This window comes from Pseudonaja textilis, chromosome 2 (assembly GCF_049901715.1).
Source record: "Pseudonaja textilis isolate UNSWEBS1 chromosome 2, rPseTex1.2, whole genome shotgun sequence".
Taxonomy (NCBI): domain Eukaryota; kingdom Metazoa; phylum Chordata; class Lepidosauria; order Squamata; family Elapidae; genus Pseudonaja; species Pseudonaja textilis.
In genome coordinates, this window is record NC_141991.1 from 127,053,867 (window position 1) to 127,125,955 (window position 72,089).

General features: G+C 39.9%; 3 protein-coding genes across 3 annotated transcripts in view; 1 reads left to right on the top strand and 2 right to left on the bottom strand.

The window, feature by feature from the left end:
• The first annotated feature begins 427 nt into the window (after positions 1–427).
• On the top strand, positions 428–45,872 carry CERS5 (ceramide synthase 5). The gene is made up of 10 exons (XM_087922989.1): positions 428–846; positions 18,054–18,159; positions 19,813–19,943; positions 20,693–20,750; positions 21,361–21,411; positions 32,108–32,200; positions 33,777–33,905; positions 34,974–35,080; positions 37,444–37,600; positions 43,774–45,872. The coding sequence occupies exons 1-10, from the start codon at positions 680–682 to the stop codon at positions 43,918–43,920; spliced, it is 1,146 nt and encodes a 381-aa protein (XP_087779115.1). The 5' UTR covers positions 428–679; the 3' UTR covers positions 43,921–45,872.
• COX14 (cytochrome c oxidase assembly factor COX14) lies at positions 45,483–52,982 on the bottom strand. Its single transcript, XM_087922990.1, has 2 exons — positions 52,827–52,982; positions 45,483–45,871 (listed from the first exon to the last, which is right to left on the bottom strand). Exon 2 carries the CDS (start codon positions 45,864–45,866, stop codon positions 45,696–45,698), a length of 171 nt encoding a protein of 56 aa, XP_087779116.1. The 5' UTR covers positions 45,867–45,871; positions 52,827–52,982; the 3' UTR covers positions 45,483–45,695.
• Positions 52,983–62,001: 9,019 nt separating this feature from the next.
• Positions 62,002–72,089, bottom strand: part of GPD1 (glycerol-3-phosphate dehydrogenase 1) — a 16,430-nt gene continuing 6,342 nt past the window's right edge. Inside the window, exons 3-8 of the mRNA XM_026717380.2 lie at positions 71,364–71,504; positions 70,028–70,166; positions 66,353–66,465; positions 65,805–66,038; positions 63,177–63,283; positions 62,002–62,722 (exon numbers count right to left, since the gene is read on the bottom strand). Of these exons, the coding sequence (XP_026573165.1) occupies positions 62,626–62,722; positions 63,177–63,283; positions 65,805–66,038; positions 66,353–66,465; positions 70,028–70,166; positions 71,364–71,504 (831 nt within the window). The 3' untranslated portion in view covers positions 62,002–62,625. The remainder of the gene's footprint in view (positions 62,723–63,176; positions 63,284–65,804; positions 66,039–66,352; positions 66,466–70,027; positions 70,167–71,363; positions 71,505–72,089) is intronic.

A 72,089-nucleotide genomic window follows, 5' to 3' on the forward strand; every position in this document is an offset into this window, starting at 1 on the left:
CTGAAGCAGCCACGCGGCTGACTCACGTCGCGCCCATAAACGCTTCACCATGCTGAAGAAAAAGCAGTGTGTCATGCGACTCAGTCGCGGTCCTTCTACTTTCCAAGGGTTTCATTAATGAAGGGAACCGCTTATCAAATTGGGCGGAACAGGTGAAACCGTAAAAGGCAGAAACTAAGTCATCCAACTCCCCCGGACAGTTTCCCCGCTGTCTTCCTGCGGGATTGTGTTTTTCTTCCCTCCCCGAAACTTCGGAATTCAGACGAGGTCGGCAAACTCCGCCGCCCACCGGGGTCTACACGCCGACTCCCCCCGGCCTCAGTTGGTCAGCGGAGCCCCATCCCTTCACTCCTCAGGCCGGCTTTCTTCCCATCCCTCCTCTACCCCCCCCCCCAATCAAAATTCCGGGCCTCCCGCTTGCTGAATTAGCGTCAACGAGGCGCATGCGCCCTGCTGTCCCTAACGATACCGAAGGGGTAGAGAAAGGGGCGTCGGCTTTGACCTCTCCTCTCGGGAAGCTAGATGGGCGGGGACTGCCCAGGCCCCACCCCCTCGTTCGCTACCGCCTTTTTTCCTCGCGCCGGTGGCTGCAGTCGAGACATTCTAGTGGTGGCGGCGACGGCCGCTGCTGGAAAGAGCGGGAGCCCGGGCGGGCGTCGAGCGTGGGGCGGGTGGGAAAATGGCGGTCGTGTTAGCCTGGCTGTGGAACGAGCGCTTCTGGTTTCCGGTCAACGTGACGTGGGCCGATTTGGAGCAAAAGACCCCCGAGGCATACCGCGTCGGTCACCTTCTGGCAGCGTTCCCGCTAGCCGCCGGCCTCTTGGTCTTAAGGCACTTCTTCGAGAGGTAACGATACGCGGGGAGGTGGCCGGCGGCTCCTCAGAGGACACAGGGCCGGGTGTGGTGAAATGGGAGGCTGGGGCGGCCGTGGCTGACGGACCCCGCGTGAGGTGATGGTTTGGGTCGGGCCCACGCTTCCCGGTTCCGGTCGAGGAGGTGGGGGCGGCTGACACTTGACTTCCTCCTCTGGACTTGTCAGCGGCTCGGGGCGAGGCTGGGGTTTGTTTTGTTTCCTTCCTTCCTTCCTTCCCGGGGCTGCGGAGCGACCGTCCCGCCTCTTGGCCTGTCAGTGGATTCTCTCGAGTCGGCCGTGGTTGCAGCCTGCGCGGCTTGACGTTGTTGGGTCTGCGGTAGCAAAGCATCCGGGCGAGTCTTCCAAATGACAAGCTTCCCTTAACCTTTCGACGAAATGTCGTAAACCGTGGGCGTCGGAAACGTGCTATCGGATTCTCTTCAGACGGTGTCGGTCGAGTGCTCGGCCCGCTTTGCCAACACAAACCTGGCTTCGTTTATTTAATTTCGATATCCCAAAGGAAAGCGGGTGGAGGTGGTGGATTCGCATCTAGCTCACATCTTTTATCTCACACTGCGGCCAATCCTGGAGGGTAAAGATGGGCTGAGAGAAAAGGGCTTTGAGATGACCTTAGACCTTCACGAGGGAGTGGGAATTTGAACTCGAGTGGCTCTCGGACGTACTTTGCAACTGAATCTGTCTGTAGACTTCTTGTTTGTCTCAACATTCATTATTGATGAAGGTGAAGTCAAGTTTAAAAAAAATAGTTTGAGATACTTTGCAGACCAGAAGATGGTACCCTTAGTGTTTTTCTTTCTTTCTTCATTGAGTTTATCTGTGTAAGATTAATTATCTGCTGAAAAATCAGATTGGAAAGGGAATGATTAAACAGGATAAAGAAAACATGAATGTAAAGATTGGAGGGGAGAGGGAGCCCTCTAATTTATGACAAGTTTAATTAAAATTCTGCAAGCCATAGATATATATCCATGAGAGCATTGATGCACTGTTTTGGGTTAAGCGTTCTTGTCATTAATTTTGCAAGGGAAGGCAGTGCATGTTGCTTTCAAGATATGGTACCTGCTGTTCTGGGCCAAGACAGACATGGACCTTGATGACCCAGTTTGTGTCTGCTAGGAAGGAATACACAGTTCACAATTGGATTCCTATGCTTTTCCTCTTCTCAGTCTAAATGTTTGGTTTATGACATCTGAGACACTGTAGCACCTTTATGTTATTTGCTGTGGCTTTCCTGATGTAGGAATTAATGTTTGTGTTGAAAATGGCCTGTTCATGAAATACGCCTGGAATAAAATGTGTTCATAATGATTTGAAATAGTGATTTACATGAGAACATTTATTGGCAAATAGTGATCTGGTATAATGTTGAATAAGTAATAGCTATAAGTGGACTGTTAACTTTTGTTTAAACTGAATTGGCAATCCCTTTATTTTCCAGTCTGGGACTGAACATGAGTTTTTCTCATATAAAATATTTGTGTTTTACGTTATTAGTGTAAATCAAGCTGTACTTTTAGAAAAAGTAATAAATATACAGGCAGTTCTCCACTTACAATTTGTTTAGTGACCCTTCGAAGTTACAATAGTACTGAAAAAAATAACATGACTTTTTCACTTTACTGTTGCAGCATCCCCATGGTCATATGATCAAAATTCAGACAGTTTCAGACAAAACTCATATTTATGCCAGTTGCAGTATCCCATGTGATCATATTTTATGACTTTCTCATAAGGAAAGTCAATGGGGAAGCCAGATTCACTTAACAACCATGTTACTAACTTAACTACTGCAGTCATTCATTTAACCACTACAGCAAGAAAGGTCATAAAGTGGGGCAAAACTCATTTTACAAATATTTCACTTAGCAACAGAAATGTTGGGCTCAATTGTCATAAGTCAAGGACTACTGGTATTGTAATAACACTTTCATAATACAGCTGTTTCAGCTTTTATAGAAAATTATATGTAGAAATTTTAATGTCTGATTTTAATTCATATCAAAAATTTAATGCGTATATATAGAAAATTAGCATGCCAGGAGAAAGCTTAAAATTCTATTTTGTACTTTTCTGTTTGCAATTATTTTTTCCCCACTCACAGGAACAATGAATTACATTGACATGAATTACAACTTCCAGTAATCCTAGCCATATCATAGCAAATAATAAAGATTCCTGGGAGTCGTAGTTTAGCAACATCCAAAGGGCTCTAGAGATTCCTCTCTGATGCACACACACTGCGGAATACTGAAAATTTTGAATCCAGTTTTCTTTTGAAAAGTACACTTATTACTAAAATATTATAGTTATTTGTATCCAGCTGAATTTTTCAAATATGAACTTCTATTTATCCTGAAATTGATTTCAATACATTTTAGGAAATACTTTTATCAGGTAAAACGGAGATACATACTTAATTCAACTAATACCTAGCAACTTTGCTGAGCTGTATTGTTTCCTTCCATTGTTTTCAGTCATCAAACTGAAATTTTGGGAAATCAACTTCAGTACTTTGGTTGGAATAGAAGGGTGTGGAAACATAGTGAATGTTGTTGGTGTACAGTACATTTAGTGTTTTCTTTAACTGTTTCTAGCATAAGATTTGAATTTTTTTCTCATTCTTTCTTATTATACCTTTTCTGCATTAACATAGTGTTGCTTATATGGAAAGGGAATAATATGAAAGTAATAGAATTTGTTTCACAGTTTTTAGAAAGGCATTTCTAAACATTTTCTGTGTTGGGAAAGTTGTTGTTATGAAACTTCATTTTTTGAGGTTTACCGATCTGGAAAGTTAACACCAGAGTGATGAAAGATCTTTCTTCCACTCTTAGGACAATGCAGATTTATTATGACTCATACTCAATATTTTTGATATAGGAAAAAAAACTTCACTGCAGTATTTCCTAAATCTCAGGAAGATCCCTTAATGAACAAACATAATTATAAATGTAGGGGAATGCTACAAAAGTTGCAATTCTTTTATTCTTTGTGTCCCATGACCACCTCTTTCTTCTTGGAATTATTTTCCCCTAAGTTTCTTTCCTGCTTGGAGAGAGTATGTCTTATTTATTTACATTTTTAAATGTACAGTAGAACCTCTGGTCAGGACCACAGTTGTTCCATAACTTTCGTCACAACCCGATTTGGTCATGACCTGAACCTAATTTTGGAAATTTGGTGCTTACAAAAAAATGGAGTAGAAGAAGAAATCGGCCACGAAAAAAATGTGAATTTTTGGTCGGAACCTGATTTGGTCGTGGTCAAACGTTCCTGACCAGAAATTCTACTGTATATATTGGGTTATTTTTTCAAGTTTAACGATTAGATTTTTATCCTGCCTTTTTATATTTAACTCAAGTGGTGTAATACAGATATGTAATACTTCTGCCTCCTATTTTACTGACAATAACTCTCTGGGCTGGGCTGGGCTGAGGGGAGAGGGAGGGTGGGGGAGAGAATATTATATGTTTATTAAAATCAGTCTGATGGAAAGTGTTAAGATTTTTTTCTATTTCCATTTTTTTAAACGGAAGAAAAAATGGCAAATATTTTATATACTATCATATTCCTCATTAAATTAGATTTTGTCCACTAAGGAAGAATGCAAAACAATAATTGTTCTTAACTTATTATGGAGAATAGGGCAAGCAAAGTCAATGGGGAAGATTTACTTAGCAACTGTTACTAACTGAACAGCTGCAATGTTCAGGTAATGCATTGCCCAACACTACCTCTGCATGTTGACCTTAGCTTCCTTAGGGAACTAGGAAACCTCCATTTCTGTGGGTAAGTTAATACAGATGGGTATTTTCATAAGCAACTGCACTGATCTTGATTTACTATTGGTACCATGAAGTATTATTGCTATTATAGTACGGGCTTTTTAAAAATTTTCAGTTAGGTTATTCAATTATTGATCAGCCTTCAGTTCAGCCTACATTGTTTACATTTAATTAAAAAAAAATCAATTTTGGTAACAGAGTTGTCGAAGTCTGCAATATCTTGCCTGATTCAGTTGTCTTAGCTACTGACTTTTACAGTTTTAATTCTCTTAACTTCTGTGGACCACACATTTAATTTAAAAATTTAAAAAGGTTCCTAAGAGGATGTGCGTAAGTGCACTAATGTGCCCATCATCCCCGTCACATTGTATTTTCATTTTGCTCATTTGAATTTGTAGGTTTTGTTTGATTAATAATAAAGATCAAAACACACACACGCATTAACTTAATGTACCCATTACAGGTAGACCTTGACTGAATGGTTTGTTTAATTATCAAAGTTACAACAGCATTGAAAAAAGTGACTTTTGGCTGTTTTTTTACACTTACACCTATTGTGCCATTCCATGGTCACGTGATCAAAATTCAGATACTTGGCAGCTGACTGATAATTGCAGTGTCCCAGGGTCATGTGATCACCTTTTGCAACGTTCGGGCAAGCAAAGTCAATGGGAAAGACAGATTTACTTAGCAACTGTTACTAACTGAACAGCTGCAATGGTTCATTTAATAATCGTGACAAGAAGGGTTGTAAAATTGGGAAAACTCACTTAACAAATGTCTCACTTAGCAACAGAAATTTAGGAGTCAACTATGGTCATAAATCGAGGATTACCTGCAATAGATTTTTTAAAATCCCAAACTGCAAGACATGATAAGGTTTATACCTGGTGCCAAAAAGAAAACAAAGCAAATGCCATGAAAACCTCTTCAAGGAAAAAAAATTCTGAAGACAGAACATTATTAAACACGTCCTGATTCCTGTCTCTGTCTCTCTCTTTTTCTCTCTTTTATCCCCTCCTCCCACACATTCAGACAAAGGGAAAAATGCCCTTGAGAGAATCCCTGCCTTGGAAATTACACTGAATATTCATTTAGTCTTTTTGATAATATACCATCTCAGAATCAGATCTGTTTGAAGCAGCTCTTCAGAGTGGAATCTCATTTGCAGAACATGTTCTTATGTCTTTACATTTCAGAACCAGCATTTTAAACTCTACTGATTCATAGGTATACACATATAATAAATGAATAAATCTCAGAAATGTACTGCAAGCTGTTTGGAACCCCATGATAATAGCTGCTTTAAATGTCATGACATATTCAGTGCAATTCCCAGTTGCCAGATAATTGCCAAAGACTTATAAGCAAACCTGCTGCAGTGGTCTCTGTGACATATTTCTGATCAGTGTTGGGATTCAAATTGTTCTACCACCGGTTTGGTGGGCGTGACTTGGTGGACATGTTTTGCACAGGCACGCACGCTTTCTGCATGGGTAGGGCAAATGTGCACTTGGTGCACAAAGAGGCTTTTCTACTGACCTTTTCCTGCACTCCTACACTCTCCCTGTGTCTTCAACAGCTGACTCGCGGCAATCCGCTGTGCTGCGTGATGCAGCTGAGCTTCATAAGCAGTAAATAAAGGTCAGTATGGAGGCAGGCGGGCCCAGCAGCTGATCGTTGGAGTTTATTGCTGTACAGTGATTATCACTATAGACCATTAGGAGGCATTAGAGAAAACAAATTTTGTTTTTTCTGTAACTTATGAGGCATAAGAAGCCCTCATTTAAAAAGAAAACAAAAGGGTTGTACATACAGTGCATATAACATCTAATCTTCCGGGGTACTTAGACCACTTCACAAGGTCCGACATGAATGAAACTGGCCATCTAGTCTCTCCCAGTGGTGAATAGTTATACTGCTGTAATACAAAATACATATCTATTTTATTTCACAGATACTTCTATGAACAATTCTTTCTTTGAGTCTGGAAGAAATATGCACTATTTTGTATTTTAAAAAAATCATTAAAACGTAACTTTGCTGAAGAAATTTGCTTAACCTGAAAAATAATGTGTGGTCATATCACTAAATACAGTTTGGCTCCATACTGATGTGAATATAAGCAATAGCTGAAGATACAGATTTTTGATAAAACATTTCTCTCGTTGACAATATATTATTACTTTAAAGCATATACATGCTTTTAATAAGAGATCCTAGTAGGAGAGTCTATTTATTAGCAGTACATACATTGACTACATTTTGGCTGTGGAAAATAAATACACACATGTACAAATATCTAAAATTGAGCCATGGCAAGTAGACTTCCTTTCTTGTTGGTTCAAAAGGTTTCATTGCTTATTTAAGTAGCTTCTTCCATTTTGGAGAAGCAGCAAAACCTCTTAAAACAACCATCAAAGGTGGTATTCAGCAGGTTCTGACCAGTTCTGGAGAACCGGTAGTGGTAGTTGTTCAGAGAACCGGCAAATGCCACTTCTGACTGGAGACTTTACAGTATCCTTCGCCTGCCACGCCCACCAAGCCAAGCCCACAGAACCGGTAGTAAAAATATTTGAATCCCATCACTGCCAACCATGCAGTTGCCATGACTTAATTTCCAGACAACTCTACCGGGATGACTGAGAAATTTAATTAATACACATACAAATACTTCATTAGCAGTGACAGCTTGAAACACCTTTTGTAGTGGCCATGGGAGCCTTATAAAATATACTGCAGTCCATTCTTTTATATATCAATACAGAGAAAATCAAAAGACAAGTCTAGACCTGTTGATAGAACTTTGTATGATTAGTGGTAAATGGGTAAAGATTTCTGATTCCTTGGTAAACAACACAAAGTGGCTTTACAGATAGGATGAAAACTAATGCAGACAACAAGCTCAGTTGTGATACTAAAAATGAATATTTTCTTATATTTTTTCACTCTGATTAAACTATAATTGGATGCTAGTCTGTATTTCATGAAGATTGTCTCAGTAACATTTTTTTTGCATTCTTGTAAGGTTATGATTGTGTTGTGAATGGTAATATCAAACCATCTTGTTTCCTGACAGCCTTTTTCCTAAGTATTTTACTTTTTTCCAACCAGGCTTAAGATTCTTGTGATTCTTGCTTTCATATTATATATCACAAACATATAAACTTTGTTGTTGTATTTCTCCTTCACATAATAGAAAGGATTTTTAAAAATTTAACCTTTGTGATGGTGTCCATTTTTCGTCAAATATTCCAACTGTGAATAACCTTGGTCTTGATGATGTATGGCTATGTTAACCATGTAAATGATTGCACTTTAATGTTTTTGATAATGCTGTCTTTCATTAAAGACTTCTCTTTCTCCTAAGAAACAAACTTCTCTTTATTTCATGGCTAGAGTTCCTGTAAATTGTTGAGCCTATAAAGACTAAGTCCATTGTTGACTATGTGTGTTAGATTGGGCCTTTTTTTTTTTTAATATTGAGCAATAGGCGAAGTTTTGCATTTCCTTCTTCCTTAAGTCTTTCTTGCCTCCAACCATCAATACGGTATCATTAACAAATCTGAGGTTGTTGAAATTTGTTCTAGGAATTTTAACCAACATTCTAACCAAGGGATTACAAATATAATCTCAAATATGTCCGTTCCATCATGCTATTCCCTTTTGGTTTAAGAAATGTTATATAAAGCAAGAAATAGTATACCAGTAATAGTAATAGTAAGAAATAGTATACCAAAAAATTAAGGCATAACAAAAGAAAATGAACTAAATGGAAGTAATAGGAACAAACTTCTCTATATCTCTCCATATCTTTTTTATTTTTGTAAATTTTATTTGAGTTTTCACAAAGAGAAAAAAAAATATATAAAACATCTTTTTTGAAAGCAGCATAATCCCGGGTTACATTTCTTCGTACGGACACAATTCAGGTTCATGCTCATTTTTATATTCTATTCCATATCTTCTTATTATTTTACATTTTCTGCATAGCTTCTCCCCTCTTTTAATTTTCTCAATTTTATTTTAATTATCTCATCTCAATTCAAATCATTATATTTGTATTTTTTGTCTGTCCTGTTTCAATTATCTATTATCTTTTCTCATTAAACAAAATTTCTTCTGTAGTTACTGATAGGAGTATGACGCCTTTATATCTTTTAAGTTTATCCATTTAACTCTTATTTAGGCTTCAATATATACCCTAAAGTTATAACATTCAATATAATACATAACTTCCATTCGGATTCTGCTTGGTACATTCTTAAAATACACACTATATTCTTAAAAAAAGAAAAATTATAAATGTATGTAATTAAAAAAACACATTCCATTCCAATTCAATTCTATCATTAATATTAATATTCATTAAAGTCTTAACTTCTGTAACATTACTTTTCAATTAAATATCATACTTCAATGGGAACAATTATAAGCTTTCCATAATTAATTCCCCCATCACTTATATTTTATAAAACATTAACTAATTAAAATGTTCCCTTCTTCTTCTTTTTCTTCAGCGTTTGTCTCGCGCTCGGGCGAGGTCCGCTAATGTCCTTGAGTACTGCTTCCACACCTCTCTGTCTGCCACGTGTGTCGGGTCTGCCTTCGCGATCTCTAGATCGGCCTTGATCGTGTCCATCCAGCGTTGTTTAGGTCTACCACGCGGTCTCGCTCCTCCGACAGTCACCTTCATTACAGATTTGATGATGGATTCTTCCTTGGCGCGGCTCACGTGGCCGAACCATCGTAGCCGGGACTGCCTCATGACCGTGGGGATGGGCACGACGTTGAACCGTCTACGCACTTCTTCGTTCCTGACGCGATCGAGTAGGGTGAGGCCTACCGACCATCGGAGCATTCGCATCTCCATTATCTGGAGTCTGCTTTCGACTTCTTTGGTCGTCGGCCAGCACTCTGCGCCGTATATAGCCACGGGCGCACCACAGAGTTTTAGATTTTCGCCTTCAGGCGCATCGGCATCTTCTTGTCACAGAGGACGCCCGTGACGGACTTCCATTTGCCCCACGCTGCGTTGATCCTGGCTGCCACCTCAGTTTGTAGTAGGCCTTCTTCCCCAAGAGTAGTTCCCAGGTACTTGAAGGTGGAGGCGCGCGGTAGCTCCTGCCCGTTCACGTGGATGGAGCCTGTCATTTCATTGTCAGTGGTCAGGTATTCGGACTTCTTTAGGTTCAGCCGGAGCCCGAACTGCTCGAGGCGGTCGTGCCACTGTTGGACTCGGTGCTCTAGTTCAGCCTTGCACAGGTTGGCCAGGAACACATCATCGGCGTAGAGCAGCGTCCATGGGGCGGGCGTGTACAGGTCGTGTGTAATTGTGTCCATCACCAGAATGAACAGCAGTGGTGAGAGAGCAGAGCCCTGGTGTACGCCGACGGTAATATTAAACTCCTCTGATATCCCAGCTGCTGCTTTTACACGGCTTTTGTGACATCTGTATAGGAGTTGGACCCATTGTACGAGCAGCTCAGGCACGCCGTGGTCTCGCAGTGCGTACCAGATGAGATCGTGCGGGACTCGGTCGAAGGCCTTTTCCAAGTCTAGGAAGGCGGTGTGGAGCGGGATTTTCTTCTCTCTGTGAGCCTCCATCTGCATCCGCACACCGAAGATGGCGTCGGTGGTGCCGCAGTTCTTGGTGAATCCAGCCTGGTTGGCGCTGATGTCGACGGTGTCCCGAATGCGCTTATCAGGGCGCGTTCAAAGATCTTCATAGTGTGTGACAGTAACCTGACCGGTCTGTAGTTGGAGCAGTCCGCTGGGCTGCCCTTTCCCTTCCAGATCGGAACAGTGGTGCTGCGGTACCAGTCGTGTGGCACTTTTCCCGTGGAGACGATGTTGTTGAACAGCTCGCACAGCCACAATGCCGAGCCCGGTAGTGCCTTTTTCCAGAAGTCGGCAGGGATGTCGTCTGGTCCTGTTGCCTTACCGTTTTCATGGCCTTGATGGCGTCGGCGACCTCGCTGGCATAAATGCCTGAGACTGGGCCTTCAACTGGGTCACCTCGCGGGGTTCGTGGGTGTGGGAACTCCTCGGTGGAGATCTTCTCGAAGTATTGCCGCCACCTCTCCGCAGCGTCTCTGGGGTTGACGATCAAATTTCCCCTTTCGTCGTTGATCCCATGAAACTGGTCAGTGTCCAGGGTCTTCCTGTGTCTGCTTTTGGCTAGGCGGTAGATCTCATTCTCGCCTTCTCGCGTGTTCAGCTTCTCGTAGATGTCATCGTAGTGGGAGCTTCTGGCTGTCGCTACTGCTTTCTTGGCTGCCTTTTTGGCCGCCTTGTATTCGCATGAGCTTCTCGCTGGTCTTGTCCTGAAGAAAGGCCTTGTAGAGCCGTTTCTTCAGGTGTACGGCATCTTGTACTTCCGGTGTCCAGAGCCATGTATCTCGTTCGATGCGTCTCCGTCCTGGCTTGGTGCAACCAAGCTGTTGGCAGCCGGCAGTGTGAACAGTGCTCTTCAGCATGGACCACGCTTCCTGTGGCCCGTCGACCATCTGCGGGAACTGCTCCGGTTTGATGAGGGGTCCCGCCATCTTCTTCTGGTTCCACCACTTGATTCGTGGCTGGTCTGCATTTCTTTTGTCAATCCTGGTCTTGGGCTTGCTGATCCTGATCTTCGCCATCAGCGGCCTGTGCTGACTGCTCGATTCGTACGGGTACGCCTTGGCGTTGAGCACGTTTTAGCGGCTCTTCGTCGTACGATGATGTAGTCGATCTGTGTGTGGTGGCTCCCGTTTCTGCTATGGTAGGTGAGGAGTTGAGATTCTCGCCTAATGAAGCAGGTATTCGTGATGGTCATATCATGGGAGTCGGCAAAGTCCAGGATCCTCTGGCCATTCTCATTCGTATCGCCTGTGCCGTGCCCACCGTGGCACTGGTGTCCGTTTTTGTCCCGCCCTACATGACCATTCAGGTCGCCCGAGATGATGATGTCGTCTTCGTGTGGGATCTGCCTGAGTTGGATGTCGAGCAGTTCCCAGAAAAAAACTAATTAAAATGTTCCCGTTCCTTCCTAATTCAATTTTCTCATTTATTTTATTTCACATTTTATTAACAAACATTTCACTAAATTACACTATTTTATCCCTCATGTTAATCATACGTTGTTTCCAATTTTTTAAAGTTATTTCTATTACTAATATAACAATACAATCTTATGTACCTTTACAGAATCTCTTTTTCAGTTAGATTTTCACCCATTATCTTTAAATAGGTCCTGTTTCTCTATATCTTGCTCCGGTCCGTTGTAACTTCTTTTCCTTTCCTTCTTTCCTCTCTTCTTCTCTCTCCCCTTTTTACCCCCTGTCTCTCTACCTCTATTTCTCTCTTCTACCCCCTGGTCTCTTCACCTCCATTTCCCTCTTCTGTATTCCCCTTTTCTGTTGCTTTCTAACATTATATCCACTTTTCACCTTATTTTTCCCTTTTTTGGTTGTTTTTTTAGGTCTTAAAGTCTCCATTCTCTTTCCCCCTTCTTCCCCAAGTAAAGTTACTTGTTCATCAAAGATGGCTTCTTCTTTGTCCCAGTCTTCTTGTTGCACAGTCTTTTCTTGTAGTTTCTCATAGGTACAAATTGCCATTTCTAAGAATTGAAAAACGGAGCCAGGAGAGCCCTTCCCTTCTTGTTCCTCTTCTTTGTATTTTTTAAATTCCATTTTCAGTTCATCCACAAGTGATGCCATTGTAAAAAGAATTTTTCAAACAACCACCCAAGTGTTTTTAGTCATTCAAATATAATTTCCAAAAGTCCCAAAGTCACCAAGCAATCCAAATACACACAAGCTGTTTCTTTTAACACTTTCTTCTTTTTTCACTTTCTCTTCCTGAGGTTACTATTTAGTTACAAAGTTCCAGTTAAAATGTATCTTTTAGAAGTCTTGTTAGGATTTAATCAGATTCTTTAAAATTCCAGGCAGTCTCCTCCTTCCGAATCCTGCTCTTATTCTTTTCCTCTTCCTTCCCACTTACAGCAAAAAAAAAGTTTTTTTAGTGTTCAGAAATCCTTATTGTCCCCTTGACATTTAATTATCTAGTTTAATTACCTATTGATGCCAAAGTGGGTTTTTCCGATTTCTCATTCATCTCTGTTCGCTGTCAATGTAAGAAAGGAGAGTGAAAGAAAAAACTTTCCCTTTTCACTTTCATTCGCTGTTCTTTGGGAGCGATGTATCTTTTAAAAAAAATTAAATTCCAGGATACCTTAGTTGTTGCTGCTTATCCCGGTCAGCCAAAACTTTCATTTCTTAACTTCCTCCTGCACTTTCTTTTCTGGATGAGTGCTTCTTTGAGGCGGCCATTTCTGACCGCCGCTCTTACCGCCTTTGGGAAAGGGAGTTTAGCCAGCTGAGGAGGAAAGATGCGGCTTTCCTCGACCCTGCTGGGATCTCCCCCCTCTTCGCCACCTCTACGGGGTGGCTTAGCCCCAAAGCCAACTGGCTTGGGACGTTTCAGTGGCAAGCCCAGGCAGGAACTGCGCACGATCATGGATTCCTGCCTGCCGCTGAAGCCCTGCAAACCGGAAGTCCCCCTCTATTTCTCTCTTCTGTATTCCCCTTTTCTGTTGCTTTCCAGTATTATAGCTATTTTTCGAATTATTTTTCTTTTTTTTGGTTGTTTTTTTAAGTCTTAAATTCTCCATTCTCTTTCCCCCCTTTCCTTTTTCTTCCCCATAGTTCATTAAAGATGGCTTCTTCTTTGTCCCAGTCTTCTTGTTTTGCAGTCTTTTCTTGTTGTTTCTCATACTTCCAAATCTCCATTGCTAAGAATTGAAAGACGAAGCCAAAAAAATCCTTACCTTCTTGTGCATCTTCTTTGTACTTTTTAAGTTCCATTTTCAATTCATCCAGAAGTGCTGCCATTGTATAAATTTTTAAACAACCACCCAATAGATTTTAGTCATTCAAATATAATAACCAAAAATCCAAAGATCACCAAATAATCCAAATACATGCAAGCTGTTTCTTTTTTGCTTTTTTTTTCACTTTCTCTTCCTGGGGTTACTATTTAGTTGCAAAGTTTCAGTTAAAATGTATCTTTTAGAAGTCTTGTTGAAGTTTTACTTTAGATTATTTTTAATTCCAGGCAGTCTCCTCCCTCTTCCAGACCCTGCCCTTATTCTTTTTCTCTCCCTTCCTGTTTATGAAAAAGAAAGTTTTTAATGTCCAGAAATCTTTATTATCCCTTTGGCATTTTGTTTTATTTTCAGCTTAATTGCCTATTGATGTCAAATCGGATTTTTCCAATTTCTTATTTAAGTCTCTTAGTTGTCAGTATAGGGAAGGAGAGAGAAGAAGAAAAAAAGCCAAACCTTGCCCTTTTCACTTTCCTTCATTGCTTCCGACTCTTCTTTGGGAGTGATGTTATTTTTTTGTAAGTTTAAATTCCAGGGTACCTTGGTTGTTGCTTTTACAATTTAAATTTTACAATTTAACCCGGTCAGCCAAAACTTTCAGTTCTTATCTTCCTCCTGCACATTCTTTTCCGGGCTAATTCTTCTTTGTGGTGGCCATTTCTGACCACTGCTGCAACTACCTTCGGGAAAGGGAGAAATGGCCAGCTGAGGAGGAGAGATACGGCTCTCCTCAACCCTGCTGGCGGTCTCCCCCCTCTTCACCTCTACGGGGTGGCTTAGCCCCAAAACCAGCTGGCTTGGGGCGCTCCAGCGGCGAGCCCAGACAGAAACCACGCACGATCACGGATTTCTGTCTGTTGCCGAAGCCCTTCAAACCGGAAGTCCCCTATATCTCTCCATATCTTTTTATTCTTGCAAATAATATTTGCAAGAATACTGCTTCATACAGGGACTTCCAGGGAAGAAATGATAAACTGAAGTTTAAGGATTTAAATTCTTTTGGATTAAACAGCAAACATGCAATTGGAACTTTGATTTTGGAATGTTATAAGCAGACTACAGATTGAGACAGATTTGAAATAAGATTTTGAAATTAATTATAAAAAACCTTCCCATGTCAAAGAATTCTCCTTTGAATTATTTTTTAAAATCCATAGTAGGACGAGATTTTTAGACAGGAGAGGGAACCAGAAGGAACTTAGGTTACAACTAAAGGAGAATGCTTGAATTTGACTTACAAATAAAGAATGGAGCAAAATAACCTAACCTGAATGATATTTTAGGGCAATGAACCTAGAAGTTAATCTAAAGAAGTCCGAATACCTAACCACTGACAATGAATTGACAGGCTCCATCCACGTGAACGGGCAGGAGCTACCGCGCGCCTCCACCTTCAAGTACCTGGGAACTACTCTTGGGGAAGAAGGCCTACTACAAACTGAGGTGGCAGCCAGGATCAACGCAGCGTGGGGCAAATGGAAGTCCGTCATGGGCGTCCTCTGTGACAAGAAGATGCCGATGCGCCTGAAGGCGAAAATCTATAACTCTGTGGTGCGCCCCGTGGCCATATACGGCGCAGAGTGCTGGCCGACGACCAAAGAAGTCGAAAGCAGACTCCAGATAATGGAGATGCGAATGCTCCGATGGTCGGTAGGCCTCACCCTACTCGACGCGTCAGGAACGAAGAAGTGCGTAGACGGTTCAACGTCGTGCCCATCCCCACGGTCATGAGGCAGTCCCGGCTACGATGGTTCGGCCACGTGAGCCGCGCCAAGGAAGAATCCATCATCAAATCTGCAATGAAGGTGACTGTCGGAGGAGCGAGACCGCGTGGTAGACCTAAGCAACGCTGGATGGACACGATCAAGGCCGATCTAGAGATCGCGAAGGCAGACCCGACATACGTGGTAGACAGAGAGGTGTGGAAGCAGTACTTAAGGACATTAGCGGACCTCGCCAGAGCGCGAGACAAACGCTGAAGAAAAAGAAGAAGAAGAAGAAGAAGAACCTAGAAGTTAATCTTAATAGCAACTACCTCTATAGATAGACTATATTTAAAGGATGTTATAGAAGAGGAACAACTTTTACTGGGCAAGACTGAGGCTAATCTGAAAGGATTTAAAAATGACACATTAAAGAATGATATGGAAAAGGATGCTACATTGGATGGACAAAAGTAACCAATTGATGTCTTAATAATTAAACTAACAAACCAAAAGAGTGACTTGGATAGTTTTTCTATATTGGGATTACAAAAGAAACTTATTAAAAGTTTGAAAGATTTTATGAGAAAGAACAAAACATGAAAAAACCAAGTTCTAGAACACTGTTTGAAAGCTTGAAGGTTCAAATTTTTTAAAAGTAAAAATAAAGAATATAAAGTTGGCTTATTTGATCAAAGTTAAAAATAGACATTTCATTTTTTCTTTCTATTTTTCCTTTTTGTATCTTCTATTTTTTCTTTTTTAGTTTGTAATTTTATCTTTTAATTGCAATTTTTAGTAATACTATAAAAACGATGTACTGCTTCATAGATTAGCGTTTATTCTTTAAGCTTTTCACTGCTCTTTTTTTGAGGATTTTATCAACCCCATCCAGCCACAATTTTCTTGGCCTTCCTCTTCCTCCTTTTTATTTCCCGCATATATTTATTCAGAATTCAGTCCATTGTCTCCATTTAATCAACATATTTCTTCATACTAGTCACTTTTTATCTAACGCATTTTCATTCATTGCCCATTCATATACTTGTTTTAACTCACACACTGCTTAAATAACCTATTATCCACTGCATTCAGTTTATCAGGGAAGATGGAGATTTAATGTATCAGTCATCGGAATGGCTTGTGAAGGGATAACAACACCAAGAATCCTCCAAAAAGAAAGGAGAAAACCAAGCAATGGGTCAGAGAAGCAGAAGAATGTAACTTATATGTCCAATCCTGTTAGTGGGGTTACTTTGCAGTTACTGAATAAATTCCAGGGCCTCACTGTTGATGTTTTTAGACTCCTGGATGAAGAACAACAAGCTTCGGTGATTAAGAAAATCTCTGAAGATTCCGCAAAGGCTCTTGACAAATATTTCTTCCTGTAGATCCATGTGGAAACAAATGACACAGCCTTGAAGACTGATACATTGGACAGAAAGATAAAGTAAACACAGGCAAAAGGGGTATCTTATTTATTCCTCCCTCCAAATAATAGGATTCAGGAAGAAGAATTGGAAATAAACAATTGACTATGATACGGAGATAATGCCCATATAAATAGTTTAGGTTCTTTGATGAAATGCATTTCCGAAATGTGGAACTCCAAGCAAGACAGTCTCTCAAGAAAACTAGAAAGAATATATTTTGGAAAGTGCCCTGTAAATCTTTTTTTTTTTTTTTTGGGGGTTAAAATAACCCTGTGGAGAAAGGGAGGGGGAATGCTGGAAAACAATACAGTGTCAAGAATTGGAAGAATAGGCAAGATATGAAGGCATTAAAAAAGACCTTGTAAGCAGAAGAAGGAATAGTCCAGTTATATCATCCAAAGATTCCCTTGTAATACAAATTCACAGGGGATGGAAAATAAACAAGATCTACATGTCTTAATACAGAGAGACAAGCATGTTTTAGCAGAAATTATTGAAAAGAAGTTGGATGAATTTCATAAGTGGACTACAAGAACTTAATCAAGAAGAAGACAGGACAACAAGGAACAGGCATATATGAAGGAACAGCGCACATCTATATTAACTGCAATCAAAACAACTCTCACTAGCTTGCAATCTATATGTTCAAAAATTAAACGTCCACAATTAGGTTAAATCCAAAACATAATAAGGGCAGCAGTAAGAATTATATCAGTTCCAACTTTACAGTAGCAGAAACAAAGAAGCAGAAACTAAAAGCAGAAAGCAGGATGACATTGGGTATATCCTAGGGAAAGGCTCTCTGGAATGTATTGGAAACTGCAGCAGGAACTAAATGTACAGCTAGACTTGGGCCTTCTGCAGACTATTATAAGGTCTCCTTTAATCCAGATACAATTTTATATTTTAAATGTGCTATATAGTTTTGGATAAACTGCTGCACTTGGACCTTCTCACTATCCGTGGCATTGTTATAAAGCACATTATTTGGAAAGGCTGTTTATGGATTACTCCCCTCTTGCCTATTAAGGAAAACTCTTGTTTTAGAAAGGAATTTTAAAATGGTTGGTTACACTATATATCATTACAGTCATCAAGTAGACAGTGTAATGAATTGAAGGATTATTAATTAATGATTAGGTATAAATGGTGGTTTGTAACATTTCAACCAAATAATTTGGGCTTTAGAAAAGTTATGTTTCATTTTTTAAAATATTTAAAAATAAAACATACTGAAAGTTTAACATTTCAAATTTCATGTGGGTGCGTTCTTAATGTAGCTATTGTTGCGATGTCCAGCATGTAATTGAGAATGTTTAAATGTTCATGTTATCTTTTCACAATATTGGTAATATTTTGTGTATGATTGTTTCTCTGGAATTGGGTTCCCAGGTTTCTTGCCAAGCCTTCTGCTGTGCATGTTGACATTCAAGACAGTGGACCTCGCAGAGCTCAACCCAATGCAATTTTAGAAAAAGTGTTTACATCCATCACTAAAGTAAGTGAGAAGTTAAATTGCTCTGCAGTATTATTTTCAGGGGTGTGATTCTACCAGTTCTTTCCAACTCTGTAGAACCGGTAGCTCCGAAGAGCAGCAGGCATAGAACTGGTTCTGTGTCTGCTGCTGTTTTGGCCCAGCCCCCCGGGCTCTTACCTGACGTTTCTTTCTTGCTTTTTCAACCTCAGCTGCTTTGCACGGCACAGCTGTGGTTGAAAAAGCAGGGGGAAAGGGCTTTTCCAACCACTGCGCGGTTGCACTCAGTACTGCTCAGCTGTCCAGCCAGCTCAACAGGTTGTAAATTACACTCACACGACTTGTGCATGTGTGTGTGACGCTAATAGACAGAACCAGTAGTTATACAAGTTGGATCCCATCCCTGATTATTTTGCATTCTACTTTAGTTCCTTGGGACAATGCTATGGTATAAAATGGTCCAGTATTCTTTTCTTATCGTTGAATTGTTGTAGTATGGAAGAAGTATGTAAACTTTTAATTATTTAAAATTAAGTTGGTGTAAATCATACTTTTATATTTTAATTCATTCCTTTAATGTATTCTTTTGTTTTTGTTACTGCTTATTCCCTGCCCTCCCTTAACCTCAGATTCATATTGTATCTGTATGTTGTAAGAGACCAATAAATATTGGCAGAATTTAATAATTATTTTTAAACCAAGGATCTCTAGTTGCATTAGAGGGGTGGGTGGGTGGGTGGGAAGACAGTAAGTTTTTTGTGTAGGTGTCTTCCTGCTTATGTGGAACCTGCAAATACAGTCAGTGCTTCTTTTGCACTGACTACAGTCGTTATACAGTTTATGCTATATATCATAGCCAGTGCTGCCCTGTATTGTTTTTGCTTAGTAGAGAAATTGTTTACCCAGTACAAGAGACTTGAAACCCACCCAAAAAACAAAAAACCCATACCTCTGCCTGAGCTTTACATCCAGATTTTGCTGAGAAAATTGCAAGTACAATAATCAGAATGATTTACTTAGAGAAGTGTCTGTAATTGTGGAGAAAAGACTTCAATAGTACTGAATATATAGATAGTCCTCGATTTACAACCATTAGTTGGTGCCTGTTCAAAGTTAGAACAGCACCAAAAAAACACCGACTTATGACCATTTTTCACACTTACAACCGTTGCAGCATCCCCGTGATCATGTGATCAAAATTTGGATGCTTGGCAACTGGCTCATATTTATGATGGTTGCAGTGCTCCAGGTCATGTAATCACTTTTTGTGACCACCTAACACACAAAGTCAATGGGAAAGCCATATTCACTTTAAAATTGGGTTACTAACTTAACTATTGCAGTGATTCACTTATTGTGGCAAAAAAGGTCATAAAATAAACAGTTGTTCACTTAACAACTGTCTTGCTTAGCAACAGGAATTTTGGGCTCAATTGTCATGAGTTGTGGACTACCTGTACTTGAACATAGTTGGAATTTTTTCCAGTACATTTGTGCAAGGACTCTGTTTCTCAGACTGAGTATTTCCTGTTCGCCTTTTCTAGCAAAACCTACAGTTCCAGATAATATCCAGCAGGTTGCAGACTGAAAGACAATTGGGCAGAAATAGGAAGAACATATTTTAAAAATTTGATAAGCAAAAAAAGGTCTTTTTATATCTGTTTGATCATCTCCTAGTGTCCAGATGCAAGACGATTAGAAGGTTTGTCAAAACAACTAGATTGGGATGTCCGAAAAATCCAGCGCTGGTTTCGTCACCGGAGGAACCAGGATAAACCAAACACTTTTACAAAGTTCTGTGAGAGCATGTAGGTTTGTGTAGAATTCAAATCATAGTGTTTCAATTCTTTATTTTAGAAGTGAATATCAAACAGAATTTCAGGCTTTAGATTAGTAATGCATAGTATAAAAATAATATCCTTATAATATACCAGTAGGAATACCTAGAGTGGTAAAGATCTGCTCAACAGAAAGAACTGTTGACACAATCCTATATCTAGATCTCTTTCACATTGTCCAAACTGTGTATTTCTTAGTTAATGCTATCTCTTCTGAGTTATTCAGTAGAATTTACAGTTATAAAAGCACCTATCTATTTCTTTGCAGGATTTGTGTCTTTTATCAAGTTGCCTTTTACTGTCTGAGGTTATTTTCCTAAGCATTCACTTGACTTTTTTATAGACTCTTGTCTCTTTTCTTTCCTACTTAAATTTATTTTCTTACTTTTTTAATGCATGGCTTATATCACTATAGTATCTGAGCATTTTGCCTTCCTGCCTGCTACCTCTATGGCTTCTGCCTCTCTTCCTCAATGACTACTTCCCCAAGATATATACCATAGGTGAGTGGGACTCTTATTTGACCTCCATCTTCTATGCACTATGGAAAGCTGTTTAATAAATAATACAGTTTTTCAAAAGTTGAAGACATTTTGCATCTAAAATTTTGATTGGGCAAATATTTTCTCTTAGAATGAAGATTTACTTTCTTATAAGATGTTTTTGGCTCTTATTGGATCAATATTTGTATGCCATATATTGTTGTTTTTTAATTCCAGGTGGAGGTTTACATTTTATTTATGTATTTTTATATATGGACTCAGATTTCTTTGGTCGGTGAGTATGTTGGACAATCTTCAAGTTATGCTGAATTAAATGATAATAATTTCATTGCAGGAGTTGGTGCTTGGTGCTTTTCTCTAGTGTTTTTATTTAATTGTCTTAACAGAACTGGAAAAGTAGCTTTCAGTTATGCTTTGTCATAGAAATGCATTTATATTTTTTATTATAGAACCAGAAGGACTTGTTTGATATTTGCAATACATTATTCCCTACAGATCTATAGCACTCAAGCATATAAATTTCCCAGTGTCTTGTATGAATGTATCTGCATGTAATTCAGTTATTAAAGTATTATACTTATATATTACTTTTTGGTGGCTTAAAGAAAATGCTGAGATTAGATATAATTTATCATATAAATATATTAAAATTTGATGAAAATGTGCTATTATGGGAGATGTCATATCATTAAAATCTAATGTTTGTTGATAGGGTTGTATGGATAATTTTAAGGAAACAAGTAACTGAATATTTAAGTATAAGAAAAACCTTCCAATCTGAGTTAAACTAAGTAATCAAAATATCTTTCTGAAGCAACCATTTAGACAATAAAATTATGCTGATAAGAGCGCTCTGTATTACTCTATTTTTCTTTTTATTGTAGTCACCCTGGTTTTGGGATGTACGACAATGCTGGTATAATTATCCTTATCAGGTATCCATTTTCTTTAATAATATTTGTAGCAATGCTAATGTAGTAATGCTAATTTAATGTTTTTATATTGTTTTTATGGTGTTGTAAATTGTTGTACTCACATGATCGTGAGATGGGTGACATATAAATTAAATTAATACATAAATGCTGCTATAGGATAATTTGGTTTAGGTGCTATGGAGTTTGTGCTGACTATAAATACATTATTTCCAACCTTTTTTTTCCTAATAAAATTCTGAGCTAGCACTGTGTCACTGCAGCATTGATAGAGATAGTGAGCTTCATGATTAAAAAGATTTAACAAACCACCTATATTCATTTGCAAGATTTGTAGTTGCTGCTACTCCATTAAGTAGGGTATCATAAAGTATTACAGTATACCATGATGCTTGGGCACATTAATTTGGACATATTTAATTTTAAAATACATCTGGCTTATTATAGCAATAATTACAATAAATCTTTGGCTCAATACATCTTTTTAATTATTTCATTATTTTTTATTAATGAACTGTAGCAACACCAAAAATAAAGGTACATCAGTGATTCTATAGTGAAAAAGTGACATACATTACTGTGATTAAACTGAGCATAAATGAAGAAAAAGTAACTCCGTGTATGGTAGTCCTCAGTTAACAACCATTCGTTCAGTGACTGACAATATAATCCTGCTGACTGCAGTTGCAACCATTGCCGCATCTCCATGATGATGTGATCGCAATTTGGGAGCTTTTAACAGGGTGGCAATTGTGATGGGTGGCAGTGTCTTATAGACACATGTATGCCATTTGCGATCTTTACTGCTGATTTCTAATAAGCAAAGTCAAGAGAAAGCCAGCAGGAAATAGCAAATAATCGCAAATAAACTTTGACATTGCAAAGTTTAACAGCTTTTCGCGATTCGCTTAATTGGAACTGCTGCTGTAAGTTGGCACTTTATGGCAGCATTTCTTTGTAATGGAGTTTTTATTTTATTTATTTTATTTATTTTGTCAAGTGATTATAAGATAACAGGTATTTATTTTATTTATTTTGTCAAGTGATTATAAGATAACAGGTATAAGTATATACATAGTTATCAATACATGAAATGGATACATATAAAAGAAACAATAGGACAGGGACGGTAGGCGCGTTGTTGCACTTATGCTCGCCCCCTACAGACCTCTTAGGAAAGGGGTGAGGTCAATAGTAGATAGTTTAAGGTTAAAGTTTTTGGGGTTTGGAGAAGAAACCACAGAGTCAGGTAGAGTATTCCAGACATTGACCACTCTGTTGCTGAAATCGTATTTCCTGCTGTCAAGTTTGGTGTGGTTTACCTTGTGTTTGTATCTATTGTGTGCTCTTGTATTGTTGTGGTTGAAGCTGAAGTATTCATTGACAGGTAGGACATTGCAATATATAATTTTATATACTGTACTTAGATTGAACCGAAGGTGGCGTAGTTCTAGGTTTTCTAGGTCTAGAATTTCAAGTCTGGTGGCATAAGGTATTCTGCAACGATTAGAGGAGTGGAGAACTCTTCTTGTGAAATATTTCTGGACTTTCTCAACTGTATTAATATCAGATACATAAAGCGGGTTCCATATTGATGAGCTGTATTCAAGTATAGGTCTAGCAAATGTTTTGTATGCTCTAGTTAATAGTGTGATATTACCAGAGAAAAAGCTACGTAGGATTAGGTTAACAACTCTTAATGCCTTTTTGGCTATGTAGTTACAATGGGCTCTAGCACTTAGATCATTAGAAATGAATACTCCAAGGTCCTTGACAGAATTTGGATCATCAACAAGGTCTTGACTATTCTCCTTAGAGATGATCGGATCATCCAGAGAGCGGGTTGAGCTTCAGTCCCTGCAGTTGTAGGCTGAGCTTGATTTTTGAGGAATGCTCCTCCCACCATCACGTGGCTCCAGCGTAGCGTTCCCCAGTTTTGCTCAGCCTCGTGTGAGACTAGGCAGTAACTAGTGTTTGTCCTTGGCCGTTTCAAGAATTTCTTCGCTGATCCATTTTCTCCATTTCTTTTCAGGTTGTATTATTTTACTGTTTAATTTCTTAGCCCTGTGCAGTGGTCCGGACTTCTAAATTCCCCTGGGGAGCGTGGCTTGCTTGCCCCTGTGGGTGGCAAGGGGAGGGCTGGCAGTGTCTTCACGCCACCCCCCCACTCCTTTTTGTATTGCCTAGCCCCTGCCGTCTTCCTCTTTCAGAGCTCTCCTTGCGATTTTGCCTTAAGCTTTCTTTTCACTCCGTTCCCACCCCCCCCACCGAACGCCGTTTGTTTTTCTTTCTTTGGCTTACCGGAGGAGGTTTTTTCCCTCTTCTCTCCCGCCCTCTCCCATTGTGAACCTTGCTGGTCCCTAGGGAGCCTTCCTTCCTTGCGCTGCTGAGAGGCACCATCGTCTTTGTTGCAGGCGGCCGCCATTTTAGCGCCACCTTGTGGTCGGGCACCATTCTGGTTTTTTGGGGTTTTTTTAGTTTATCGAACGCTGCGGTGTTTTTTTTCCTGGCCAGTAGCAGGACCCATAGGCCTGCTCAGAGCCCGAACTTGCTTCTGATCCCAGCCGCTCTGAGTGGAAGCTAATCCCCAACTCTAAATGCTGATCTCCCGCAGCCTGCCTCAGCCAGCGTAGCACTCTCAGCACACCACTTCCGCCCAGTTTGTTGTCTGGGAAGGCAGTCGGTCTAGGCCTGCAATCTCCAAGGCCTCTGGCGTTCATTAGGCGATTGGACCAAAAAATTCTTTTTCCCATATAAATAAATAAATATAAATATAAATATAAATATAAATATAAATAAATAAATATATATATATATATATATATATATATATATATATATATATATATATATATATATATATATGAAAAAGAAAAAGAACAGGAACGGAGAGCAAGGGAAAGAGGAAGTAGATATATACACACATATATAATAATAATAATAATAATAATAATAATAATAATAATAATAATAATAATAATAATAATAATAATAATAATAATATAAATAAAATAAAAATACAACAGAAGCAAAGGGGGGCGGAAAGAATCTTGCTAGGGCTCCCAGCCTTTGTCGTAGGTGCACCCCTAGGAGTGTCTACCGCCTCTTATAGATTATTGTCTTTTTCAATTATCCTTGAAATGGCAGAGGGCAATCCTTCAAAGGGCCTCTCCTTGAAGGCCAAGTCCGAAACCCACCATCTGCGCAGGCAGGCTAAGTATACCTCCAAAACCTCCCAAAGGGATGCTTTAAGACGTCATAAGGCATTAGAAAAAGAATTTGATAGGCGCACCAGACAAGTAGGCTCAGTGCCTCCAGTACTTCCACCTTCCACTCCCTCTTCCTCCACTCAACCCCCACCTCCTTTAGTCCATTCCTCCCTATCCAGGTGCAGCTCAACCTCCCAAGGTCAACAGGCTCCTAGAACACCAGCCGGACGAACTCCAGAGGCCACCTTCACACCTACAGCTGCCGGTTTACGCCAAGAGGAACCACTCATACAAGAGGTTCCAGAGCAATTGAGAGCCTGGATGGAGTTGGCTATCCGCCAAGGCATTGTGGAAGGACTCCAACAGATTGTTAGGCCAGGCTTCCACCCGTTGGCCCCCGAATCTGAATCTCACTCGGTGAGATCCCTCCCTCTCAGACCGGAACCACTTCAGGATCAGGTACCCCCTCAGGGGGAGGTTCCCCCTTCAGTCGGGGAGGAGGAAGGGGAGGCGAAAGGGGGTTTGGACCCATTCAGGGAGGAAGAGGAGCAGTTCGATTTGGGGTCTGTAGAGTACAACGAGCCCCTCTCGGACGTGGAGCCATCAGAGGCAGAGATGTCTGAGGATGAGGGTCTCACTCCCGACCAACCAACCTTCATAGGGCTATTCAAGCCCCAATTATTCAAGTCCCTCCTGTACAAGGCCAGGAATATTTCTGGGCTAAAATCCCAGACCTCCCCTGATCCCTCTCCCCTGGACTCGGAGAGCCCAGAGGACTCCATTTTCAAACAGCCAGTTGTGGAGGCAGAGGTCATTCCCACCCACCCCCATCTTCCTTGACCTGGTGTCCAAACAATTGGCTTCGTCTACGGCCCCCCAGCCCCATCAACCCACGATAAGAAATTCTTCAGTTTGGATCCAGACCTTTCCAACTTATTGGGCACCCTGGAGGTCGATGAGCCAATTGTGGGTCTGGCCTCTTCCTCCACCCTCATCGACCCCTTAGAGGCCTTGAAGCCGGACGACAAGCGGGCCAAATTGGCTCTACGCCGAGCTCACCAATCAGATGCCTGGGCCATTAAATCGGCCACGGCCGCCTCATTCTTTACCAGGTCCTCCATCCGCTGGCTCCGCCAGCTCAAGCAGCATGTCCCAATTTCCAGTGTCCGAGCTCATCAGGACATAGCCAAGATTACAGCCGCAGTCGAGTTCTCAGCCGACGCCACCTTCCACTCTGTCAAATTTTCTACCAGAGCTATCTCCTCCCATGTCGCTGCCCGCCATCTGCTTTGGTTAAAGCATTGGCAGGCAGACCTCAAAAATAAAGTTAAATTGGCTTCCGCTCCTCTCGTGGGCAGTAAGCTGTTTGGCCCATCTTTGGACCCCCTATTAGTGGAAGGGCGGAACAAGAAGAAATTTCTTCCTCCCCTCACCCGGAAATCAAAGCCCAGGTCCCTCCAGCCCTTTTGGAGAGCTCCCTTTCGTCCCTATTTCCAAACTCCCTTCCCACCAAGGCACCAAAGCCCCCCCCTTTTGGGTCGGGCCAGCCTCAAGACAGGACCGACCCTTTGGACAGAAGCAGAAGGGGCGGTGGCTTTAAAAGGCCTTTTCGAGGCTCCGGTAGCCGGCCCTTCAGGCGTTCCAGATAGACCACAAGATTTCATCCCCATTGGCAGTCGCCTTCAGGCATTCGCCAACCAGTGGGACTCCTCCACCTCTGACGCCTGGGTTAAGGACACCATCAGGTTTGGCCTTGCCCTCGAATTTCAATCTACCCCTCCCCCCCGATTTTTTCATGCCATGCCCCCTTCCCAAGAACCACACCGTCTCAAAGAGGACAGGGATTCTATTCCCACCTATTCGTGGTCCCCAAACACTCGGGGGGATTGAGAGCGATTTTGGATTTAAAACGGCTTAACCGCCACCTTGTATACCACAAATTCAAGATGAACACGTTGCAATCCATACTGCTGGGTGTTAGGCAGGGAGACTGGTTGTTGTCCATTGACCTCTCAGAGGCATACCTACACATCCCAATCCAACCCTCCCATTACAAATATCTGTGCTTCTACTACAATAACCCCACTTCCAATACATATCTCTCCCATTCGGGTTAGCCTCAGCCCCCAGGACCTTCACCAAGGTCCTGGCCGCTCTAGCTGCCCACCTCAGAACCCTCCCAGTGCGCCTCCATTGCTACCTGGATGATATCCTCATCCTATCCCCTTCCAGGGACCAAGCAGTGAGGGATACCCGTATCACCCTAACATCCCTCCAGGAACATGGGTTCCTCATCAATTGGAAGAAAAGCCAATTATCCCCATCTACCAGGATAACCCACCTGGGAACGGTAATCGACACTCTGAAAGGGAAGGTGTTCCTATCTCCAGAGAGAATCCTCAGCGTCCAGAAATTGGTCAGAAACATCAGACACCTTAAGAGGGTTTCCCTTCTAGAACTATCCCAATTACTGGGTAAAATGATATCTTGTCTTTCCATTATTCCCTGGGCCCGTTTCTACTCCAGATCCCTCCAGTGGTTCCTGCTCCCGTATCAAAGGACCGGATCAAGCAATTCAAAACGCAAGGTCAGGGTCTCACCAAGGGTGCTTACATCCCTCCTTTGGTGGAGCAGAGCATCTATCAACAACAGAGCATCTATCACCAACAGAGGCAGAGCATCTGCCTCCTCAAGGAGCCCCCAAGACTCACTGTTACCACAGACGCCAGTCTGTCCGGATGGGGCGCTCACCTACAGTCCCTTACAGCACAGGGCAGATGGTCAGCGACAGAGACACAGTGCAACATAAACTGGTTGGAGCTTTGCACCGTTCATCTGGCCCTCCGCAGTTTCCTCCCCCAGGTACGCGGCCGCCACGTTCTCATCCTCACCGACAACATCACGGCCAAAGCCCACATCAACAAACGGGGGCACTCAATCATCACGCCTTATGAGGGAGGCCGAACGTCTCTGTCGGTGGGCAGAGACCCACCTCCTTTCCCTCAGGGTGGACCACATCTCGGGTATATCCAACACCCAAGCAGACTGGTTGAGCAGGGCCACCATAGATCAGTCGGAGTGGCGTCTCCACCCATCCCTGTTCAGGGAGGCAACATCCATCTTTGGTCCACCAGTAGTAGACCTGTTCGCCTCCCCCCTCAATACCCAACTTCCAAGGTTCATTTCAAGATTCCCTTCCCCAAGAGCGGAGGACCACAATGCCCTTTGGTGTCCGTGGCCCCCCGGCCTCCTTTATGCCTTTCCTCCTTTAGCGCTGGTGCCCCTGGTCCTTCAGAAGGTACTTCACGAGAAGGCGGAACTGCTTCTCGTGGCCCCTTATTGGCCCCGTCGCCCCTGGTTCGCGGACCTCCACAGCCTATCAGTAGCTCCTCCCTGGAGGATTCCAGGAGACAGAATCTCCCTGTCTCAAGGTCCCCTCCTCCACCTGAACCTCCAATGGCTTCAACTAGCCGTATGGAGGTTGAGTGGCAACGCTTGAAGAGAGAAAACCTCTCTAATAAGGTCATTGATACCATTTTAGCAGCCAGGCGACCCTCTTCCACAAGGATTTACAACGCCACTTGGACCAGTTTCCGTAAATGGTGTATCAAGCTCCTTATTGACCCAACTGCCCCCTCCATTGCCCAAGTACTTGACTTTCTCCAGGAGGGCCTCAGCAAGGTTGTCCCCCAATACACTGAGACGGCAGGTAGCAGCCTTGTCCACAGTCATCTCCTGTAAGGAAGTTAGTTCCCTCTCTCACCATCCCCGTATTCGAACCTTTCTGAAAGGAGCCACAAATTTACGTCCTCCGCCCCTTCACCGGTACCCAACCTGGGACCTCAATAAGGTCCTTACTTCCCTCACAAGGCCACCCTTCGAACCCTTAAGGGAGGTTTCTCTTCAGTTCCTCTCCTACAAAGTAGTTTTCTTAGTAGCGATCACATCAGCCCGTAGGATATCAGAGATCGCTGCACTGTCCGTTAGGGAAGACCTCTGCGTATTCCATCCCGACAGGGTGGTCCTCCGGCTTGACCCTTCTTTCTTGCCCAAGATTAATTCGGTTTTTCACAGGGCTCAGGAACTTATCCTCCCCAATTTCTGCCCCAGGCCAACTCATGAAAAGGAGAGACTATGGCACACTTTGGACGTCAGGCGTGCCTTGCGGATTTACATTAAACGTACTGAGACCTTCCATAAGTCCGAGGCCCTGTTTATCTCCTTCCAACCAAAGTCACAGGGACTCCCAAGTTCCTCCAAGGGCGGCCATTGCCAAAGCATATCAGGCTCAGGCCCTCCAGGTGCCCAGGGGTATCACAGCTCACTCCACTGGGAGCGCGGCAACTTCAGCTGCCTGGGCTACCCAGGCTCCAATAATCGACATTTGCCAGGCAGCTACATGGGCCTCCCCTTCACCCTTCATTAGACACTACAGGATTGACAGGTATGCCTCAGCTGAGGCTTCTTTCGGTAGAAGGGTTCTTCCCGAGGGGACTACAGACCAGACAGCGACCCTCCCGTAGGACAGGCCCAGCTTTGGTATGTCCCACTCTCTGGATGATCCTCGCAGCTCTAAGGAGAATGGGCGTTGGTTCTTACCTGACACGCCATTTCTCTTTGAGCTGAGAGGATCATCCAGCCCCTCCCTTATCTTTCACTGTCTGGTGGGGACTTGTTACAGCCAATGAACTGTTAGCTTGTTAGGATGAGAGCACGGCTTTTGTTTCCTCTCGTCTACGCAAAACTGTGGAACGCTACACTGGAGTTACATGATGGTGGGAGGAGCGTTCCTCAAAAATCAAGCTCAGCCTACAACTGCAGAGACTGAAGCTCCACCCGCTCTCTGGATGATCCTCTCAGCTCAAAGAGAAATGGCGTGTCAGGTAAGAACCAACGCCCATTCAGCTTGTATTTTATTTTCTGATTTTTTTTTGGCAATATGTAAGAAAGAGCATTTATTTGTTGAGATTTGAAGTTGCCATTTGTTTGACCATTCTGATACATAGTTGAGGTCTTTTTGAAGGGTAGAAGAGTTGCCAAGGACCATCTGTAATGAAAGGAGGGGAAGGAGATCCATGTCGTCTCAATGTAAATTTAATTCAATCCTGAAATATACCTTTAAATCCAGACAATGTTGAAATGAATTACTCCCGTCTTCTAATTTTAAAATTAGAATTTTTAAAAAAAATTCAAAAAGATTTGTTGTTGTACAGCCGCAGCTTCCTTTTAGTTTTATGTTATGGTGTACTGTATGTTAACATGCTGCTGGGAAAAACACAGTGGTTAAAGATGTAAATGTGATACTGAATTATACTCCTAGTATAATTAATGGAGTTTGAAATTTTATGAAGAGCTTTGACTTCATTGAGCCTGGAACTCAGCAAAGAGAACAGTTCTATGTAAGGATTGGATATCTGGTTTAATACATCTTGGTTTAATATTGGGCACACATTTCTTATCCAGATTCCCTAACCATTTAATAACTCACTCATAAAATGGAAGGGCTTTCCACTGAGTTAAGGATCCATTAAATTGAAGTTTTACTGCGGATAGTTGTATCAATTTGATCATTGTGCAAATAACGCAAATGAACACAAATGATATACATTTGGATTTAATGGAACTGCCTCCTCTCCCTGAATGGTTCATTAAATTAGAGGAAATAGAAGCAGACAGCCATCTGGATTCTTTCACAGAATTGAATATGATGGCATAAAAGTCCACTTCCAGACCAGTGGATTTGGTGTTGCATTATTTTAAGTAGCAGAGATAATTCAGTGGGAAAAACTCTAGAATATATTTTCCCTAATGTAGTGTAGGCATGCTTATTACAATAAGAGTGGATGGAAGACTGTTTTCAGTTCCCATCAATCACTCAATCAACCCATTTAAACATTGTGCAGAAGAATTTCAAGAGAATATTACAATATTGATGTTGAATGTTTCTTTGATATTTTCTTTTTAAAATATATTTTGAAAGGGAATACTCACCCATCCGAAGCAAACACAGGACATTAATATGCCTCTTTTCATGGTCCTCAGTTAAATGAAACAAGTATTGTTAATTACTAGCCAGGCGTGTTGTGTTTAACAAGCTAAGGAAGATATGCAAGTGCATTCTTTCCTCCAACCATTCTCCTGTTACTCTTCCATCTCCTATTCCTTCATTGCCTTGGAGATGGTTGAGTTCATTTTTCTGGACATCCTTTTGCTCCCTATTCAGCATTGAAGCACATATTTCAGGGATGAAGATAAATAAGTGCTTCCTTCCACTTCGTTTGAGTTAGTTCTGAAAGGGGTAAATGCTCTCTACAGAACTTTTGCTGATATGAGCAAACTTGTCCTCAACTCTAACCTAGAAGATCCCAGAAATCAGGAGAAGGTGGTAAAGGGTTAGTTTATGATGTACTGCACATGTACATCATAAACCAACGGCAGCATTGTTGCATAAGCCATCTGCTGAGAAAGACAGCTACACCCCACGTCTGAGGTCATGGAGCCAATGGAACATGTCAGCTCATGTGGGTGGAAGTGGACAAGGACTTGCCCAAAAGAGGGTCTAAGCACCCTAGGGAGGGGAGAGGGGGTCACCAAGGTGAGCAGTCTACTCTGCCTGAATGCCGACCTGAGTGGGTTGGCCTGCAGAGTCCACAGTTGATCAGGTGGGTGGTGAAGTTAAAAAAAAAAAAAGTTGAGCCACACGCATGCTCACATCGCTCCTGAATACCCCCAGAGAGGTTTTCAGTGGGGAAATGCCCTACCACCACCAGGAGAACGCCCACTTGGTCAACCCCTCGCTATGAGGGACAAGAGGAAGCCAAGGATAACCGCATGTTTTTTATGCTTGTTGTGAACAAAATGGACTTATTACAGCCTCTAGGAACTTAACCCATTTGTAAGTAGAGCAACGTCTCTATTGCCATGCCCATCCTGTATCCTGAAGTTCTGTGGGGAAGGCATTGGAAAGATCATTTTTCATCTGCTCGCCAAGAGCTGTTAATAGGAAAGAAGATGCTGCTTTACTTTCCTGCTTTTGCCATCTATCACGTAGATATAATTTCTTACATCTTAATATCATTTCAGAAGAATATTATGGTTGTGATCAGATCTCCCACTAAAAACTGATAGCAATTTTTGCATAGATAAGGATACTTTGCACAAAGTAAATAGCTTTCTAATTTGAAAATATAATAAATAAAGCTTAGGTTTATAAAATTTTACCTTAATGGAGATTTTATTTTATTTAGTTTTATCTCACTTTTATTATTTTTATAAATAAACCAAGATGGTGAACACACTTAATATTCTTTCCTCCTATTTTTTTCTGCAACAACCCTGAGACAATAACTAATTCAAAATTACCTTGCTGGTTTTTCATGCCTAAAGTGGGATTAGAATTCAGTTTCCTGGTTTCTGGCTTGATGCCTTAAATACTGGATCGAAGTATGTTGGATGAGCCATGTAAACAAGATTACTTTTCTGTTTTTCAGCCCATAACACCTGACATTTATTACTATTATGTCTTCGAACTGGCCCATTACTTGTCTCTTATGTATTCACAGTTTACTGATATTAAGCGAAAGGTAAGAAACAAGGTTTTTTTTAAGCGCCTATAGGAATCCTTTTTAGTTAGTTGGGTTTTAAAAAAATTGCCCCTAATAATAGAAATACAACTGTTTGTCCTTGATTAAATATTAAAGCAGATTACACCACAAGTCAGAAGGTTAAAATATCTTAATTTGGCTAAAGCAGTAATTCTGAAAGTTATATATGGAGTATTCAGCTGTAGACCAAATAAATTACTTGTTTTTCAGAAAAATGTCCACTAGATGTTTTAATTTAAAAAAAATATATATTCAATAAGTTGAAATCAGTGAGGTTGATTTAAGCAAAGTGTTGTAGAATTTGTGTTTCTTATTCTTTAGCATTACTAAAATTGCAAGGATTGTGAGCAACCTGCCTTCTTCAGAAGGACTTTCTAATGTTGGATGCTTATTTCAGGACAAACTTAATGGAAGGCTATCCAACATTCATACAAACTCCTCAAGTAAGATTGGTGGGCTCTTAAAGGAAGAACAGTTCTGCTTCCACAGAAGGTTTTCTTCCATAAAATGACATGCTGCCCTGTTCAAATTAACTGCCTTGAAAAAGGGAAAATAATTATAGTCTGGAATTAGAATTGTGTTGTGACTCCTTGCAGCAGAGAAACTGTCTTTTTTTTTTCAATGAGATGCATAGATAATTTGGATAGTATTGATAGTTTTGAATCTTAAATTTCATTTAGATTTTGTGTATTGTATACGCTTTTGTGTGAGCATATACATCAGTTCATTAATAATGAAGTTGTCTGAACTGCATTTATCAGTCTCTAGGGCTCACAATATAACCTTACAGGATTAGGCCAGTAATTTCTTCTAACAACCGGTTCTCTGAACTGCTTAGAATGTTAACAACCGGTTCTAGCGAATAGGTGTGAACTGGTAGAATCCCACCCCTGCCAGGCACCCTAAAGAACATATGTTTTCATTGTATCTATTTCAAATGGATGGAGCAAAATTCTTTGAGGTTGATTTTATAATTAGATTATACAATCTTTGTAATTGTATTTTTAATTGCTTCTATCTTTTATCTTTTTATGGTTTGTAAGCTGCTCATGGTTGCCTTATCAGCGAGAGAGGCAGCATATAAATATAGCAAATAAAGAACTAAATAATTGTAATACAATGGTAAGAGGAGGGAAGAAAGGGATGGAAATAGGATTACTATAGAAGTAAAATGACAGAATTATTAGGGCCATAAATAAATTACATAATCCTGTGCTACTTAAAAGTCATTATTTTCTCCACAAAATACTAATGAGCTTTGAAAACTTAATCAAGCTTTGGAAACTAGTTGGGGTTTCTGTCATACCTTTGAAGAGTCATGAGCTCTCTGAGAAGGAAACAGCATAGTTTCTTAAGAGCACAATGGGTAGCTGAAGATTTGGAAACCTACTCTTAGTAATTAGTTTTAACTTGAAAATATATTTGCGTGCCATTAAGCAGTTAGCATTCCATGAAAGTTTTTCACACTTGGGTTATTCTGAATGCTTCTTTTTATCAGAGTACATTAATTTCTTGATCATTATAGTTATTTCTATCTTGTTTCCTCTCAATTTAGGATTTCTTCCTGATGTTTGTCCATCATGTGGCTGCTGTTGTACTCCTTATCTGCTCCTACATAAACAAAATGGTCCGAATAGGTACTTTGGTCATATGTCTCCACGATTCAGGAGATATATTATTAGAAGTGAGTACTCTGGATTTTATTATTTAATACTATAATTCAGTATACAGTACTGATTTCCTTACCATCAATTTTTGTGGGATTTTTTCCCCTCACACACACAAAAAGATTACAACAATGTGTTATACTATGTATACATAGCATGATGATTTGTAAGTAGTCCGTTTAAGGCAACAAGCTGTTTCTTAAAACCAGGCCCTTTAAAAATCATTTGTGAATGGCCCAGGCTAGAAAACCAGAGATCATGAGTTCAGGTGCTATTTTAGCCATGAAGGCCAGCTGGGTGATCTTGAGCCAGTGACTTTCTTTCAGTCCAACCCATCTCACAGGATTGTTGCTCTGGGGAAAATAGAAGGAAGATGTATTGGATATGTTCATTGCTTTGGGTGGTTTGTAAAAATAATAAGCATGGAATACAAATAGATAGTCATCTAAACATGCTTGGATGATCCTTCATGTAGATCACTATTAACAGCAAACACTTTGATACATAAAAGAGCATTTGTTTGGAATATATACTGTCACTACAAGTAGTTCTCATTTAGCCACTGCTTAATTTAACAGCTGTTTGCAGTGATGAAAAGGCAATTATGGCCTTTGCAGGTCTATAAAGCAAAAGAAAGCTGAATTAAAATGATAAGCACAGTTACGCTTTCACTTAATGACCAAATAGCAAGTCCCAATTATGTTTGCTAAACAACACTTGCCTGTACTTGTAACTGATGCTGACTGATATTATTGGATAACACCAGGCCTGAAGCTTCTCAATTTAAGAGGCTGTTATTTGAAAGTTCTTGATCTTTGCCATAGTCATTTTCTATTAGTTCTTTCTGAACTTTTATTTTGAAAATAAAGAATATTATTGTATTGTTTCTTCATTGGGCCAAAATCAGATTCATAGTTACTTTTTATTATTAATATAATATAATATAATATAATATAATATAATAATAATAACAACAATAACAACAGCAACAATAATAATATCGCAGTCAGTATAATCTGTTGTCTAAATGATAATTATGTTAGATGGGCAGCTAGAGTTGTTTTAATGCTTTCTGTTTTTCCAAGCTTGCAAAATTGTTCAACTATGCGAAGTATCAGCGACTCTGTGATGCCACCTTTGTATTATTTGGTGTGGTGTTTCTTATTACCCGCTTGGGGATTTTTCCTATTTGGTAAGTATGATGAGGGACATCCAGCTGTAAATGTTATACATTGGAAAGATCAAGCCAGTGGTTTGGTAGAGACTTAATAGTGCAGTGTTCTCAGAGATAGAAATAGAATACAGGTAATTTAATTGTATAAGTTTTATTTATGAAATATAACAAACAGAAAAATATGTCAATGGTTCAATTAAAATTTTACTTAATGATCCTGAAAATAAACTAAACTTTTAAGGGAAAATATATTAAAATCCACAAATATTCATAAAAATTGGTCTAGTAATATTAAATCAAAGCTATATAGAAAGTTGTCTTCTCAGTTTTCGAATGTAAAAGCATTTCAAACATTAAACAAGAATACATCTCTTAACTTCGGTTTTTAACATCAGTGTAAAATTATTTCCATCAACATAGGATAATTCTCTCTATTGAACCCTAAGCTTGATAAATCTAAAGTTCTTCACAAAATGTTGAATTCCATAATTTTTGGAGTATAATTCAGCATCACATATATAACTATGTCCCCCCCCCCTCCCCGGGGTTTATTGTACATACATATAGGCAAACATACATTTATTTAGGACCAGAAGAGAGTCAAGGAAAAACATGGCCAAGTCATGTGGGTCAAAAGTCATCAAATATCTTACAGTGTCAAAACAGAAACTCACTTAAAAAAAAATGAGGAGTATAATAAACACAAAGTTTTCTGAGAAATTGATTTCAAGTCTTAGTCACAAGAAGTCCTATTTTACATTTTTTGAAAATTGACACCATTGGTTTTGGAACTGAATATTCCAATCCCTTATTCCACATATCATAAACATTACTAATATTATATTTTCATCATTTACTGAAAATTATAATAGCTTTATACTATTACCCAGGGGCATGTAGGATCTGTGAAGTTTACTAATTCCTTTTTTCCCCCTCAAAAGTTTATTTTTTACATTTCATGAATTGTCTCTTTTAGTGAACAGTTTGGTTCCAGATTTTTACATTTCCACACAAACATGAATTTCATATTCAGTTTCATATTATATCGTTACATATATTTTCTATTCATATCTTAATTTTTCCATTTTTCTTCAAATATTCTGTTATCTTCTTGATACAGATTCTTTATACAATATTTAAAGTTATATATTCATTTCATGTATCATTACAGTTATAAATTATATAAATTTTATCTAATATTCATACTTATTCCATATATTTCTATTCATGTCTTAACCTTTTCTATTTTTCTTAAATTATTCTCTTTTTAATACAAATTTCTTTATACAATTTTTAAATTCTTATTTCTATTTCAGTACTCCTTGTACTTATATTTATCTCTGTCATATTTGTAAATTCATTGCATATTCTTGATTAATTATTCAAAAAATTGCATTATAACTCTAATAATTAATAAATTCAAAAGCCTTTAATTACTAATTTGAGTGTGCCACCCCTTTGTTTTATACATCACTCAATTAATTCCCCTTGTTCATAATAATATTTAACATGATATAGTCATTTTAATTAACACTTTAAATTAATAATAATAACCTCTTATATATACTTTAAAAAGATTCCGCATGTTATTTACCTTATCTTCTAATTCAGTTATTCTTCCAAATATCATATTATAAAAAACTGATGTTAATTTAATTTAGTTTTTACAACAATCTTCGTAGTACTTTCATATATTCCCCCTTTTCATTTTTATTATTTTATTAATATTACTACCCATTATCTTGCAGAATCCCTTTTTGAAGTCCATAGCTAACTTTGTGTCTCGTAACTAAACAATTTCTTTTCATTTTTACATGTATATGTGGATTTGAGGGTGGGTTGCAATTACCAAAATATATGTCTTTAGATTTTTACAAAGGTAAAAACCAGCTGTGGGTTTTAAAAGGTCTGTGGGCTTTTCTCCCTACATTTGGGGGGGGGGGGTTAAATGCAGACCCTGGCTGCCTTTTAGGTGCTCCTTTCCCCCCCAGCTTTTGAGGTATTGATTTATTTAAGTTTTGTTTAGTCACCCATCTTAAACAACTTTTCTAATTCTGTGAGACTTATGCCTTCCAAATCCTGAAAATCATTGAACGAAATAAAACAGAGCATGTTCTCATTTAAGGAATTGGTAAGCAATTCACCAGATTACGGTGGGGAAAAACCAAGTGGAAAGAAAACTTGTCTTCACAATTACCTGCTGCTATATCAGCACTCAGATTTGAGGCATTTTCGCTCTTTGTGGGTAAGGGTGGGGAGATGTAAATGGGAGAGAAGTTCCTGCTGATTTAGATAACCTGTTTCTGATTTAGAATTTGTTAAATCTTGTTAAAGTTCAGAATAAGACAATGAATGCAAACCTCTTCTTGTTTGATTTCTAGGATATTGAATAGTACCATGTTTGAAAGCTGGGAATTAGTTGGCCCCTATCCATCCTGGTGGTTGTTCAATAGCCTTCTCTTAATACTACAAGTATTACATATAATCTGGTCCTACTTCATCATTCGCATTGCCTGCAAAGCTATGGCACGAGGAAAGGTATGCATGGCTAATTTCATTACCAGAAAAATGAGTGTGGCTTTCATTTTCTTCACAATGTCTTTTGAGTGAATCACTGAAGAAAGAGGGTTGCCACCTCACTGAAGGTTTCCATCCTAAATTATACTGTAATGCATACAATAGTTACATTCTGTACTGTAGTACTCAGCAAATATTATTTCAGACAAACTTGACTCTAGTAAATACCTAGGTTCATTAATATTGTTTTCTTGACAGCACAATGGAAATGGTCTGCCACAGCTTTCGTCCATATTTTTTTCAACTTCCCATATTAACCTTTAGCACTGAGATTTCCTGGTAGTCTTTCAGCTAAGTGTAAACAAGGTTCAACCCTGCTTAGAGCTTGGATGTTTGTTTGTTTTTTGAGATCATCAAGGTCAGCTAGAATCAGATCAGTTTTTCATTGCCTTTTAGTCATGTATGTAGGACTCAAGTTGAATTTATTTAAAAATACCTGTTTTTTTCACAGTTCTTTATTATACTGGGAAAGGAAACCGGGGCAGGAAAGGTAGAAATAAGCGGTTGTCAAAGTTGCGACAGTGGGGAAGGATTCCTCATGGATTAATATATTATGAAATATAAATAATAAGGGCACTTGCTTATGAAATCATTCCACCATGGAAGTATTGAGCAATTCAGTTTTTTTTAATAATCTGGAATTGAATCAGCTGTCCTTCAAACATTGTGTAAACGAATTATAACTGGTGGTGTTTTTATTCCTATTATGGGCCAAGCCCACCAGATGCAAGCTATGGCCAGCTTCATGTGAAGGGGGATGAGACTCCTTCAACCATCCCTGAACTCCTTGCTACATTCTCTCTGTTCCATTTTTGGAAATGCAATCCTAGTGATCACTCCTTGGATAGGGAAAGATGCCAGTTCTGCTTGTGTGCTTAGAGGTCTGTGTAAAGTTTAATTAATGTAAGGTAAGCTTATGTTATTGGAGCATATGGCTTTATAAGTGGGCATCAATTATCTAGATAGAACAAGTTGCACCTGATAGGAAGAGAGTTACAAACTCATGCTGGGTTATGCAAGTAACTGAAGCTATGTCTTTTGCTTGGAAGAAATGCTTATCAATTCCCCTTTTGACTTTCAAACCAAGCTTTTAAAATAAGAATTACGAAAAACAAGCTCCCAAGGTATCAAATATTGCAAAAGTACAAATACATGGGACATCATGTAGAGCCATGGTGGCAAAATGATTAGAATGCAGTACTGCAGGCTAACTCACTGCTCACTCCAGGAGTTCAATTCTGACTGGCCCAAAGTGGACTCAGTCTTCCATCCTTCTGAGGTCGGTAAAGTGAGGACTCAGATTGTTGGGGTCAATATGTTGACTCTGTAAACCGCTTATGAAGCCACTATGAAGCAGTATATAAGTCTAAATGCTATTGCTATCATGCCAAGTGGCTGCCATAATTTTTTAAAAAACATGGAGATTACATGGCAAAAATGTCCTAAATTCAGATTTTATACTATCAGGGGAGAGGAGGGGACTCTCACTGAAAAGTCACAATGCATGTTTATCTTTTGTGAAGTTTTTGCTCTAATATGAAAAGAATTCTTTCAGATTAATTATTCTCTTTCATGCTTCTAATTATTAAAAATGAAGAAATTTAGAGTTAATCTGAAATTCATCTACTTGCTAATGAGACAGGGTTAGGACCATAACTGTTAGTGTAGAAGGGGAAAAAAAAAGATTTTTCAAAAGCTTTCATGAGAACAGAGAAATATCATCTCAGGAATAATCACAGCACAGTTTATTGAAGCATTATTTAAGAACCACCTATGTAAAAACTACATTTCACATTTCAAAATAATCTCTCAGGAATTTGTGCCATGAGAATATCTAAATCCTCCTGCGGGCACTGCATTGGTCGCTGATTTGCTTCTGGGTGCAATTCAAGGTGCTGGTTGTCACCTTTAAAGCCCTTCATGGCTTGGGACCAGGTTATCTGAGGGACCGTCTCTTGCCAGTCGCATCTGTTGTGGGTCCCATCTTGGAAGTGAAAAGGGGCCTGGTGGGTGGCGCCGGACCCCTCCCACGCCCTGTTTTGGGCTTAGAAAGCCTCTCTGAAGCCTCTTGGAAGCCAAAATGGAACGCGGGGAGGGGGTGCTGCCAGACCCCCCCCCCCCCATACCCCATTTTTGCTTCCAGGAGGCCTCCCTACACTTACCGGGGAGCCAGATGGGCTTTGTGGGGACTCCTGGGTGGGGAGGGGAGGGGTGGGAGGGGAGGGGCCAGCTGGTAGTCAGAATTACTGGTTCACTGAACTGGATGCCTAATTAACAGCCAGTTCGCTCAAACTGGCTGAATCCCACCCCTGGTTTTTATTGTTTTAAATGTGGTTTTTTTTATTCTGCAAGCCACCTTGAGTCGCCATGGGCAACTAGGCAGCAATATAAATTCAATAAATCAATCAATAAATCCCTTAGTTTACGTCTGAATACAAGAGGGAAATAATGTTTCGGATAAACAAACCAAACTATCTTACTCTCCTGAACCTTTCTTCCCTTTGTATAGTGACTATTTTAGGCCTGTGTCTGCAGTGTTGCTGCAAAAATTGAGATTCTTGAAATCTGTAATCTAAAAGATTGCTTGCTTGGGAGATAGCCCATTGAGGCAATGGCTTTTTGTACGCCAAGTCTCCTGATACAATAGAGAGATGGTTTAGTTATACATGCTGTAAAAAAAAAAGCTTTAAGCATCTGATGTAATGTAGGAGAGGGCTTTTTTGCAACGTAGGAAAGGGATTGTACAATTTACAATCATTGAACTCATCATTATATACTGGAATCTAAATTATTTATGATTAGAGTGCTGAACTGGAGTCTCAGAAACCAATATTTTTACAAATATAAGCAATTCTATTCCAGTATTATGCATTTATTTTCCAAAATAACATTTTTTTAATGTTTGGATGGTTTTTCTCTACTGAGTATTCAAATTATCCTCATTTTTCTGTTTGTATCTTCCTAGTTCTATTTCATAGTTACTAATTTAAAAGCCTATGTGTGTATTTCTGTTGAATGGCTACAAGTAATTTCCAAGTTGGGGGGGGTCTCTTTGGTTTTCTTTCCTGATCAGGTTCCTAGTCAGGAGTGGACTCTTCCCTGTATTCTCCATTCTCTCTCATTCCTTTTCTCTGTACCAGACTGAAGCTGTATCTCTTCTTTTTTATGTAAGTGCCATCTCTGCTACAGTTGTAAGGGGAAGAGGGAGGGCTGCCTTCCCACCCACCCCCGCGCTTCCTGGGCTTTAAATGCTTAAATCATCCCAAACTAAATCTCAGAGCTACCTAATGTCAAGTGGAAACTGCTTCACACGTCTCTTTTGAATTGTTATTATTCTGAAAGCCACTTGCAGGAAATTCAAAGCTTAGACTAGGAAGTTATAGTCTTCAGTATTATTCATCTCTGTAACCACTTGTATTCCTTTTAAAGTTATTTTTATTTAATAAATATTTTCTTTTTAAAATAAAATTAAAAAAATAGGAAAGCCAGATATCATAAAATGTTAAAATATTTTATTTTAAATCACATAAGCTTTACGATGAAAAACTACAGTGTGCAAAATATAAAATCCTGGTCATTTCATTGCTTCTCAAAATAATACTTTTGGTCATCTTGGAAAAGTTAAGATGAGATTTTACCAAACAGGTATTGTATAGGGCCCACAATTCCAGGTCTCTTCCTCATGATATAAAATGAGGGAACCTGTCATAATGCCCTAAGCACATAGAACCAAGCCATCATGGTGTTTAAAAGTTAAAATTGGGATAACTTTTAATTGGAATTGGCACAGAAATCCAGAATATAAATGCTTTATAATATTTTCCAATTGTTTTGTTACAGCTGCTTCAGAAAAACAATGCTCATAAATTAAGAATAGATCCAGCCTTTTCTGTTTTCTAATGTGCAAGAAATTTCAGGAAAGAGCAGGATATTTACAGCTCTAAAAAGTAGGTCTGTCCAATTGGCCTTAGCAATCATTAACTTGCCACTGGTATGGCTTTATTCTGATTTTTATATGCCTTGTTTAGGCTGTTCAAAGTGCATACACCTGGCTGAGAGTGATCATGGGTGAGGCTAGTTTGAACACATCCTACCCTTCTTAGCCTTGCTAAATCAGAGATTTAGATTTGTTCTAACCCTAAGCAAGTGTTCAAATGATAATATAAAATAATTTGTTGGCTCTTTAGAATTTTAGCAGTTCAGCCTTGCTTATTAATCTCAATTAATGCTTTTACGTTTCTTTCAGCAGCAATATATTGCCACCTTGCAAGCCAAACTGCTAAACCTTTGAGGTTTATGGAATTCTGCTTTTCTTTCCCTCTTTCAGTTGAATTAAGATGTTGATAGGCATTCCAGTATCAATCAGTCAGCTGGTCCATTTCTGCTAATGTCAAAACTTTTCTCATTCATTCATGCATTAGTAAAATCAAAATTATGGCAATAATTACTTTTGCTGTTATTATAGTTCCTGATAAAACATTTTCAAAATGTTTACTAAAGTGATGTAACTGTAACAGTGCAATAGAATTACTTCTGAATTACTATACTGGGAAACAGTGCTATATTTGGATCAATTTGAGTGATTTGGAATGTAAAGCCCGTTTCCTTCAATGTTTGATACAATTGACACAATTTTGTTACCAGGTTATATTTTCTTACTATCAAGTTCATTCATAGATTATATTCAGGAAAATAAATGGTATGCATAAGGTTCCTATGTATGTATTCTATTCAGGTTACTTCCATTTCAGTTTAGATGTCTCTCCTGATCTCTTTATTGTGATTGCCTTCATTATATCAAAATATTGTTGTTTTATAGTTTATCTAAACTATCTCAGTTATTCACATTTTTGCAATTTCTTTGAGATAATTATCAAAGTGATATTATAGTGAGAATTAAAAGAGACAACTCCTTCATCACCAGGGTCAGCCAGGAGCTGATCATGCGAAATGTATCCTATCATGTAAATTATTTTCAGATTTGTGAATTTGACAGCTGTGAATTTATTGCAGAATATTTCTGTTCAGCTTTAAATTAAATTTGGTGGATATGTTCAGTTCTTTTTCCTTTCCCAATTTAATGCATGTTGATTCTGAAATGATCATGTATACCTAATAAAAAAATTGTACTCCAGGATATTCTGCTAATACAAACATAAGTACAGAAATACTATGAAGATATTTTTCTGTAGTTCTAGGCTGTCTTTTGACAAATTCTTCAACTGTTATTTATTATTCTACAGCTACTTGCTTCTTTTGTATTGCAAGCTGAGATGTGTTTCCTGTTTCAGGCCAGTCTTTTCTCAATTGCTTTGTATCTGATTATTTTGTGGCAACATAGCTCTGTGGTCCCCATGATTATTTCATTGACTTAATATAAAAATGGGAAAAAGATAAAAGTGTAAAGAGATGGGCTATTTTTTTCCATTACTTTGCTTGACCACCTTACAGTGAAACAGATGAGATCAATTCAGAATAATGGTTGGGAATTATCTATCTTCTCTTGTGATGCTGGTTTTTTTCAAGATAAATTATGGAGGATCCTCTCTTTCTTCTGAGATGTTTTGTTGGGCAGGTTATGGAGCACTTAGTCAGATCAATCTGGCTTTAATTTTGCTATCATCAGCTACATGTATTTTAAAGATACTTTAAATATTCTTAAGAACATTAAATCTATTTTAGTTTTTAAAGCTATTTTTTATTAGTAGTACATTTATTAGTAGTATGCTAACATTTTGATTGTTAGCTGTGGTGTCTTTGAAAGAGAAAAGGCAGAAAATTTGTTATTAAAATGTATTCCAGTAGAAAATTTAATATATAATTAATGCTATCTGCTCTGTTCACTTATAGTAGAATGATCTAAAACTAGCATGTTATTATATCTATGATTCTGCCTCCTTCAATATTATTTTCATTATTTTTTCAGCAAGCCTTGCTCTCAAAGAACACTTGATTATTTCTGAGAGGCTGTTCAGTTTCCTGGTGCTGTTGGTCTTTTTCTTAAGTTGTTCAGTTCCATAATAAAATGTCTAAACCATACCATTGAAAGAACAAGCATCTACTATATATGAGTCTGTTTTTAAACTATTTTTTTAAGTCCTTATTTGTGGTATACTTTTGCTTCTTTTTATCAGGTATTAAGAGATGAGCGCAGCGATGTGGAGAGCAGCTCTGAAGATGATGTGACTTCAAACAACAGAAAAGGAATTATTAACACTTCAAGCAATGATTGCAATCGGATAAATGGCCATGTAATTAGTGACCAATGGGCAGAAGAGTAAAAACAGGGGATAGCTGCCCCACAATCCAAAGATTTGAATACAAATATCTAGAAATGCCCAGTTACAAGAAATTTTTAATCAACTGCCTCACCACTCCCAAATCCTCTAGCGAATCTGAAACAGGACAGCACAGGCAGTTTTGCACAGGATGAAGAAGCTGTTTGCTAGTGCAAAACGTTTTTCGACTTCAACGTTTAAAGAAAATAAGCCATTTTGAATTTAATGTTTGTTGAAATATGTAAGAGGAAAGAAAATAGGCTTCAGAATTTTTGTTTTTTGGGGGGTTAAGCTTGATCACCAACAGGTTTTGTCTGCTTTATGGCATTCCAGGATTTTTGGACAACGATCTATCACTCTATATTTCTTGTAGGACCTATTGGGCTACAGCTAAAGAACCTGGGGATTGTGCTACAGATAGATTGAAGGGTTTGCTTATATCAATGGCAAATATTTTTTTCCTCATGTCATCTTACTGAGTGATAAGAAAGATGAAGCTGGCATTTATTTGCCTTGAGTGATGCAGCATCTCCAAAGTCTTCATTGTGATTTCCTACAACATCCTCCTTTTCATACAAATTCTGGATTTGAGTTCATTTAAGAATTACAAAATGAGATGAGTAGTTTTCAGTGATAGGATTGTAGATAGGGATGACCAGTGTTTGTTGCTAATTGTCTCATAAAGATAAGTTGTGAATGTACCCATGTTTTCAGAAGAAAAGTGATATCCTGGATGAACCTCAATCTTGTGCGATACTGCTGGGATGCAGTGGCCATCTCACAGGGATTGGGTCTCCTGTCCCCACTTGCCTTTTATTCAGTGGTACTTCAAAGGAGATGGAAGATGGGGAAGTGTTGATAGGACTTGGGTTTTGGAAATCCCCTGAATTATCATCATTTTATATTATTGTTTACTCTGTGATTAAAAAATCCTTGATGAATAAGATCTCTATGGATTTTGTTTTATTGAGAAAGATAATTTTCGTTGTGGTTTTGGCATAATACTGCTTGCTGTTGTTAAAATTTAGGGATGAAAAAGAACCATCCATTTTGACACTGCAAAACAAATAGCTCAAGTTTGTGTCTCAGTAAGGCATGATTGCTGTTCTAACCCTACGCATGGTCTTTGGATGCTGTGGATGATGATCCTTTATTGGCTCCCAGAAAATTAAATATAATTTCTTTATTGCTTTTTATTTTTATTCTAGTGCAATGAAAATGCAAAACCATCTGCTTGCTAGGTAGCATATAGATTTAAAGGACTGATGGACTAGAAGGATCTAGCTAAAATCAGTTGAAGAATGGTCAGGGAATAAATCATCCAAGAAATTCACATCTTTCAAGAGCTACTTAAATTATTCCCAATTTTTCTCTCTTGGTGAAGAGCTACTTAAACTATTCCCTATGCCAGAATAAACAAGTTGTTGGAGATGTGAGATACAGATATTGTTTTAAAATTGGGAGAGGAAGTTGGTAAGAATGAAAAGCTTACTCTGGTCTAATGAGTTGGTTCTATTTGAGAGGAGTTTTTTTAAGGCCAGAAAGAAATGACAACGTATTGTAAATTATCTGTAAATAAATCTTTTAATGGTTGCTTCAGTTTCTACTGTAGGATTGAGAGAAACTGAGCAAAGAATTGAATGACTAGAATCATACAGCTATTTCCACTTTTTCAACACAATTTGAAATTCCCATTCTTCATGGCAGAAAATCCCAGAAGTTTGTGATAAAACATACCAGTCTTCCATTTATGACACATACTATGATGTGTTCAGTGTTCACTGCTTAGTATCATCAGCATTTATCCCTTGCTCCTTCAGTTGTATATTTCTCTGATATGCCCGATATACACCATTACTCAGGAGGTAGCCACCATATAGAGTAAGAAGAAACATGGAGCTCGAAAATGTCTTGTAGCCAAGGTCAGCCAGCTGCTTTGCAGAAATCATTTTTGCTGTAAAAAAAGCGAACAGCTTAATTCATAATTAGGACACCTTGGGGGGAACAAACAAGCCTTTTAAATACACTGCTCAAAAAATAAAGAACACAAAAATAAGACATCCTAGATCTGAATGAATGAAATATTCTTATTACATACTTTGTTTATTACATAGTTGAATGTGCTGACAACAAAATCACACAAAAATTATCAATGGAAATCAAATTTAGCAACCCATGGAGGTCTGGATTTGGAGTTACACTCAAAATTAAAGTGGAAAAAAACACTACAGGCTGATCCAACTTTGATGTAATGTCCTTTAAACAAGTCAAAATGAGGCTCAGTAGTGTGTGTGGCCTCCACGTGCCTGTATGACCTCCCTACAATGCCTGAGCATGCTCCTGATGAGGTGATGGATGGTGTCCCGAGGGATCTCCTCCCACACCTGGACTAAAACATCCCCCAACTCCTGGACAGTCTGTGGTGCAACATGACATTGGTGGATGGAGCGAGACATGATGTCCCAGATGTGCTCAATTGGATTCAGGTCTGGGGAACGGGCAGGCCAGTCCATAGCATCAATGCCTTCGTCTTGCAGGAACTGCTGACACACTCCAGCCACATGAGGCCTAGCATTGTCTTGCATTAGGAGGAACCCAGGGCCAACCATACCAGCATATAGTCTCACAAGGGGTCTGAGGATCTCATCTCGGTACCTAATGGCAGTCAGGCTACCTCTGGTGAACACATGGAGGGCTGTGCGCCCCCCTAAAGAAATGCCACCTCACACCATTACTGACCCACTGCCAAACTGGTCATGCTGGAGGATGTTGCAGGCAGCAGAACGTTCTCCATGGCGTCTCCAGACCCTGTCACATCTGTCACATGTGGTCAGTGTGAACCTGCTTTCATCTGTGAAGAGCATAGGGCGCCAGTGACAAATTTGCCAATCTTGGTGTCCTCTGGCAAATGCCAAACATCCTGCATGGTGTTGGGCTGTAAGCACAACCCCCACCTGTGGACGTTGGGCCCTCATACCACCCTCATGGAGTCTGAACGTTTGAGCAGCCACATGCACATTTGTGGCCCGCTGGAGGTCATTTTTCAGGGCTCTGGCAGTGCCCCTCCTGTCCCTCCTTGCACAAAGGCAGAGATAGCGATCCTGATGCTGGGTTGTTGCCCTCCTACGGCCTCCTCCACGTCTCCTGATGTACTGGCCTGTCTCCTGGTAGCACCTCCATGCTCTGGACACTACGCTGACAGACACAGAAAACCTTCTTGCCACAGCTTGCGTTGATGTGCCATCCTGGATGAGCTGCACTACCTGAGCCACTTGTGTGGGTTGTAGACTCCGTCTCATGCTACCACTAGAGTGAAAGCACCGCCAGCATTCAAAGGTGACCAAACCCTCAGCCAGAAAGCATAGGAACTGAGAAGTGGTCTGTGGTCACCACCTGCAGAACCACTCCTTTGCTGGGGATGTCTTGCTAACTGCCTCTGCTTTCCACCTGTTGTCTATTCCATTTGCACAACAGCATGTGAAATTGATTGTCAATCAGTGTTGCTACCTAATTGGACAGTTTGATTTCATAGAAGTGTGATTGACTTGTAGTTACATTGTGTTGTTTTAAGTGTTCCCTTTATTTTTTTGAGCAGTGTATATACATTGTATATATAACTTGTTAAAAGACTAGTGATACATGGATGTTTTGGAATTTAGCTGAATAGAAACCAAATTGTGGCCAAAAAAAAAATAGAATCACCTCCTTCATTAGAAAAGGCAGTTCTCTATTACTATCATGATCTTTAATAAGTGTACCTTTTCCATGCTAGTTGATAAAAAAGTTAGTTAAAATTTTATCTCTTACAGGTGTATAGGTACATAAATTTCATAAAATTACTTCACAAATAGTAGTGGAAGCTTGGAGCCAACTTCTAGCAGAGGTGGGTCAATCATCAATAATTGAGTTTAAACACACTTGGTATAAACACATGACCATCATCTGACAAAAAATAATAATTCACAGGGTACTCAATGGAACACTCAGTCTTTTGATTGTCAGTTTTCTGTTTCTAAATTCTGGAAAAAAAAAACATTTAAAACTGTTTCCTTAGATTAGGCATCTCCAAACCTGGCAACTTTAAGACTTGTGGACTTCAACTACCAGACTTTCTCAGCTGGCCATTTTGCCTAGGGAATTTTGGGAGTTGAGGTCCATAAGTCTTAAAGTTGACAGGTTTGAAGATGCCTCCCTTAAATCGAATGCAGCATCTCATTCAGAACATGACTGATTCAGGACAGCTTTTGTAGACAAGTCATACAACATGTTGTGCTAAAAACAAAAAGAGATGAACCTGCATCAATTTAAATGTTTGTGCATGTATACACCGAAACAGATGGACTGTACAATGGTAAAACAGCAGTTGGAACTGTAGGCTTGTCTAGATTAAGAAATTCCAGGAGTTATTTTTTTCGTGAAGAGCAATGAAATCTTCCCTTTAAAAGACATTTTGCTGTTTAAATGACAGACTGATAGCCCTGTATTGGCAATTCCTGTTTACATATGAAATATCTTAAGTTCTTGAACTGAGACAACCATGTGACCTGGATGATTGAGAATGTCTATAGACAAGCCTCCCACTGGATTATAGTGATGCTAGGGCAAAAGACTCCTCATGCAAAGACAGTTAAGAAAAGATGGCTAACATTTTTGCCTTTAAGGCCACATGTGATACTGGCTGGTGGGTCAGGAGGCCTAATAGATCAGAGGTGTCAAACTCATGGCGCCACATGACTTATCGGGACTTCCCCCCCTCCACTTCACTAGACCGGATGTGGGCATGGCCAGTGCATGAACCATCTGGCCCTCAGGCTGGCAGTTTGACAACCCTGTAACAGATGCACGAACAATACTTGATTATCTTTCTCAGCAGGTTGGTAGGTAGGGAGAAAAAGTTAAAGCCATCCCCCTGTGATTTAACAATGTTGAAGCAATTGTTGATTTTCTGGAAGGTGCAGCAAGCAACCAGAATCCTCTCAAGATAGAAGCCAGAAGCTCAGATTTCTTTTATTCTGTTAGGATGCTATGGTTCGTGGGTTTTGCAGTAGGAAGGTGATTTTTTATGAATAAATTGAGGATCCATTAATATATAAGCCAGATACAGGTTTCTCTCCTTTAGAATTCCACTGGCTGGACCTTTAAAAAATAGCCTGCAAACTATTGATAGTAAATTGGCAATGGCTGCCTGTAGAAGTTTGCACTGCAGGCAGCCCACTTAATGCCCAAGTCTGCATTAAATGATGGCAGTAATAAAAAGTGGTCTGAGAATGCTTTAGAAAATATTTCCAATATATAAGTTTAAATTATGCCAGCAGCCTGGAGAGGAGGAGGAGGAGTAGTTAGAGGAGACAAAGCATTCTTGACCTAAGTGCTTTATGGCTTTAAAGCTTATCAAGACCACTTCAAATTTTGCCCCAAAACACAAGCTGGTAACTGGCAGTTTAATAGTACCGTTGCAATGTGATCTTGCCTGTGAGTATCTTTCAACTATCTCACAGCTGTATTGTAGGCAACATGCTGTTTTCAGAATCTTTTAAGGGTTTTCCTGGGATTCGATGAAAGGCACACTGCAAAAACCAACATTTTGGAGTTAAGAAAAGATGTTAAAGTAAGCAAACTATTTTTCCCATTTCTTAGCAAGAATTACTTACTGCTAGTCAATACAAGGTCATATACACTCCCTTTTTTCTGTACACATAATTTGAAAATAAACATTGCAAACAGTTTGCGCGTGCATGCGCGCACACACGCGCACATGACTGTAACTTAAAATTGCTTTAACTGCCTTTGGTTTTCCAAGATGTAATACTGAACACATGGCTTTTTCTGATTACTCTAATCACATCCTACTTAGTAGACAAGCAAACTCTAAAAATAGCTAGTTTTTGGTAGACAGGCATAAAATTCCTCTTCTTGCTCTGATTGTTATATTTTCTATCTTCAAACTCAGGTCTACATTGAAAAAAAAGCTACCTCCCCTCTTTGTTTTTGGCACGCTTCTCTGCATTTTGCTCTTTTTCACTAAGCTTATTTTCCTAGAAACAAAACAAACCTTCAGCTATGTAACCCTGCCCAGTCCACTTTAGGTACTGTATACCAGCCTCTTATTACTCTTTACTAATGCCAGCACTACATCTTCAGCAGTGTGACATTTAATTTTCTAGTTATGACACCTCAAGTTCTCTCCCCAGTTGTTCTTCCCAGAGTCCCCCGTTTCTTACAAATTCATTTCTAATGCCAGTTCAATAGTCTTTTGTTTCCTATTACTACTTCCCAATCAAAGCTTATCTTACTAGATAGCACAAAATGTTTATATTATTGTCTCCATCAATACATAACATCCAGCAGGAAGCCATAGGTCAGGTCTGTCAAAACTCCAGCCCATCATGCGCTGGCCATGCCCACAGCTGGTATAGCAAAGGGGGGGAAAGTCCTGATATGTGACACCATGGTGACGCCAGTGAGTTTGACACCCCTGCTATAGGTGAATGCAAGCTTTCACAGTATTCCTAAATACAGAATGCTCAAATGGTATTGTTTTGGCAAACCTTTAGGCTTCTATTACCGAAGTCAATTCCAACTTCAATGAAGCAAAGACATTTGGTGGGCAAGATATATTACTGTTCTTCAGTCTACAGACTGAACATGCTCTTCTTTTAACATTTAAACTTTTCCATGTGCAGAGAACCTCCATCGAGAAAAGCACATGCTTATTTCCATTACCATTCAAAAGTAGACCAGTACAATATAGCTTGACCCAGATTTTTTTCCACCACAGCTAATAATAGATCAGTGTGAAGGCTGAGAATAGTAGTAGTACCGGTTTGGCTATTTCTTAGGAATTAACTTGGCCATGAAAGCAGTACATTTGAATAAGAAAAAGCAGCCATTTTTATTGAGCAACAATACTTAAATTACCTCCAATAAAATTAGTACAAATGGGATATGATCTCATCTAAATCTGTCAATATATGTGCATTATGTTTAAATCTGCACTTAACTGGCTTGAAGTCACACTGAATTTTGCAATTTGGGAAGGGAATTTCAATCTAGGTGTCCTCATGCTTACATAGAAACATAGAAAATTGATGACAAAAAATACCTAGTGGTCCATTAAAAACCCTTTGAGTTTTTAATTAGCTTTGCAATTTATTTTTTTGTTTTTAATTATTGTCAAGTGGTGGACATGTTTATCTCAAGCATAAACTCAGTTACTGATGATTGACCCATTAACCCCATCAAAAGTTGGTTCCAAGCTTCCACTACGCTTTCTGTGAAGTACTCGACAGTTCATTTAGTGACCAAAGTTACAACAGCACTGCAAAAGTGACTTATGACCATTTTTTACACTTATGACCATTGCAGCATCCCTGTGGTCACGTGATTTACATTTGGATGCTTGGCAACTGGCTATTTATGACGGCTGCAGTGTCCCAGGATCACATGACCATCTTTTGCGACCTGACAAGCAAAGTCAACGGGGAAGCTGGATTCACTTAGTAACCATGTTACTAATTTAACAACTGCAGTGATTCCCTTAACAAATGTGGCAAGAAAGGTCATAAAATGGGACAAAAATCACTTAAGAAATTCATGTTAGCAACATAAATTCTGCACTCAGTTATGGTCATTAAGTCACAGATTACCTGTAATCCTTTCTAACATTACTTTCCTTCTCTCATCTTCTCTCAACTTGGTTGAGGAAATACATTATAATTCAGTGTCCATCATCTTCAGACTCCCTTACCACATTCCTATCTGAGGATTATGAGATCTTAAAGGCACCTTGAAGGCTAGAAATCAAAAGAGCTCAAGTTCCTCAAGCACAAAGCCAACCGGGTGACCTTGGGCCAGTCACACTCTCTCAACCCTAGATCGTCTATCTCCAGTCTACCACACAACAGTCAACAGCTCCACACCCATTTGCACCATTTGGCTGATCCCGAGGACAGAGATAAACCTCCAGGTGGCCTCAACAATCCTCTAATAAAGGAATGCAAACGACCAGTGCAGAGGTGGCATTCAGCAGGTTCTGACCAGTTCTGGAGAACCAGTAGCAGAAATTTTGAGTAGTTCGGAGAACCAGCAAATCCTACCTCTGACTGGCCCCACCCCCATCTATTCTCTGCCTCCTGAGTCCCAGCTGATTGGCTGGGTCTTCTTTTGTTGCCCTGCACAGGAGAACGGAGTTGGAAAGCAGGTTAGTGGGCTGGGGAGGGAATGGGGATTTTGCAGTAACCTTCTCCCAGGAGTGGGGAGGGAATGGGGATTTTACAGTATCCTTCCCCTGCCACTCACATCAAGCCAAACCCACAGAAACGGTAGTAAAAATTTTTGAATCCCACCACTGGACCAGTTGTCTGCGAGGAATATAAATCCTTCTATTCCCCCCACCATTATCCAGTCAGAGCTGGAGAAGCTTCTCGGATGAGAAGCGAAACGTCTTCAAAGACAAAAGCGGAAAGGTCAGTTGCCTCTTGGGGAGAAATAAACCAACCAACCCACTTTTGAGACATCCAGGAAGGAGACACGAGCAAATCGCTTCCAAAATCTTGACACCCCACTCAAAAAAAAAAAATCTTGACGGACTCTTCTGCATGGTCACCAAGCCAGAATCAAAGGCGCAGCCCCCCCACCCCCCCCCCCCCCCCCCCCCCCCCCAAAAAAAAGCCCAACGGAGCTTTCTGGCTGTTACACAGACGGATCAAATGCGCCTTTTCCTCTCCTCCCCGCAGCTCTCAGAGAGTCAGGAGGACGAGCCCGGGCCGGGTTCTCCCCACGCCTCGTGAAGCCCAGGCTGCGAACGCGGGCAGCCACAACCTTCTCGCTGGGGCGGGCTCCGAGAGGTATTTAGTATAACGTTTTCCCTTCAACCGTCGTTATATACCCCCGCCGGTCATTAAACATACCCGCAAGGCTTTCTTCCCGCTTGCTCGTCTTTCTTTGCGCGCAACGCAGATTTCTTGCACTTCCGAGTTCAACGCGGCTGCGGAGTAACTTTCGCTCGGCTAACCCGGGGGAGGGGAGGGGGCTTTCCGATCAGGAGGAGCGTGGGGCGGGGAGTGGAGATTTCCGAAACCCTTGGCTGGCAAAACTGAAGGCGTCCGAGAAAGCTCCGTTCGCTCTCCTTTTCCTCCAACCTTCCTCCGGAACAGGAGCGTGAACGATCCCTCTAAAACTCAGTGTCTAAATCAGGGGCCCGCAAACTTGGCAACTTTTAAGACTTGTGGACTTCAACTCCCAGAATTCTCCAGCCAGCTACTCTCTAAATGGACCTGGGTTGGGTTTCATGCTCTCGTGCAAACTCAAAGATAGCAACCAAGAGGGGATTACTGAGGTGGTCGACTTAGGTTTCACTTGAGGAGGAAATGTTTTAAAACAATTTTTTTTTAAACGGCCTTACTATGCCATGCTTTTGTCGAATTAGACGCCGAAGCCACTACAACGTGAAAGGCCGCAAGTGTGAAAAACAGCCTTTTCATTACCTCAGCCCAAACCTCGTGTTCCACGCCCGGCGCTCCAGAACGTGAAAAATCCAGTCTTCCGCCAAGTTGTACGGACACTCGTGTGTCTAGGTGCTTTACAACATTCATTACGTGCCAGCGGGGTCCTGTTTTCCTGACGACCGCATAGATTTTTCTCCATGGTTACAATTTTACTTCAGATTAATAAGTTTTAGCCAGGAGGCAAGATACGGTGCTACTCGATGCATTATTTATACTTTTTATTTATTAGATTTATTTGCCTCCCATCTCGTTTCGAGTATTAGAAGCGTCTCTGTGGTCAGTTTTCTCGGGGATCCAGATCCATCATCCACGGCGATAATAACGGCGATAACATATTGTATTCCATGGTTGACTCTACTGCTATAACTCTATGTGTACCGGTATCTCTTCACGAGGCTTGTCATTCGGGTGTACCGATGCTGCGGTGCATACTGGGGCTTGTAGTTTTTAATGAGTTTCCCAGCCCTCAGCATCTCTGATTCCATGTTGGCAAAAACGTGGGTAGGGATACTGTGCCTGAGGCGCAAAATACAGACGATCACGAGTTGGTAATAACCTATAACCAATCTTTATCCTTTATTGGTATCTCGCAGTCCGCTTTTTCGCAATATAAATAGTCCTAGTGAAGCTCCGCAATACCGTAAAATTGAGTTAAGTGGGTTTTTTTTACACGCGATTAGAAACGGAGGGAACACGGAAATTGCCCTTTTAGGACCACAAGTTAGGAAGTCCAAAATGAAAAGAGGAAGATCTACTAAAAGGCATTTTATCCCGGTGAGTGAGGACTTGTTTATGCTGAGGTACTCTCAAGTCATTTACGACTTCTAAGCAACCACATACAATAAGTAGGTGTTCTCCGTGACGCTTTATCCCTAACCTGGGCTTCCAGGTGGCATTCATCCTCACTGGAACTGAGGTGTGAAGAGTTGGCTCACATTTACATTGTAACAAACCAAAACGGGTGCTATTACCATGCTATTTTTACGGTTACTTGGGGATTTCCCTGGCGTCGCTCTGGTGTAGGACTACTACTACCGTCAGTGTAAGGGCTGGCAAAAATCCGGACCCAAGAGACTCTCCCGCCACCATGTGGTGGGCGTGAATTTTTCGGTGCAAATAGAGAGAGAGCTCTGTTTCTTCCAAGCTACTTGAGACTGAATTTTAATACTCAGATATTTCATATTGCTTTAATATTTACTTGAAACTAGCATAAACACCGTCCGGCTGCTATTCTTCAGTGAGCAAAACGACATCCTTTAAGCCAGGGGTCCCCAACCACCGGTCCGTGGACCGGTACCAGTCCGTGGAACAATTTCTACCGGGCCGCCGGTTTGCTGGGCACAGCCATCTTGTTTTGATGAAAAAGTTCTTCCGGTGAGCTTTTCCGGGTAGAAAGCAGCGTTTGGGTGCTGAAAGAATCCTCGCGCCTTAGTTTCATGGGGGGGGGCAGCTTCGAACAAAACTACGGCGCGAGGATTCTTTCAGCATGCATGGCAAGGTGAGCCGAGCGACCGTCCCGAAGCCGTCGCGAAGCTCATCGACACAGGTACAAAGGAGGAGTTGAAGGTGGCGGGGAGAAGCGGGGGACGGCTGGCTGGCCGGTTGCTCGGCTCGCCTTGCCATGCCTGCTGATGCCGGTACCGGGCCGCGGCACAAAAAAGGTTGGGGACCACTGCTTTAAGCCATGCCTTAAGAGTCCAGACCACTCCTTTTGCTTATAATGGGATATGGTTAAGATATATGGAAAATGCACTACCTTAAATGTGTCAAATACTATTGTGACATATTTTAATGGGATTGGGAAAATTTGATGCTACTTACATCAGTAAAACCTTCACAATGATAAAACACTAGGAATAATATAAAAGTAGAAGAGTTCAAGAACTTTTTAAGTGAAAGCTGAATATACCAAGAATATGTTTTTTGTTACAACAGTCTAATGCTGTCACATCTGTAGAAATTAATAATATACTGAGGAAGGAAGTCTTGATAAGGGCAAAATTAGATATAACATGCCACTGTCTTAAATTGGCATTGAAGAAATAAGTTGGTAATAAAATCAATTCTTCAGAATTACTTGCTGGTTAAAGGTGCAAATGGTGCTATTGTCTGCTGGTGAACAAGTCAATCATTATTGGAAGAAATCAGGCATAAACTTAATTATAATTTTCCTGTTTTGGACATATGATGCAAAAAGAAAGGTTGGAGAAAGATATTGTGCTTAGAAAATACAGAAAGGAAAGACCAGCAAGGTGATGTCTTTCTAGATATAATTAAATAATTATTGACCAATGTATATTTTCTTTTTATGTGCACTGAGCATATGCACCAAGACAAATTCCTTATGTGTTTAATCAGACTTGGCCAATAATTCATTCATTCATTCAATTATCCATAGGGCTATCTGTTTTGACAGCAATTAAAGTAATAGAGTATATCACATCTGGCACCTCATTTCCCATTATGTAGTAGCCAGCCCAATTATAATCACAAGGGCTTACTTGTGTTTTTGCATTGCACTATAAATGAAAAGTTGAAAGAGTTGGACTTCCAGTTTGAAGGGCTTCGGTGACAGACAGAAATCCGCAATCGTGCGCAGTTTCTGTCTGGGCACGCTGCTGGAGCGCCGCAGGCCAGCTGGTTTCGGGGCTAAGCCACCCTGCAGAGGTGGTGAAGAGGGGGGAGACCGCCAGCAGGGTCGAGGAGAGCCGCATCTCTCCTCCTCAGCTGGCCATTACTCCCTTTCCCGAAGGCGGTTGCAATGGTGGTCAGAAATGGCCACCACAAAGAAGAACTTGACCGGAAAAGAATGTGCAGGAGGAAGATAAGAAGTGAAAGTTTTGGCTGACTGGGTTAAACTGTAAAAGCAACAACCAAGGTAGCCCGGAATTTAAACTTACAAAAAATAACATCGCTACCAAAGAAGAGTCGGAAGCAGCGAAGGAAAGTGAAAAAGGGAAAGGTTTGGCTTTTTTTTTTTTCTTCTCTCTCCTTCCCTATACTGACAACTAAGAGACTTAAATAAGAAATCGGAAAAATCCGATTTGACATCAATAGGCAACTAAGCTGAAAATAAAACAAAATGCCAAAGGGATAATAAAGATTTCTGGACATTAAAAACTTTCTTTTTCATAAGCAGGAAGGGAGAGAAAAAGAGTAAGGGCAGGATCTGGAAGAGGGAGGAGATTGCCTGGAATTAAAAATAATCTAAAGTAAAACTTCAACAAGACTTCTAAAAGATACATTTTAACTGAAACTTTACAACTAAATAGTAACCCCAGGAAGAGAAAGTGGGAAAAAGAGCAAAAAAGAAACAGCTTGCATGTATTTGGATTATTTGGTGATCTTTGGATTTTTGGTTATTATATTTGAATGACTAAAATCTATTGGGTGGTTGTTTAAAAATTTATACAATGGCACCACTTCTGGATGAATTGAAAATGGAACTTAAAAAGTACAAAGAAGATGCACAAGAAGGGAAGGATTCTTTTGGCTTCATCTTTCAATTCTTAGAAATGGAGATTTGGAAGTATGAGAAACAACAAGAAAAGACTGCAAAACAAGAAGACTGGGACAAAGAAGAAGCCATCTTTAATGAACAAGTAATTCTATGTGGGGAAGAAAAAGGAAAGGGGGGAAAGAGAATGGAGAATTTAAGACTTAAAAAAACAACCAAAGAAAAGAAAAATAATTCAAAAAATAAGTATAATACTGGAAAGCAACAGAAAAGGGGAATACAGAAGAGAGAAATAGAGGTAGAGAGACAAGGGGGTAAAAAGGGAAGAGAGAAGAAGAGAGGGAAAAAGGAAAGGAAAAGAAGTTACAAAGGACTGTAGCAAGATATAGAGAAACAGGACCTATTTAGAGATAATGGGTGAAAATCTAACTGAAAAAGGGATTCTGTAAAGGTACATAAGATTGTATTGTTATATTAGTAATAGAAATAACTTTAGAAAATTGGAAACAATGTATGATTAAAATGAGGGATAAAATAGTGTAATTTAGTGAAATGTTTATAAAATAAGTGAAATAAAATAAATGAGAAAATTGAATTAGGAAGAAATGGGAACATTTTTATTAGTTAATATTTTATAAAATATAAGTGAAGAGGGGGGGAATTATCTATGGAAAGCTTATAATTGTTCCCATAGAAGTATGATATTTAATTGAAAAGTAATGTTAAAGATAAGACTTTAATGAATATTAATATTAATGATAGAATTGAATTGGAATGGAATGTTGTTTTAATTATATACATTTATAATTTTTTTTCTTTTTTTAAGAATACAGTGTGTATTTTAAGAATGTACCAAGCAGAATCCGAATGGAAGTTATGTATTATATGGAATGTTACAACTTTAGGGAAAAGATATAAAGGCGTCATACTCCAATCAGTAACTACAGGAGAAATTTTGTTTAATGAGAAAAGATAATAGATAATTGAAACAGGACAGACAAAAAATATAAATACAATGATTTAAATTGAGATGAGATAATTAAAATAAAATTGAGAAAATTAAAAGAGGGGAGAAGCTATCCAGAAAATGTAAAATAGTAATAAGATATGGAATAGAATATAAAAATGAGCATGAACCTGAATTTGAGTCTGTATGAAGAAATGTAACCCGGGATTATGCTGCTTTCAAAAAAGATGTTTTATTTGTATTTTTTTTCTCTCTTTGTGAAAACTCAAATAAAATTTACAAAAAAAAAAGTTGAAAGAGTTTAATAAAATGTACTTAGTGTTACTTCTTATTCAGAAAATGTATTAGTCAAACTCATTTTATTTGCAGTCAGTACAGATAATCCTTGCTTGCCAATCACTTGTTCAGTGATTATTCAAAGTTATGACAGCTCTGAAAAAGGAGATTTATGACTAATCCTTGAAGTTGCAGTTGTCATAGTGTCACTGTACTCACAGGATATGGATATCTGCCAACCGGTATGCATCTATGATACCCACAGTGTCCCACAGTCACATGAACATCATTTGTACATCATTTGCTTTTAATTTCTTTTATGATATATTCCTGTTACTCTTTTTCTTTATTGAATCTTTAAATTTTTCCTTTCTGTGTGCTTCCTCACCTGGCAGTGGGCCTGCTTGCAAGCCACCTGGGACTTGCAGTTTCCCACTGGTTTCCCCATTGATTTTGCTCGTTTTGGAAGTTGTGAGGATATTCTTGCTCAAGCACCACTAAGGGAAGTGCCAGGATTGCTGTTGCTAAGCAATGTAACATGTGACTTCACACTTTACAACCACATTGCTTAGCGATAGAATTTCTGGTCCCAGTTATCATTGTTAAACAAGGACTACCTATAGCTACTTGTTTTAAGGGTGGTTTTTTTTTTTTGCCATCCCTGAGCCATTCAATACTTCTGTAGCAGCTGAGTGGCACAGCCTTTCAGTTCAGTGACATATATGAAAGTGATATGGTGGTTTGGAAAGAAGATAACATTACTTTGCTGCAACAACCCATCTCTGGACCCGCATCTTTTCTAGTTACCATGGATGTGTACTTGAAGTCTTGAAATTACATGTATACTGAAAGATACTTAGTACATCTCAAAAACTTGAGGCCTACATTCATAATTCAGAGCATGTGCCTTGTGTTAATTATCTCACTTCTGTCTCCAAGGAACTGTCACGGAAGTATAAGGCTATTTTTAATTATGAGTTGCCAGAAACAAGGTCTACTTATGCTTGTTTATGCACGCTTCTCTGGATCTGTTCTAGCATGATGTGTGTTTTTTTTTTAAAAAAAAGACAGTTTTACTTATTCTTCACCTTGGAAACAGTGAAAGAGGGTAATTTTGTCTTCTCAACACTTTCATTAAACAGATTTACACCTTCTAAAAATATGTAGCCTTGTATGCAGTTTTTGCTTTACTAAATGATCATTTGCAGATTCTGAGAACTGACTGCTTCTCTGAGAAAAAAGGATCTAACTGTGATGCTTTTATCACCCCAAGTCCAGCAAATACTGGATTGTCTAGCTTACACTGTCTGTTTCTTTTCAAGACTGAGAACAGCCCTTAACAGATTGCTGTGCTAGCAGAACATAACTCCAAATGGCAAAGGCAACTTTTTATATAGCAACAGCAAAGGGCAGGAGAATTACCGTCTAAACCTAGGAATATTTCAGAGCACAGCTTTTTCTGTTTGGGCAGTTCATCATTTCTTTTAAGTAAGTGTTATTTCTCAGCAGTGGTAAGCATTAAGATAATTTTCCACCAACTACTGTTACAATAGAAAGCCAGTTAAAGTTGTCAAATTAAAAAGCAAATCTATAGATTTCACAGCAGTAAGTTCTAAAAGAATGTGGGAATTTAGCAAGTGGTTCAAAAACATATATTTTAAATCCCTGCTCTATATAGATAATTTTAGTAGAAAGGTCCCTTTCCAACTGACTGCCCTAAATACTTGCATGATATCCCTGATGCATTGATCAAGACATATAATAACAAACATCAACTGGATGAGTCATTTGTGAGCATGTTTGGAAATATTACACATTAGTCACATATTTCTATATTGTCTAAAGCCTGAGATGATTTTGCCATTTGAAAAAAAAAATCAGGATTCTGAAGGATATATAGCTAAAGTGAAAAATACTAATCTTATTGATGTCTACGCTGAAGCCAGTGTAGAAATGGTATTTTCACTTAAGATATGTTCAAGGCTATTTCCTTTGAATAATAACCAAGTTGATCAATTTTCATATAAAAAGGGAATTTGGTAGATTATATTTCATAAGCTAATTGGCTCCAGTATTTTTCAATACATATCTGATGACCCAAGAACAGTTGGCATGCAGAGAAATTTGGTATTTTTTTTAAAAAAATGTCTGTTTTGTTAAATGTGGCAATAGAAGCGCATGTTTTCCATTTAGTATTTTTGAAATTTTGATTAAAAAATCTCTTGGGACTGTTTTTATGGTTCTGTGAAAATCCCATATATGTTTTCTGAGCTGTGTAATGAATATGTTGCCAAGGCCGGCTTTTAAATGCCATTTGGAAAAATGATTCACCAAAGCTGTGTTTGTTCTTCATGTGGAGGGTCACCTTGTGGTTCTCTACAAAAATTTGCTATGCAGAAGTGTGCCTTGTCCTTTTGCTAAACTAGAAGAAAGAAAGAAAACAGGCTAAAATTAAGAATGCCCTAAGCTAGTCCTTCATCTTGCTGAAAAAGCATGGCTGAAATTCTTCATTTGGCAGGAGGTCCTCCTCAAACTAATTACTTGACTGTAACTATCTGTTGTCTTTTTCTTGGTGGGAAAAGGAATACATTTTGAGATAACATTGAGGATAACTTGGAAAAAGTCCCTCTAGCATGGTTAGAGCTCTTTGGAAGTGCTATAAGAATTTAGGGCCTGTCAAATTTTTCAACTTTCAATATCCAAACTTGAGGAGAGCTCAGAAGTTGTGACACACCTTGGGGATTGTAAAAATATTTTGGTTACTTTAATATAATTTAGATGTGCTTGGTAAGTAACTACATAAATAGCCTAACTTTTTAACATTTTGTTTGTTTCATTTGAGAATCCAAATTCCCTTAAGTTTTCATAGTATGATGTTATGTATGTTATTTCATACCCTTATGTACAGGGTTTTCTCTGGGGGCAGGTGGAATTTATTTTTACAAAATATATAATAATTGTGCTTTCAATTACAGTCATTCTAGAGAAGTTCCTAGAATCGTATGAATTGATGATGTCCCATGAATCGTATGAATCCACTGTGGCAGAAATTATGAGGCTGCACATATTCTCCCTCCCTCCCCTTTAATTTAATTCTTTTAACTGACTGATTAGAAAGGTCAAAGAGTATCTTGAGTGTCTAATAAAAGGCATGACTTCTGCCCCATCAGCAGATTAAATTGCTATAGGGAGACAGGCAGGACTGGAAAGGTCACTTCAGGGAGGAGAAAGCCATCTGAGCAAAAATGGTGGGAAAGCCTTCTGCCATTAGGAAATCCACTTTCTATCTCTGGTGCCAAGTCTGGAGCCTAAAAGCTTCTGGCCTTAGAACTTTTCTGGCACAAAGCTAGCAGAACAGGAAATATCCAGGGACTTCATGTTCTTTTTTGTTCTGATCTTGCAGTCATGAGAATCTCCATTTCATAGGAAGTAGAGAAAGAAGGAAAGTGTCTGGAAATCTCTGAAGGGAGAGCAATTACCCTTTTAACCACAGTATTTCGGAAGATCCCTGATACTGGGTGCTACCAAATGCAATAAGTATAGTAAATTCTTAAGACTTAACTGTATTTAATAGGACATTCTCAAATGTGATCTCAGCCTCCAAGAATACATGTTAAGAGTATTTTCACTTGACTGAAGAGAACACCCATTTACTTGCCAGAATCTTGTATTGCCACTCCTTCACTTTCTTAATTCTCATGTCAAAGACAGTTTAAGCTCTTGTATAAAGATGAACTACAATTCTGGTGCTGAAATATTCCTTCTACATTGATTCTTCCTCTTTCCAAGCTTTCAAAATCCATGCTGTTGAGAGTTTTAGTATCGTTCCCCTTAGTCTTGGTCTGTGTATACTACAGAGGCTAGGAATCAAATAGTTGTCATTTCCAGATTTATTCTTCAAAATAAGATTCACATTCATGATGAGCTTTCCCAAACCTATGGACTCAAGAATACTGAGATTTTACCTTATCTTGAAAAAAGGACCCTGGAATTAGCTTTTAGTGTTAAAGATGGTTGGTACAGTATGTCTGATCTGAGGCACAAAATAAGGGTTTACTCCCTGGTTTTAACAGGCTTTTTAGCCAAGTAAAACTATCAAGAATCCAGTCTGGATCCAGTTAAACTCAGGTCAGAGAAATGGAGCAGAAATGAGGCAGGGCAAGGAAATGTTTCTTTAAGAGAGAAGGGAAGGGCCAAAGCTGCTCTGGATAATACGAGAGGAAGGGGGGGCGGTTACTCTAACAAGAACTGAGACCTAATGAGACAGGCAGGATTGTCAGCCTAGATAACAAAGCAGATACTGAAGTCAGGCCTGGAAAAAGATAGGAATCGCCTCCTCTGATCCAGAGTTCTATGGCTGGTGAGCATCGGATGCCTCGCAAGCATGCTTTGCTTTAGGCTGCCATGGTCTCTGTGGGTTCCTTTCCCTTGCTGGGGTGTCAGTCGTGAAGCTGGTGGTGGGGAGATCTCTCTACTTCTTGCTGGAGAGACATTAAAGGCAGTCACAAGTGTTCCGGGTGGGCCTGAAGACATGTAATGAACTCAGAAACAGGTTTGTTTTTATAACAGATCTCATAGACAGCGGTGAAGAGTGGGAATCTGCAAGGAAAAAGATACGGGTAACAAACTGAAGAAAAATGATTAAAAACAGACCAAAAGAGAACCTTTCTTAAATATTCTATCCCACAAGAAAGGCTAGACAGAAAGAACAAAATTATTTTTCATTACAAAGTTATTTTTTGGGGGGGAGGAATAGTCTTTCTTTCAGGTAAATACAGTCATCTTCACAGTTATAGTGAATAAACCAAGATGACATTTTCTTCTATATAGAAATAATAACTTTTGTTTATTGATCAAGATAGTCTGGGCATCTGTAATCTAATGCTGATGTCCTAAATGATTGACTAATCAGCTAAAGAGCTGGTAGTTGCTAGTTACAGATTATTTAATTGGCTGGCCACGCTTACCAACCATCACACAAATTAAGGGTGTCAGCAAAGCCCAGTTGCTGATGCCAAGCGAAATGGGAAGGAAGGGAGGCTGCTGAACTCACTTGTCTGTCAGGTTCCTGTGCTTCAGAATGTGATGCAGCTCTGCCGATGTCTGAGGACCCTGCAGTTTCTGTCCATGGAGCATCTCATTTTCCAGTTGCTCGATAGACTGTGAAATACAAGACAAAGCCCCACTTATGAGTGATGGTCTAAATATTCCAAATAGCTTTTATTGAGCCTTTCTTGGTGACTCCCTAAGGGAAAAAACTTACAGTGGCTTCCTTTGCTTTGAACACATCTAAACTCCACATGTCTTCGTTTCTCCTTAGGGGCATCCTGCAGCCTATGGTTTAATAATCAAAAACTATGCTTGCACGTATGATTCAGATCAGGGGTCTCCAAATTTGGCAACTTTAAGACTTGTGGATTTCAACTCCCAGAATTCCTGGGAATTGAAGTCCACAGGTCTTAAGAGTTGCCAAATTTGAAGACCCCCGATTTAGAGAGCACTAGAGTGCAGATTTTGGCATCCTCGGTGATCATGATTTTCCAGGATTGTTTGTGAAAAGTCATAGCAGTATAATGCAACATAAGACAAACATTAATGGACACCTCTTCTTAGAGTGGTCAACCTAAAAGTCAGAGTTGCATGGAACCATAAATACCAGTTAGCACAGGTGCACCATTGCCCCAATCTCTGCATAGTTACCAGGAGACTCATGAAAATTGCAACATCATCCTAAAATAGTCTTAATATCATTTAAATATGCAGGCATGGTATGGCATGGTAAAAGAAATCCCACTCCCACCTAGATGCATAATCTAGCCCCACCAACCTCATCATCATCTCCTCAGTGCAGATCTCCTTCTTCTCAAAAAATAATACACTTGGTCTCCAGCCACCCAGAGGTTGCACATTGTTGCTTTATAGCAGATCAATGTTTCTATTTTGGAGTTTAAAAAAATAACATTCATGAAATTAACCAATGCTCTCCAAGGCCAGGGTTTAGAATTACTTCTCAATTTGGATCACATCAAAGAGGATGAACTTAAGTTGTACTATAGTTTCAGGAGACGTGGTGCAGGAGCCCTTTCTCACAATATTGCAGAAGATCCTCTATGCCATCTGAAAGATGCTTTCCAATTTCTGCAGCACTGCAAAGAAGCTTATGTTACGCTCCCACATACTGGTTCACCAACAGCCTTGCTGCCTGAAACCAAGGTGTTTTACTCTTTCTGTGCTTTTCAGCCATTTCTGATATCAAGCTTCTTTTGGCAAATTTTACTCATCTTGTAATTCAGTTCCAGGCCTTGACCTCTGAAATTCATATTTGACATAAATACTAGTTTTCATAAAATACTCAATGTTGCAATCAGAACAAACACTGCAACAATTAATTATATATTCCCAATGCCCTTGGCAAAATGTGTCGATATCTTTGCAGAGCAAGTACTGCAGATGGAATCTCTTTCTGAATTATTCTCAGGAAATACTTGCAAACTGAAAGGGTCTCCACTTCAGCCATGAATACTCTCTTTGGCAGCCACTGACTTTCATACATATACCTACTTTAACTAACTAACTAAAGAGTGGTGCAGTGGTTGGAGTGCAGTAGTACAAACTACTTCTGCTGACAGCCAGCTGCCTGCAATTTGGCAGATCGAATCTCACCAGGCTCAAGGTTGACTCAGTCTTCCATCCTTCTGACCCAGATTGTTGGAGGAAATATGCTGACTCTGTAAACCACTTAGAGCGGGCTGTAAAGCACTATAAAGTGGTATATAAGTCTAAGTGCTTGCCATTGCTAACTAACTAATCTGTTGAGCTGTTCTCAGCTGCTATAGTACATTCTGTCCTTCGTGCCCTTAAATCCAAACCCCTTCAATTCCAGATGCCTTTTTCAAGTTCCTTTTGTTTCCTATTGTGCGTTTCCATCTCCCAATAATTCCAGTTATTTCTCTCATGTAATATTTCATTTTTAAATGAGCTGAATTATTAAGCTATGATCTCACTATTGCTTTCCCCATAGTTAGGCAAAGCCCTCAAGAGTCTCGACTATTTTTCCAACGTTGCTGTTCAATCAAGGTATCACATTCTGGTTCTAGACTATAAGTTCATTCTTCAAAAACCCCATTTAGAAATAAGCATGTTCCTAGTCACAGGCTAGTCCACTAAGATGTTGCTGCACTTGGTGAAATGATTCAAGTAGATCAAGGGTCTTCAAACTTGGCAAGTTTAAGACTTGTGGACTTAAACTCCCAGAATTCCTGAGCTAACATGATTGGAGGAAGAATTCTGGGAGTTGAAGTCCACAAGTCTTAAAGCTGCCAAGTTTGAAGACCCCTGAACTACATTAATGCGCCTGTCCCCACAAGCTATGTCACACTAGTGGTCCAGTCATTCCAAAGAGAAGAGAAAAGGTTGTAGGAGGAATTTATTTCCCCCCTCGCATACTAGCAGGAATCAGGATTTGAGTACACTGGAAAGATGGCAATGAACACAATAGGATGTGCCTGTGAACTGTGTCAAATATCTAAGTAAATCCTGCTAACGTTTACCAGCACTCGCTCCCTGATGCATTCAGACATTTTGAGGTGGACTCAACCAACCAGTGATTTCTTCCAGAAACTATGACTTATGTAATCATATCTTACCACTGAATCATAAAAGACCTTGATGGCTTGCTTACCTTGCCAGTCTTGGCAAACGCCTCAGCTACTTTACGGTTACGGCCTCCATAACAGGTGGTAATTAGATCAGCAACCCCACAACTCTCTAGGAAGGTGGAAGAAGTGACAGGTCCCTTGCAGAAGAGCTTGGCAAAAGCAATCATCTCCATCAGGCCCAGACGGATGACAGCTGCCTTGGTGTTGTCTCCAAAGCCCAACCCATCACAGAACCCAGCTCCAACAGCCACCACGTTCTGGGAGAAAGAAAGGATGCAAAGTGTTGATAATCGGAAAGGTTTGGTACTTAGCTAGCTTTGCAGATCAATTCAACCCAGCAAGCTTTGGTGGCCAAAGTAAAGTTACAAATGAGCCCACTGAGATGACATTGTGCTTGAGAGCCCCACATTCCAGTTAATCATGTATCTGTACCAGCTTCCCCTTGCTCCACCACCACCTCCAGGCATGGTAGAGAAAATAGTGGCCTTAACCAAACTCCTCCTGAATGATAGCTTGAGATTTGCTTCTGGCCATTCCTCTGTCTCCAGAAGGGGGAGATTAATGCCTATACCTTGAGAGCACCACAGATCTCAACTGTGTCCGCTTCCTGCACCACTGTGATCCGGAAGTTGGGTGTCTGCATCAGTTCCTTCAGAATCTGTCCATGCTGTTGGTTCTTGCAGCCTAAAAGAAGCAAGAGGTTGGTTGGTTTGTAAAATTTGTTGGCCATTCCTCTTACCACAGGGTTGCCCTTGGTGGCTTACAATCTTAAAAAGATAAAAACTGTACAAAAGCTAAAAAATAAAGATAAAATACTGTGAGGATCCAAATACTGCACTCAATTAAAAGATGGGGAGGGCAGGAGTAGGATGAGGGGAGGTGTGATCTACTGTTATTTTATCAACCACCTTCACCCTGATACTCTCCCACCAGAGCCTCAAGCCAACGTAGATGTTCTTTATTTCTACGTGCCTGTTGATGGCTGACTTGTCTGAGTGCCAGGCTTCCAGGAATTCTCAAGCATTTTTGGATTTAGCTTGATCTAGGATGCTTATTGTTTCCCAGTTGAAACTATGGTTAAGTCTACCCATGTGTTATGAAATCAAGGAGTTTTCAACGTGTGTTCTAACTGCTAGTTGGTGCTCATGGATGCACTCTGCTGGTTTTCTGCCTGTTTGTCCTACATAGTGGCTGTTATAGTACTTAACTGTATGTTGTAGAATGACTCCTATCTTTTCTTTTGGAGCTGCTGGTCTTTTGGTTTGCTTAGTATGTTTTGGAGGGTTTTGTCCCTTTCACACCATCCTTGTGTTGGTTGTGAGGTAAGGAAATAGATAATCTATACAACATCTTCCAATAAAATGGATGGATACCCATGCAACTTTATCAAAAAGTGCCTGACTGCTCAACCTAATATAGCACAACAAACACAAGTGGCAAAAAGGTTAACACTACCACACACATCCCAAAGGTGCTTTTTCAAGAGGCTATTGGACTTTCTGTTTTTTCTTTGAAGACATTTTGTTTCTCATCCAAGAAGCTTCTTCAGATCTGAAGAATCTTCTTCGATGAGAAGAGAAACATCTTCAAAGAAAAAACAGAAAGTCCATTTGCCTCTTGAAAAAACACCTTTGGGACAACCATGACCTGGATGTCCGACAATCTCCATAGACATTTCACTGCCATACATTAAAAAAAAAACAACTCAGAAACCACCAACAGACAGTAAAAGCCACAAGACATCACCAAGCCAACTAAAGCCTTCCAAAACATCCTAAATAAACTAAAATAAACTGAAAAACAATGTGATGGGATTTAGCATTGACAGTCAAGGCTGGGCTGATCAGACATACACATTTCCCCCCAAACAAGCAGGGAAGCACAATAACCTAGTGATATATTGGAGCATTGCTCTATCATTAGGCCGTGACTTGTCCCTTGGAAACTGTCAGCAATCAGAAAGGTAGAGAGAAGTGCTGTTAAGTCCCTGAGATCCAAGGAAAGGGGGCAGAATAGAGGCATACACAGCTAAAGACAACTTGGATGATGAGGGCTGCTTTTTTTCCAGAGATGAAATACTGCCATTTACCAGTAACAAGATTTGAAATCATGTGAAGTATTAGTACCACTTTATAAAACCCTAGTAAGACCACACCTAGAATACTGCCAGTCTGTAACCAATTTTGGTCCCCATACTACAAAAAAAATGTTGAGACTTTGGAAAAAGTTCAGAAAAGAGTAACTACGATGGTCAAAGCCTGGAGACTAAAACATATGAAGAAGGCTGCAGGATTTGGGTTTGGCTAGCCCAAAGAAAAGATGAATTAGGGGGTGACATAATAGCAGTATTCCATATTTGAAGGGCTGCCACAAAGAAGAGGGAGTCAAATTATTCTCCAAAGGGGGAATTCTCCAGAGGGCAGGACAAGAAACAATGGCTGGAAATTAATTAAAGAGAGAAGTGACCTAGAATTAAGGAGAAACATCCTTACAGTGAGAATAATTAACCAGTGGAACAACTTGTTTCCAGAAATTGTGGGAGCTCGATCACTGGATGCTTTTAAGAAGAGTCTAGACCAGGGGTGTAAAGATGCGTCATGCGCTGGCCATGCCCAGGCCCAGTTTAGTGAAGGGGGAAAAGTCATAATATGTCACATGACGACCTGTGATGACAAGAGTTTGACACCCATAGGTCTAGACAGTGACTTATCTGAAATAGTACAGGTTCTCCTGCTTGAGCAGGGGGCTGGACTAGAAGATCTCCAAGGTCCCTTCCAGCTCATTCATTCTAATTCTAAATGCAGCAATGAATTCTTAGCACCACTCAAAGCCAGCTGATTAGCTAACAAAACATGCAATCAAGATGATGTTGACTACTGATTTCTGCGTTGGTTTTCTTCCTTACTCCAAGCAAACTGATCTCTCAAACTAAGAGGTACTATTGGACAATAACCTATCAAGAGGAGGAATAGGAGAAACTCTAAACAAAGATCAACGTTTGCTTTATAATGGGGAATGGGTCGGTGGAAGGGCATTTGGGTCAACAACGAATCTTTGTTAATCCTGAAGGTGCTACAAGTCTTTGTTGGGGGAGGGGGAGCTGCAACCAGCCTAAATTTCACTCTCAAAACTGTATTGCATTGCACTGCATTGCACTGTGGTGCCCCTCGGGATTTCCTGTGGCAGTCATGCAACAGGATCTCTGGAAAATGTGTATGTAGCAGTGTAAGGTCTCATGGCTGGGTCTAATATTACTACTGCCTTCTCTTGATATCAGATATGTAGTAAGAGAGAAGGTGGCCAAGACAGTCCGGCTCCCAACCTGTTGCTGTCATTTGCTTTTTAGCTGCTATGTGGAGTATCTGGATGCCTGCATACCAGAGAAAATGAGGAACAGCATGAGTGAAAGAAGAATGGAAGTGCATTTCTGCACAGGCCCCGACTAACCCTTAGCCAGAATGGGGGAATCTCTCTAGATTGCAGGTGTAATCGAATGTAGACTGAGCCAGCAATGGGCCTTGAGAGAAGACTTTCACCCTACCTTCTAGTCTGACAAGGTCTCTATTTGAATTATGCCTGATTCCTTTCCCTTTAAGAAAGCAAAGCAAAGCACTAGACCATGGGGGAACATTCTGTACCTTCTTTGTTTACTGTCTGTTGGCTCAGCTGATGCAAATCATCTCTACTAGGAGAAGACAAGTGCTTTATGAAACTCTGCAAGGTGGCTTCCCCGGTCCTGCATGACATTTTTCTCCTTACCACTTACCCGTGGTAAGAGCTGTGGTGGCGCAGTTGTTAAAATGCAATACTGCAGCGGCTCAAGGTTGACTCAGCTTTCCATCCTTCTGAGGTCGATTAAATGAGGACTCAGATTGTTGGGGGCAATAGCCTGACTCTGTTAAACCACTTGGAGGGGGCTGTAGAGCAGTGTGAAGTGGTATAAAAGTCTTAAAAGCTATTGCTACTCACAGGAGGAATGATGGAATTAGTGCCATCTCAATGAGAGATTTAAAAGTGCACCTTTAATGTATGGGATGGTACATGGCCATCTTTGTTTCCCAGCAGCAGCCAGTAATATGTCTGGTGGGACTGCTCTTTGTTACAACAGTGTCCCAATAATAAAATCCACAAGGAAGGGTGGAGGAACATCCTATGAGTGTTGCATAACATTTAAAGCACGTATCTGGAGAGCTGATTTCCAGCTTGTCTCCAGTTTCCATATGAATCATAAACTCAAGTCCATTACCAATGGTGGTTTCACAGAACTTCTCCTCTGCCACTTCATTGGCTATGTTGGCTCCCATCAGCACACTCATTTCAATGCTTAGTTGCTCACGGATGATGTCTGAAATCAGCTTAAGCCCATCAGGACCTTCGTCCACACCCTGAAAGCCAAACATTCAAGTGATGTCAAATCAATTAACTCGACTAAGGACTCTGCAATAGTCCTGCTTGACTAAACTCAGTGCCACTCCAGCAATAAGATTCAGGACTTAAGGACGTTCCTAGGCATTCCATTAATGTAAAGACAGTTCATATCATTTGATATGATTCTCATCGTATCATTTGCTAAAATTACTAGGATGCCACTAAATATCACAAGTAAACCCTTGCTCTGCTTGAAACTGATTGCCCTTTTCACATTGAGCTCACTGTTCACAACTTTCACATTCTTTGACAATGTTGATATGATTGCCTATCAAGAACAGCACCCCCTTTTCTGATTAAATGGTTTATAATAATACATACTATAATAAACCCATTGGAAAAGAGTAGAAGAGGCAGATTCGAGCCATCCAGAGCCACCCATTAGCTGGTATAGATAAGTGACTGCTGAGAACTAAAAATGGCTTTCTGATTAATTGTAAAGGGGTGGTTCCTTCTAATTTGCAATTTTTAAGTTACCTCTATTCATTTCCAAAATAAACTAAACATTGCACCAACTTGGTATGCTTAAAATATTTTCATCTACCTTAGGCATTTCGGAGCTCCTGATGGCCGCTGAATAGTTTCTGGACTAGCACCTTTATATTACTGCTTTTAAATACAATCAAATTAACCTAACTGGCAGGAGACACACAGCAGTGTAACAGGATAGAAATATTTTAAATCAATAAAATTAAATCATTAAAACAAATTAGCCCCTGCCCTGTTTAACTATGTGATTGTTACCAATATAATTGTGGGAAAGAGGCTGCAGAAATCATTTTAGGTTTAGCCATTCTTCCTTTCCATGTGAAGGAATTAAAATAATAAGACATCTCACTGAGAGGACTGTGTCTTTGCTGGATGCAGGAACTTGATGTTTCCTTCATGAACTGGAGATCAGAGCTCAGGGCAGAATCATGTGGCCAAGTCAAGTACAGCTCTCTAATAAAACACAACTTGACTTGACGTATCCTTACTAAAATTAAGTTAATTGCAGATATCTTACTAAAGTTAATTGCAGATATCTCCCTCATTCTATCCGTTCACATGGTGGTGAAATGTCCTCCCAGCAAAGCTTGGCCAAGCCTTCCAATTGCTCCTTTCAAAGGTCATACCAACTCATCCCCCAACCCTGCCCCCAGCCACACTCACACCTTGATGAGCGAGATGCCTATTGCTTCTTTCTTGATATGTCCCTTCATCTGTTCGCAGAGCTTCCCGATGAATTGGTGGGGCACCACAAAAATGAGGATGTCTGCATCAGCGGAAGCTTTTAATACATCAGGCACAGCCACCTGCAGCAATCCAGGAGCCAGGAAAAAGAAGTCAGCTTGTTGGCCCGGGAGGGAACTCTGCTTTCGTTCAGATGCACAGAGGGGGAACTAAAAATGGGCTCATCTGGTGGACACTTGCATACACTCAACATATTCATGAAGCTCTTTATTGCTTTTGAATGCTGGCCTGTAGAAATAATGCAAATCATATATTTACGCAACTTGCCTGCAGTTATTATGTGTCTGCTTGTCATATAGTAATGAATAGCAGGGAGCTCAACAAAATTGAAAGCCTCAAGCCAGAAAGAAGCTCCATTGGATTATGCTTGAATATTTCACCGGCTGCTGCTCACACATTGGAAGATCATCAATGCTAGACACTTGTTTCTTATTCTTAGGCTGATCCTCCTTGAAAGCCATAGCATTCTGGTCAGGTCATCCCAAAGGCTGAATATCAAAAGGAATTGGGCCCATAGAAGAAACCCAGGCAGTGTTGGAGGCACTGGCAACGTCTGCAATTCCTTTCAGGAGCTTAGTGGACAGATGATTTTATCCAGATTGCTAGGGATGAATGGCCTGCTAGAATTCTAGGACAAATCTGACATG

Excerpts from the sequence above, each read along its gene's own strand:
- CERS5 (XM_087922989.1), top strand. The coding sequence starts at position 680 with ATGGCGGTCGTGTTAGCCTGGCTGTGGAACGAGCGCTTCTGGTTTCCG. Across the intron at positions 20,751-21,360 it reads GACTCAGATTTCTTTGGTCG|TCACCCTGGTTTTGGGATGT; the intron begins GTGAGTATGTTG and ends TTTTTATTGTAG. Across the intron at positions 21,412-32,107 it reads GGTATAATTATCCTTATCAG|CCCATAACACCTGACATTTA; the intron begins GTATCCATTTTC and ends TCTGTTTTTCAG.
- COX14 (XM_087922990.1), bottom strand. The coding sequence starts at position 45,866 with ATGATTTCTGCAAAGCAGCTGGCTGACCTTGGCTACAAGACATTTTCG.